The following is a 72,089-nucleotide window of genomic DNA, read 5'->3' as shown; positions in this document are numbered from 1 at the left end:
CCATGTGTATCTGGAGATCTCCTCTACATCTATATCAGACTCTGCTCTGTACTACTGCGCTCTGGAGCCCACAGTGACAGGAAACACAAGAACACTGTACAAAAACCTGATATAACTATAACTCTACCCTCTACAAATTAGACTGGAGCACATCACAATCAAGAGAATCACATTCCCAAAATATCAGCTCAGACACTGAGAACAAAATCTGATAAAATGCATTAAAATATCTATGTTTAAAATGTTATAATAACTTTGTAAAAAGAAAAGAAAATAAAATAAACTAAAAGTAATGAAAAGAAAAGTAAAGAAAAGAAAAGAAACCACATGATGACAATATGTACCATATATTTATATCATCTCATTTCAGGATCACTAGCTCCTCCTTGTTTTAAATAACAGTTCTCTGATTCACATATGTGTTTCTCTACCTCTTTCATTAATGTACTGTCTGTACAACAGAAAATTTGTCATTTTAAAAAGTTTTAAAAATGCTTAGTTATTAGACAAAATGGGACAAACTGTAATTACACAATAATGTAGTCCTAATTTAAGCAAATGAATAAAAAATTATATTAAAAAAAAAGTTCATCCCATCCAGGTAACAGCTGCAGAACTGTTAAAAATAATAACAAATTAAAATAAATAAATAAATAAATAAATAAAAGACTGATAATAAATAATTTTAACTAATCAAATTTAAAATAACGATATTAATGTGGTCTGTTGCAAGTTTACATAACCTACTTGAGTATGTTTTCTCATGGTTTATTGTTGAGCTATGAGGTCCTCACTGATTATTTGTGTAATCAGAATATCTTCACAAATTCAAATGTTATATTTATTGATGAAACAGTCATACTATGATTATAAGGGCACCTCTGGAAACACCTTTTATGGCCCCTTTAAATTAATGTGACTTTCAAAGTATATTAAGCATACTAATACTGCTTATTACACCAATACAGAAGTAGCCTATAGTTAATGTTTCATGGATTATTATGTGTAACACATTGAGCCGGTATAATGTGCCACAAGATGGCAGTGTTCTCAGAGATTCACTATAACTGCTGCAATGAACATCAGAATTGAATTTATAGAACTGAACTTGGGTATTATGTAACTCAGAGAGGAGGGACTCAGTGTTCACAGATCTGACATGATCTAATCGTGTCTCACAGAGACATTCATTCTTTCTCTTCTCAGAGTGAACACTTGTACAATGGATCTTCATTCAGTTATTCTGTTTTGTGCCTCAGCAGGTAGTAATTTGGTCAATTATTATTTTTTTCTGTTTCATTTAAAACATTTCATTAAGATTTTTTTTTTTTTTTTTCAGCTGCGGTCTTTGGAAATGTCATTAAACCAAACAACACCGATGTTGTTTATAAGGAGGGTTCAAGTGTTACATTATTCTGTAGTCATTCACCTGGAGCTACAGATTATATCCACTGGTACCGTCAGTATGAAAGATCAAAACCTGAATTTCTTGTACTCATCTACAGTAGTGCAAAAAAAGCTGAGGTGTCTGATGTAGATCCAAGATTCTCTGTTAAAGTTGAAAAAAGGGAGAAAATCCATGTGGATCTGAAGATCACCACTGCTGCTGTATCAGACTCTGCTCTGTACTATTGTGCTCTGCAGCCCACAGTGACAGGAAACACAAGAACACTGTACATAAACCTGATACACACCACTGCATCTACATAACACATATCCAACCTTCATATCTGCTATAGTTTACATAAGGAAACACTCTTCTAATCAGCAAAAAGTAGTATTATATACATGGATTGTCATTCATAACATTAAAAGTCATAACAGAAAAGGAGACTTACAAACATTCACTTAAAAGATGTTACACTTAAAAGAAGAAGATATCAAACTCATAAAATCATAAAAATCAACTTTAGATGCATTTATTCAATTACTTCATTCTTACATTATTCAGTTAATACTAAAATAATTGAGTAAATAGCTTTAAATTATACAGAAACATAATATAAATATAGCGGTGATCAAGCATTTGTTCAAAAACACTATTTATACTAATCTTACCTTTATAAAGAATTTTTCAGGGTTTGCAGAATAACATGTTTAATAATTTCAAACTTCATTCACAAGTGGTGCGAGTGAAAGAGATCAAATTATTGTATGGCGTAATTATTTTACCACTGATACAAACATAAACCTTTTCTGGCACAAACAGCTACCAAACAGATCACCAACATTCATTCTAAATAAATTAACTTTTGGTGAGGGAACTACTGAGCCTGATTTTAAGAAGAGATTTTCTGCAACATTGAATTCAACATCAAAAACAGTTCCACTGATGATCAAGAATCTGTGTGTTTGACTCTGCTGTGTATTACTGTGCGCTGAGGCCCACAGTCACAGGAAACACAACAACCTTGTACAAAAACCCTGCAAATAAATATTACTGAAATGTTTGGCCATACATAATCCACAGGGCTTATAAATGTATCCTGGTAGACAGTGTGAAAAAAGTTGTTTTAACCATGCAAATCCACATGACTTCTCTACCAATAAAATAACATATCATTAAATATATATATATATGAAGAGTTTGGTTCCAAAACGCAATAAGTCCATTTTGATTAATTTGAGTAAAAATGTGTTTTCTTTACCAAAAACGTGGCAAGATGAAAATCACTATTTTCTGTTTTAAACTTTCACATAGCATCTTTAAGTTATAATAACATAAAAAATTCAAATCCAGGTTTTGATTTTCAAAGATTTCTTATAAAATTTTATTATTTTTTTCCCCAAAATGCAATAAATCCATGATACTTTTTTTTCCTCAAAATCCAATAAATCTATTGAATCAATATGAAAGTTATGTTTCATATTGAAACTGATGAAAATACACAACATAGTAAGTTGATCCACATATGACAGCCTCTGAACTTGGTCAATACTAATCTTATATACAGGCACTGGACTAAAAATACATTCATCAGTCATCGCTTCCAAAATGAATTCAACTGGTCATCTTGTTAATGCTATAAATTAATTACAGCAATAAAAAAAAATTTCATCATGAACAAGAACATGAACAACAATATCAAATTAGACCAATGAAATTACATTTCCCATACATTCAACTTCCAAAAGTGCATTCATCTTTGCCATGTTACATTCATTTAGTTGAATAGCGCTATGTGCTGTATTAACAAAAACATAAATGGCATTAATAAAAACACTTACACTGAGAAGCTATGCATTATGCGTTCATAATCGAATGCAATTCATCGAATGAATGCAATATTGCGTAGCAGTTGTCAGTGATCTATGGCTCTGTGTATTAAGTAGGCCTAAGGAATAATTGATGGCGGCTATTGAATTATTAGATAAATAATTCACACCCGAGGTGTTACAAATAATATAATATTATTATTTCAAAATCATCTGCTTAATAAATAATCTACACTTTTCTGCAGTTGCAAAGGCTTTCCTTTAACCAATGGTGGGGCAAAAACATGAGAAGCAGCAGATGATATCATCACACAGAAAGCAGGAAGTTCCAGTGTGTTTGAGTGTGAAACTGCAGAGACTCACAGTAACACAGATCTACAGCTCAGAGCACAGACAACATTAACACACCTGATCTGACCTAGTCAACATGGAAAAACACCTGTTTTTGATTTTAATTATGATTTCAGGTATAGTTGACTCTTATTTTTGTTACAGTGGTATTAATGAGATAATTTGAGATTTTATTATTATTATTTGTTTGTTTGTTTGTTTGTTTTAGGTGTGATGACTGCAGACCAGATTTGGCCAAACAAAGATGCTGTTGTCATAAAGGAAGATGAGAATGTGGCCCTCAGCTGCTCATATACAAGCAGTGTTTCTGTGGATTTGTATTGGTACAGACAGTATCCTAATAAAGAGCTTCAATATTTAGTATATTCTTCACAACGAACTAGTGGAAGGTTTCGTATGACTAGATCACAAAAATCCACTGAACTCACTATTACTGGTGTAACTCTGTCAGATTCAGCTCTCTATTATTGTGCTCTAAGAGTAGTATCCCAGTGATACAAAGTCTATGTGAAGCCGTACAAAAACTCAAATTAATTTTTCACTTTGATGGCAAGTCACATCAAACCCACAATCTATAATTCACACAATATTATTAAACTTGTGGAAACACCTGTGTGTGGTTAATGAAAGGGTAACAAAAAGGATACAAAATATAGCAGAATAATTCCCTACTTCCTTACAGTACATCACACTTCTCTTAAAGAAAGTTTTCCAGTGATAAGTCAAATTCTTCATACAGTGCAAACTAAATATGTCCAGTATTTCCTGATTCCCAATTTTAATTCTTATGTATTCTGACATTGATCTGACATTTCAGTTTGTGAATTATGTCAGAATATTTCAACTGAATTTAATTTAATTTGAATTACATGGCTGGGTTCTTGTTGGTCAGGTACAACATTTCAAGGTGTGTGTAACAATAAGGGTCATGCAGGCAAGGTCGGATCCAATTGCAGTTTTTTTATTCAAACAGAGCATAGTCAGACAGGCAAAGGTTGTACACCAGCAAATAGTGTCCAGAGGGCAAGGTAAGAGAATAATTCATCACAGGCAACAGATAAAGCCAAGCAGCAAATGATCAGAGGAGTGATAAACAGGCTAGGGTCAGAACAACAAGACTAGGAAACAGAATACAAGCACTTGGTATGGCAGCTAGGCTGATCAATACTGAGCACCTGTATGTGAGTGAGTGCAACCTTTATAGTGTTCGGGTTACTGGAAACAGGTGAGTGTGTAATCAGAGGGGATCTTGGGAAATGGAGTCCAGGGTGATAGTCTGAGTGGCGTGTGTGGCAACCTCTGGTGGTGAGCAGGGAACGGATCGTGACAGTGTGTTATTCCCCAATAACAATTTTAGTCATTAGAAAGAGATGAGAAAGAGTCTGGGTGCAGACCGTGAGCGAGTGGAGCTCCACTCTCAAACAGGAAATACGTCACCTCCACTTAACTTAATCAAGATGGCATTGCCGTGAGTTTTTCAAACTTTAACTCAGGTAATTTTAGAGATAAGCAATTTTATCTAGTGACACGGACCGTGTTCATAGTGTCATTGTGTCACCTGCCAATGACGTCATAATCCCTTGATTTACGATTTTGTTTTGTAGAAAACATGCAAATGCCAAAGACACTTTAATATGTTGTGTGTTTTAATAGACCAGTGACGACCGCACAGATTAGCATTATAACAAAACTTTCAAACATATCTATGATAAAACAGCGTTGCTTTTTTTCCCACATGACCGGTAGGAGGGGAAGTGGTCGACTGTGGCATAATAAAAAATCTGCTGCTTTCGAGACATGTGTCGCGCTCGTACAGCGGCCTCGTTTCGCTTATCCTGCTTCATTCTACTACGTTAATAAATCATTAGCTCATCCATGAACAAGATTTCTGCCCGAGTCCCGTCGGATCGCATCGGCTGTGGGGATGAAGACCACAACTCCTATGATTCCACACTCAGTCACGGCATCATCAAACTACGCTACCTGGTCTTTGTTTATTTTGAATATGCGCCAAGACGGCAAAAAAATGACATATTGTGCCTTTAAATTTTAAATTAATCTGTTAGAAATACATCAATTCAGCACTGGAGGGCACCATCCCTCAACAGTGCCATCAGCATGTGAGGATTTAGACCTGAAGACTTGAAATATCAAGAGAAGAGCAGCACAGAGGAAACAGAGAGCTACGGTAAAGACAAAGAGACACATTCATTAGAAAACACATCAAAACATTCATCTCAACAATGGAAAAACTGATGATTATTGTGCTTTTCTTCTCAGTACAGGACTCTGGTAAGAAATATCACCATTTATCACACTTTACAGATACTGTTTTAGTTACTTAATGTATGTAAAATGTATGTAAATGTATAATGTATTTTCAAGTGTGCTGGGGACAAGACAGGGTTGAACAGCCTTTAGGAGAAATGACTGCAATTAAAGGAGATCTGGTCACTCTGCAGTGCAGTTTTTCTGCCACAACTACAAATGCATATCTCTACTGGTACAAACAGCTACCGAACAGATCACCAACATTCATTCTGAGTGAATTTACAATTGGTAAAGGAACTACTGAAGATGAATTTAAAGAGAGATTTTATGCAACATTGGACTCCACATCAAGCACAGTTCCACTGACAATCAAGAATCTGCGTGTGTCTGACTCTGCTGTGTACTACTGTGCTCTGCAGCCCACAGTGACTGAAACACACTCAACACTCATACAAAAATATATAGAAATAGATAATAACTTTTGTGCAAGACTCCCTCTGCAGTCAGTTGGTGGTATAATCACAGAAAAATACAACATATTGCAGAGATATCTATCTATCTATCTATCTATCTATCTATCTATCTATCTATCTATCTATCTATCTATCTATCTATCTATCTATCTATCTATCTATCTATCTCTAAACTAGTCTGAACTAGATCGTTTTTATTTTGGTCATGTTAAAATTCGTATTGCTCTTAATATTATTGATTCATTAACCATTCATATTTGTAGACAAAATCATCTGCTAAATAAATAAATTTACATCCAAAGTAATTTACGAATGAGGAATGCAACAAGCAATTCATCTTAAGGAGGAAATAAACCCAAGAAGCGCTAGTAATGCAAAGTTTCAGACAGCTTCAGATTAGTACAAATGTAATTTCATGCAGTTGCCAAAGCTTTCCTCTAACCAATGGCAGAGCAAAAACATGAGAAGCAGAAGATTATATCATCACACAGAAAACAGGAAGTTCCAGTGTGTTTGAGTGTGAAACTGCAGAGACTCACATTAACACAGATCTACAGCTCAGAGCAGAGACAACATTAACACACACCTGATCTGACCTAGTCAACATGGAAAAACACCTGTTTCTCATTTTAATTCTGACTTCAGGTACAATATGATTATTCTTACTTTTATTACAGTGGTGATAATGCGGTAGATTGAGATAATTTTGTGTGAACTTAACTGACAAATTATTTTTGTTTGATTGATTTAGGTGTGATGACTGCAGACCAAATTAGGCCAAATAAAAATGCTATTGTCATAAAGGAAGATGAAACTGTAACCCTCAGCTGCTCATATGATACAAGCAGCAGTTATGTGTATCTCTACTGGTACAGACAGTATCCTAATGGAGAGCTTCACTATTTAATATATAAGTATTCAGGAGGTGGAGGTGGGAGCCCCTCTGATCCTCGCTTTCAGTCTACTACACCACAATCATCCACTGAACTCACTATTACTGGTGTAACTCTGTCAGATTCAGCTCTCTATTATTGTGCTCTAAGAGTAGCAGCCCAGTGATACAAAGTCTATGTGAAGCTGTACAAAAACTCAAATTAATTTTTCCCTTTAATGTCAAGCCATATCAAACCCACAATCTAACTTTTATAAAATATAATTACACTTGTTTCAGTAACCACCTGTGTGTGGTTACTGAAAGCATAATGAACAGGAAGCACAATACAGTAGAATATTTCTTGAATTACAGTACATCACCAACCATTTTGAAAGATTTGACTAAACATCACATTATCATTATCATTTCCCTGCAAAATCCTTGTATGGTGTCTGCCTGAATCCCTTAAAGAAAGTTTTCCTCTCAAAGTTGAACTCTTAGTTGAGTCTAACATTAGTTGCACTGTTTGTGAATTGTCAAAGTGACTGAATTTAATTTAAATAGTTCAGATCAGCAAAATATATTCAAACACACCACAAAGAGGCATCATTTCTGCAACAAGTTTTTCACACCTGGATTTGGGGATCCTCTGCCATTCCTCCTTGCAGATCCTCTCCAGTTCTGTCAGGTTGGATGGCAAACGTTGGTGGACAGACATTTTCAGGTCTCTCCAGAGATGCTCAGTTGGGTTTAAGTCAGGGCTCTGGCTGGGCCATTCAGTAACAGTCACAGAGTTGTTGTAAAGCCTTTGTTATTTTAGCTGTGTGCTTAGGGTCATTGTCTTGTTGGAAGGTGAACCTTCGGCCCAGTCTGAGGTCCTGAGCACTCTGGAGAAGGTTTTCGGATATCCCTGTACTTGGCCGCATTCATCTTTCCGTCGATTGCAACCAGTCGTCCAGTCCCTGCAGCTGAAAAACACCCCCACAGCATGAAGCTGCCATCGCCATGCTTCACTGTTGGGACTGTATTGGACAGGTGATGAGCAGTGCCTGGTTTTCTCCACACATACCGCTTAGAATTAAGGCCAAAAAGTTCTATCTTGGTCTCATCAGACCAGAGAATCTTATTTCTCTGTTTTTTAGCAAAATTCATGCGGGCTTTCATGTGTCTTGCACTGAGGAGAGGCTTCCGTCGGGCCACTCTGCCATAAAGCCCCGACTGGTGGAGGGCTGCAGTGATGGCTGACTTTCTACAACTTTCTCCCATCTCCCGACTGCATCTCTGGAGCTCAGCCACAGTGATCTTTGGTTTCTTCTTTACCTCTATCACCAAGGCTCTTCTCCCCAAATAGCTCAGTTTGGCTGGACGGCCAGCTCTAGGAAGGGTTCTGGTCGTCCCAAACGTCTTCCATTTAAGGATTATGGAGGCCACTGTGCTCTTAGGAACCTTAAGTGCAGCAGAACTTTCTTTTGTAACCTTGCTCAGATCTGTGCCTTGCCACAATTCTGTCTCTGAGCTCTTCAGGCAGTTCCTTTGACCTCATGATTCTCATTTGCTCTGACATGCACTGTGAGCTGTAAGGTCTTATATAGACAGGTGTGTATATAAATATAGGTACTCAGATTAAATATTCGTTAGTTAACACCCAGAATAACAGATTTTAAACATGATTGCATTTAAATAATATGAAGCAACCGATGCTAAACCAAAGCACCACACATGACAAAATCATTGGGGATTTTTTATTAGCGTTATAAAACATTAACCGTTAAAACAAAACCACAACTAGCGGCACCTCAATTTTTAAACACAGGCTAGGCCTACTGCATACATGCACCAAACGATTAACAAATAACTTTTAACATTAAATAAATAAACACAGAGAACTTTGAAAATACGCTAGATATAATTTTAACAAAATAAATACAAAACGAAATAAATAAAACAAAATAGAATGCTTTAAAAAAAAATCACATTTCACATTCACAATAGCTTGCTTAACAGGCTATTTGCAAAAAAGAAAATAAATAATACAAAAAAAGTGTGTGTGTGTATATATATATATATATATATATATATATATATATATATATCTATATATATATATATATATATTATATATATATATATATATATATATATATATATATATATATATATGTCTGAACTACATCAATGCTATGTTGGTCATGTTAAAATTTGTATTAATCTTAAATAAACCCAAGAAGTGCTAGTAATGCAAAGTTTCAGACAGCTTCAGATTAGTACAAATGTAATTTCATGCAGTTGCAAAAGCTTTCCTCTAACCAATGGCAGAGCAAAAACAAGCAGTAGACGGTATCATCACACAGAAAGCAGGAAGTTCCAGTGTGTGTTAGTGTGAAACTGCAGAGACTCACAGATCAACAGCTCTGCGAACCACCGAATCATGCGAGTTCATTGAGATCGCATTGAGTTAATAGTCTCTTATTGGCCTCTACATAAAAGCTCTCTCAAAAAATAAATAAATAAATAAATAAAACAAGCCCTGCAAATTAATATAAAATATTTTAAAAAACGAAATGTTATACAGACACTTCATATTTAATGGTATTTTATATTATTATTGTTTTTAATCCATGTTTTAGTATTAATACGAAATGAGGCTGCAAGTTTAATATTTAATGAGCCGAAAAGAACGCACGTCACACTTCTGTTTGGCTACCCGCTGCTCTGACGCCCACAGTGACTGAAACACTCAACACCCACACAAAAACATGATACTGTGATCAATCAGTCATCATTGAGGACCAGTGCACAGGCTTTGTGCAAGACACATTACCAAACTAGACCCAGATATATTTTGTCTAATATAACATTTTATGAGCAAACACAAAATAAATAAATAAATAAATAAATAAAAATTTACTTCTCATATGAACTACGAAATATTAAAAAGAAAGAAGAATACCACGCATCCATAATGCATGAAAATCAGGAGAAAACATTAGTGATTGTTACAGAATCTTTCTTCTGTTCTCCAGGAGTGAAATGTAAACAGAGAGGAGGGTCTACATAGATCTGACACAATCTAATCAAATCAGACTGGAGTAGAAACAATTCAGTCTTCCAGTGAACACAGTGCACAGCACAATGGATGTCTTTTCAGTTTTTGTCTTCTATAGTCTGGCATGTATGCATATAAATATATACGAATTCTACATTTTTAATGATTAGCTTAATCAAAACAGTCAATAAAATGAACCTCTTCTTTTACAGCCGCTATCTCTGGAAACATCACACCAGACGAAACAGAGCTTTTTGCTGAGGAGGGTTTAAATGTTACATTATCCTGTAGTTATTCCTCTGCAGATTATCTATACTGGTACCGTCAGTATCCCGGATCAGCTCCTGAATTTCTCGTGCACGTCTTAGATGGAGCAACAAACACCAAAAAGTCTGATGTAGATCCAAGACTCTCAGTTAAACTCACTAAACGGGAACAAAAGCATGTGGATCTGATCATCTCCTCTGCTGCTGTATCAGACTCTGCTCTGTACTACTGTGCTCTGAGGCCCACAGTGACAGGAAACACATTAGCTCTCTACAAAAACTCTTTACCCAGTGAGAGCGAGCAAGAATATAGATCATACATTCTTAAATTGACATTATGACATTCATACAACATACAGTACTGTCCTTCACTTTGCATGCACTCTGCTTTTCCTCTGCAAGCACATTTCTACCACAGGGCTGCAGTGTTGTCAAATGTTCTTGGATTTTTTTTTTCCATGCATAAGGGGAAAGCTGCAGCTGCAAGGTTGCAGTATATATATATATATATATATATATATATATATCTATATATATATATATATATATATATATTATATATATAATATATATATATATATAAATAATAAAAAAAACAAGATATAACATAATAGAATATAAACAATTTATAACATTACAGACATACACATATTACTTGATGTCTATAAATCTCAGAAAGACAGAAAAGATGACAGTTTATTGTCAAGTTTACTGAAAAAGAACAGTTCACAAACAGACAGAAAGACAGACAGATAGACCATTTGTGCTCATTTGAGCAGTTTGTATTTGAAGCAAACAGCATCATGTGACCGTGAGTAGAAAGTTCCTGGGTGTCTTTATGACTTTCAGTTTCTCACACACAGTGCAGAACATTGAAGGACTCAAGAAAGAACTGAGCTCATCTTATTCAACATGGACCAGATGCTTTCTACTCATTGTTATTATGGGAACAGGTACATAATTATTGCATAAATAATGAAACAATGAAGCCTTGAAATCATAAAAAAAAACAATGTTTAAAAAAAAGTACATTTTAACTGTTTGTGCTGTGTCTTGTTTTGAGAATGTGTTTGATTTATATTCTGCTTTTTGCTCACAGGTTTGGTGTCCGGGGACAGTATTGAGCCAGATAAAGAGAAAAATGTTATCACAAAAGAAACAGAAACTGTCAAGCTGAGCTGCTCGTACAGTACAACCAGCAATGAAGTTCGACTTTTTCTGGCACAGACAGTATCTACATGGAGAAATTTTGTTTTTAACATACAGAGGTGCTCGATCATGGAAAAAACACAGACACCGCTGATGCTCGGTTTCAGTCTGTCTACATCAGATACATCCACTGAACTCACTATTACTGATGTACATCTGTCAGATTCAGCTCGAATTATTACTGTGCTTATTACGTAGCCAGCCCAGTGATACAAAACATGAAGAATGTCATACAAAAACATGAAGCTCTTTTACTTTGAACCTAACTAGTGAAAACCATAATCAAAACCATTTAATAACATTACAGAACCATACACATATTACTTGATGTCTATAAATCTCAGAAAGACAGAAAAGATGTACAGTTTTATTGTCAAGTTTACTCCCCGAAAAAGAACAGTTCCACAGACAGACAGAAAGACAGACAGATAGACCATTTGTGCTCATTTGAGCAGTTTGTATTTGAAGCAAACAGCATCATGTGACAGTGAGTAGAAAGTTCCTGGGTGTCTTTTATGACTTTCAGTTTCTCACAACACAGTGCAGAACATTGAAGGAGCTCAAGAAAGAACTGAGCTCATCTTATTCAACATGGACAGATGCTTTCTACTCATTGTTATTATGGGACAGGTACATTAATTATTGCATAAATAATGAAACAATGAAGCCTTGAAATCATAAAAAAAAACAATGTTTAAAAAAAAGTACATTTTAACTGTTTGTGCTGTGTCTTGTTTTGAGAATGTGTTTGATTTATATTTGCTGCTTTTTGCTCACAGGTTTGGTGTCCGGGGACAGTATTGAGCCAGATAAAGAGAAAAATGTTATCACAAAAGAAACAGAAACTGTCAAGCTGAGCTGCTCGTACAGTACAACCAGCAATGAAGTTCGACTTTTCTGGTACAGACAGTATCTACATGGAGAACTTTTGTTTTTAACATACAGAGGTGCTCGATCATGGAAAAACACAGACACCGCTGATTGCTCGGTTTCAGTCTGTTACATCAGATACATCCACTGAACTCACTATTACTGATGTACATCTGTCAGATTCAGCTCATTATTACTGTGCTTTATTAGTAGCAGCCCAGTGATACAAAACATGAAGAATGTCATACAAAAACCTGAAGCTCTTTTTACTTTGAACCTAACTAGTGAAAACCATAATCAAAACCACAATCTATCCAGCAAAAAATGTTATAAAATGTGGTCACACCTGTGTGAAGCAGATTGTTTAATGGCTAAACCCGTTTTTTTTTTTTTTTTTTTTTTTTTTTATATATATATATATATATATATATATATGTATGATGTTAGCCTAACACATTGTCTACACCAGACGCGAGTGGCGTGGTGCGGCAAAACATTATAGAACTCATTATAATCAGTGATGCTGTCTACACTGGATGCGGCACGACACGAAAAATCTGTTAGCTGTTGTGGCGTGGTGCGACAACTATCGCGTCCGGTGTTGACACGGTGTAACGTTGAGTGAGCTAACGTTAACCTACACTGTTGCTAGGTAACTTCAGACTGTTGTTAGCTAAATATTTAAATGTGGAACAGTGGTTCCCAAACTGGGGTACATGAGGCAACTTTTTTTTTTTTTTTTTACTTTTTTATCATCATTGCATAATATGTAGGTTAATAGAAGGTTATGTGCTGTATGAAGGGCCAGGTGATTTTGATTTGTTGGTGATAAAAGGGAAGTGTACATGATAAGTAGGGGATACAGTTTGAATATTATCAAATGAAATGCTCTTCTTGTAGGAGCCAAAGTGTGTGTTTAGATATTACAAAATAGTGATTCAACACACAGTTCATAAAAGCTTTTTGCTTTTTCTATTCTAAACACTTGCAGTTTGGTGGATGTGTATCTGATAAATGTCAGTGAGTCTCACATTATTTAAATTTTATTCACACACAAAACATTAAAGGTGAAAATTTTTGACTTTATAAAATGATTTCCTCAAGTATTTGTGTTCGGCCCAGAAAGTAAGACATCTTTGTGTTATAGTAGCTTACTATTCTTTTTGGCAGAATTTATCATTATAATCAACTTAATTATTTCCTTGAATTTGTATCACCATAGTCCGTAAATAAAGTGGGCCCTATCATACCCCTGGCGCAATGCGACGCAAGGCACAGCGCAAGTGTGTTTGCTAGTTTCAGTCCGGCGCCATTCGCATTTTCCCGTCCAGTGCCACGTCATTTAATTAGCAAATGCATTTGCACCAATTTGTGCGCCCATGGGCGTGCTGGTCTAAAAAAGAGGTGTGTTCTGGTGCATTGCTATTTTAAGGAGCTGAAAATAGACTGCGCCATAGACCAACTCAAACCTGGTCTAAAGTCTGGCGCAATGTTTTTTCTTTGTTATTTAAAGAGCGCGTTAGTATAGGCAGGTCCACAATGCGCGTACACGCTGCTTACTAAACACAGGGACGCACAGCAGCACACAAACATGCCAAATATAAAAAATGTAAGGATTGCAATGTATAAGAATTTTTTGTAGGCTAATTAAATATAAAAATGCCTACGTGTCATAATGGATAGTCATCGCATGTATCAGAATTGGGCTATCTATTTGCTCGCACACGAGTAGCTCCGTTTCATCTCGGAGACGCGTTCTGTCTTTGCGCTTGCCAGATTCTGCCGTGTAAATAGCAAATCTGTCATGGCACGAGCGCAACTGGCTCTTAAAGGGAATGGAAGATGAGACTCTGATTGGTTTATTGCACGTTACGCCCAAAAAACACCAATTACTCATTAAGAGAATAGGGACAACCGTTTAGACCATGCGCCCGGGCGCGCCAACCGTTTTTCCGTCGTTAAAATAGCAAAAGTGGATTTGGACACGCCCTGAGTGCACCTGCGCCGTGCGCTTTACACTTTGTGTTTAGATCGTTAAAATAGGGCCCAGTATATGAAAATGCAGGAAATGAGATTCAAATCGAAAACATTTTCCCCCATTTTGTGTGCAACCCCCAAGTTTACTTTCACTTAAGCCATAAGCAACTGTGTACACGTGAGATACTCCAACCGATAGACATTTTGACTGCTGTGTGTGTGTATTTGATGTGAAGGTGCAAGGAGAACTAATTGCGAAATGGGATCGCGCAGGCGGGAGGAAGGGAGTGCCTTTGGCGCTTCTCCACTGCGTGGTACGACTCGGCTCGGCTTGGATCGACACAGTTTGCATTCCCACTGCAGTTTAGTATCGCTTTTTATTCTCATGTAGTTATAGTTGCGTCACCTTTATTGCCACGACTACTAAAAAACTTTTCATTCCGCATCGCCCCATCAAGCTCCCGCTGGATCCGCTCCTCTGTTGTCAACGAGAGGAACGCCTGTACTTCCGCAGCAGACAACAAAACTTTTTGGTTGTTAAAAAAAGGTGCGCTCCTTCAAAACAATTGCGTTCGATCCTTCGCTGGCTGTGCTGATTTAAATCTAGCGGTTCTTTTGTGTTTGTGTCCCAAATTCAGTGACGCAGGTAGTGACGATTCTCTCCGGCCAATCCTTGATCAGCAGAGTTTACACGTCATGTTTTGGAAACGGTACGGTTCACTTGGAACCTCAACTGAGGTGGTACTAAAAAAAGTACCAGGTACCAGGTACCAGGTACCGTACCCAGTGGAAACCCCCCCCAGAAGTGAACCGTACCGAGCTGTACCGAGCCGTACCGAGCTGTACTGTGCCGTACCATGCAGTAGAAAAGCACCATTGTGGTTAAAATCAGAGGTAAAAACTTGCACAGACCGATCATTTTGTGTCTTCACACATCAATGTATGGTCACGAGCAGCAGGGTTTAATTTGGTTTTGACTGTGTATGTTTTTTTTTTTAGTCTCAAAGCTGTGATTCCCATCCCCTTACATTATATGACTGACAGACCACAACGGTTTGAGTTAAAATTCTTTGTTTGTGTTCTACATCTTGGATGCCCTGGGGGTTAGCAGATAAACATCAGATTTTCATTTTTGGGTGAACTATCCCTTTAAGTGATGTAATTGCACATCCTGGCCACTTTGTGGCAGAATTGTATCCTATTATATTTGTAAGCTATATGTGTTTAATCTGTGCAAACACACAGTGAAAACTAAACTCAGTCTGCCTCATGTTTATCATAACCATATTTCACTAATATTGCCTTTTAAATTTTTATACGCTTTAAGTAAACTATGTTTATCTGGCTAAGAAATTTACTCCTGTTGGCTGCAGTTCTAGGTAAAGCAACTTTGCTTTTAAATTGAATGATTCCTCCTTACATCAGAATATACATAAAAACTGATTTATTTACATTTTTATATCTCCTGACAGATTGCAATACACAAATTCTGTCAATCAACCAACAAGAGTTCAAACAGCTTCTGAAAATAAGATGGTTAAACATCACTGCACTTACAGTACCAGTGATTCATACCCTTACTTTTACTGGTACCAACATAAAACCAATGGATTACCAGTTTACATGCTCCATAAACTCTCGACTGGATCAGTCGGCAGTGAAAAAGAATTTGAGGAAAGATTTCATGCAGATCTCACAGTGGTGGTTCTACATTGAATTACACGATGGGCGAGACCCCCTTCAAGCTTCGTGGCGGCGGCACAGAGGATTATTATTTATTTTTTTTAACTGCTCGTGCCACCCCCCATGGGCGGCTGCCCGGTTCGCCCTTGCCAAAAACCGCTACTGAGATCTCAACAAATCCTCAAGCTCACTGACTGAAACACATAAACATCCTGACAAGAACTAAGAGTTCTGAAACGTGCAGTTGTTGACATACTTAACGTAAATATACATATTCAATGTGATTTATTTTGATAAATAAATAAATGTTTTACTGTTCTTTGAAACCATCACAGTGACATTGGTAAAGATATTTACAATGATATACCAATTTTTATAAGTGCTGCTCACTGCTAATGCAATATTTATTACTATGTGTGTTATGACATTCATCCTGTAGATCATATTTCCCCACACAGACGTCTGGTCCAATTATTACAGAATAAAACACTCCAGCAGCATCAGGAGCAGATTCACACTGATGTTTGACAGTTTTAGAGGATGACAGAGTCAAATAGGTATTTGTTTTGTTTGTTCAGTTTTTTTGCCATCATCATCATCATCATAATAATCCAGTTTTGCATGGGTAAGAGATCATTTCAGTATTATTTCAGTCAAAGTAAATACAAAGTAAAATACAAAGTAAAAATAAATGTAAATAAGTGACACTGTATATATAGATTTTATATGTAGATTATATATAGATGGTTTAATCACTTTATTGCTTTATTGCTTGATTAATTGAATCCCTTTTCTTTTTCCACAGAAATTTCATCAGCTGACACAATACAACCATTTACTTTAGAAAAACATGTTTCTGAGGGTGAAAATGTGACTCTGTCTTGTAACTACAGTACCACTGTTGTCACTGTAAGCTCTCTCCAGTGGTATCGGCAGTATCTCAAAGCAAAACCTACATTTTTACTACTTCTCACTGAATATTCAAACAAATCTGAGCCTGATCTTCGTCTGTATTCAAAAGCTACAAAAGAAATCAAACATGTAGATCTGATCATCTTCTCTGCATCTATATCAGACTCTGCTCTGTACTATGTGCTCTGCAGCCCTCAGTGACAGGAAACACAATACAGTGCAGAAAACGGTATTACATCCACATCACACATATCCAGCCCCCACACCAGCTAGTTAACACAAGGGTTAACACCCCTCTATAAAATTCAATATATTATTGCACACATGGATTGTTAATTTTGATACATTTGCTTTTTCCCAGGTGGCGAGGAAGGAGGGGCTTAAAGTACTGTATATCTGACAGTAGTTTGTCAAAACTGACATAAAGATCATTTCATCTGAGACTGTAAGAAAAAACACAATGATTCTCCATTCAGTTATTCTGCTCTCTGCTTTAGCATGTAAGTACCATTGTTTTTAAAACCATTACCTTTATGATCAAAGTGAAGAATTAAGCATAGTTTTATTATTTAAGGACTTAATATATAAAAAGTGCACTAAAAGTAGATTAACTATTTTCAGTATAGTCCCCTTTCAGATTAAAATGACAAACCTAACATTTCAGATTTATTTGCAGGTGCCAGTAACGGAGATACCATTAAACCAGACAAAACAGAGGAGTTTGTTGCAGAGGGTTCAAGTGTTAACTTATCCTGCAGTTATTCGTCTGCATGGTCTTTACTTTGGTACCGTCAGTATCCCGGATTCAGCTCCTGAGTTCCTTGTGCTCATCTCAGATGGAGAAAAAGAAGCTCAGACGTCTAAAGTGGATCAAAGATTCAGTACTAATAATAGAAAAGAAGAACAAAATCGTGTGGATCTAATCATCTCCTCTGTTGCAGTATCAGACTCTGCTCTGTACTACTGTGCTCTGAGGCCCACAGTGACAGGAAACACAAGAACACTGTACAAAAACCTGACTCTAAAAAGAAACAATAGTCTTCTACAGACAGAGAGAAATGTGACCCTTAAATTGTGAATTCCAGATTCCAGACCACTCTGGTATCTAAGCATTTTGCCAATTCAGAAAAGACTAAAACAATATGGCAGAAATCAACTTTTCACATGCACAAATGTGCTCAATACATTGTGTAAAGGCACACTTTCTTTAAATCATTTACTTTACTGCAAGGAATAAAAAAAAAAAAAAAAAAAAAAAAAAGGCACATAATGCCCATTACTAAAGGCTTTACAATTTAGAGATCACGCATTTGTTCAAAAACATATTCAGGCTAATAGTAATTTTGTGAAAAATGGTTTCCAAAGTAACAATTTTTAAACAATTAGAAACTTCATCCACAAGGGGTCAGCCTTGCTCTCTCCGTGCATGAGAATATCATGTGACATGATACAAACATTTAAAGAAGAGCACTATGAGATAAACACAGAGCAGAGTTGAGTGAATATTTGCTTATAGATCAACTATAGATAGGCTTTGATTTCCCTGTGTTTCACAGCACATTATGCTGGTAAGTACATATATATAAGCCTACTTTATAAGAAAAGAGTATACCTGCATTCAGGTTAATACATTTTTAAGTATACTTTCCTAATAATTCATGTTAATGACTTACTTTTTTCTGTCTATTTTTCCAGTGTCTTCAGCACAAGACAGTGTTGAACAGTCAGGAGAAATGACTGAAAGTGATGGAGATCAAGTTATTTTAAAGAGCAGGTCATATGGGTTTTTGAAAAATCTCTCTTTTGCAGTTTATAACATAGCTATCCTTAAATGAAAACAATCTGCAAAGTTGTTAATCAAAAAAGTGCATGATAAATAAAGATATTGTCTCTCAAAAGAGAGAGTCGGTTCTGAATCGCCGTAACGAGTCGTTATATTTTCGACTCTTTTGGCTGTTACCGGTGTACGTCACTGAGTAACACATTTGCATAATCCCCCCACGCCTGCCCGCGAAATACGAACAGAGTCTGACCAGCCCACAAACACTTTTGCTATTAGTGCGTTTACATCATGTTGAGAAGACGCGGTGGTTCAAGGATACCACAGAAATACAATTCGAGCCTTTTGTTGTGTGCTTATTTTATCAAGAACTGCTTCTCTAATCTGGGCTTTTATCTTCGTTGGCTTCTAATCTTCTTAATTTGGACTAACAAGCTCTCTGAACCACGACCTGTAAGTAGTACGATTGATACGTTAGGCGTACATTTTCAATTGAGTGCTCAAAATATAATTTTTTTGTGCCAATGTGATGTATAGTGCAGCTTTAGGTTTCCAGGTAAAGCACGATATTACTGAAGTAGTTCTAACAAATTCGCAGTGAACCTAAGAATATGTCGATTATTGTAGACTGACGTTGTTCTAATTACTTTGTTTAATAATAAAGAATGTAGTGTAGCACACAGACTTTATAATAATTGTGAAATTGCTGTTCATTGTGCTGCACTGGCAGTTATAGGGTTAATGCGGGGAGAGATGAGTGATTTCGGCTGGTGCTCCTGTGATACAACTGTTCTGCATTCTGATTAAAAAGTTAAGACCAAGCGTCTTTTGTCTGTCGTTCTTCAAACATTACAGTAGACATATTTTGGTTTACAAACTGTATTGTTTAATCAGTTAGTCAGTTAGCACTCGGCTAACGTATTCACCTAATGTTCACAGTTTAGCAGCTAAACTTTAGCTGTGGGCACGATTCGCTTGCATAAGTGTTTTTGTATTTTATGTCATTATAAGTACGGATTGACTATATTATTGTTTTATGTAAAGGTGCTTTGTCAATGGTAGCGCTGGCTAACTGGCTCAAGGACTCATCTCTGTGCCAATCACAACAGGTTTGGCCAGCTGACCAATCAGAGCAGAGTAGGCTTGAGGAAGGGAGGGGCTTGCTCCGAACTTGCTTGAAACGAATCATTTCCTAATCATTGGCAAATGACTCTAATATTAAATGTATATTCTGAGAAAATTACAATGTTTTCTGACCTTAGATGCATTTAAACCTGATGTAGGGGACTCCAATACAATATTGGGACACTTTAAAATACCATATGACCTGCTCTTTAATGTGTAATTATACTACTACTTCCACAACTCACTATCTCTTTTGGTACAAACAGCTGCCAAACAGATCACCAACATTAATTTTGAATCAATACACCACTGAGCCTGATTTTACAAAGAGATTTTCAGCAACATTGGACCTCACATCAAGAACATTTCCACTGATGATCAAGGATGTGCGTGTGTCTGACTCTGCTGTGTACTACTGTGCTCTGAGGCCCACAGTGACTGAAACACACTCAACACTCATACAAGAACTCTCTTTCCTAAAATCTGTGTGCAAAGAACTGAACCATAAAGCTCCACAGAATTGGAATGACATTTTATCCAAGTTTAAATCCACAAATTGGAACTTGAGTGCTGTAAACTACTAATATATATCTTAAAGAATTTTTAATTATTTAGTGCTCATCTCTATAAATGTAAATTTTACATAAGGTCTATACCATAAAATGCTATTCATAATCTTCTGTGAGCCTCCATAAGATCTTGCATCAGACTGAAAGAGGAGATCTGAGCTGATCTTGTAACATTTTCTTGACTGTCACAAAGCTCAGTCCTGCTGTAGTGACACACACATTTAAAGTGATACTTCATTTAATCATTCTGCTCTCTGCCTTGGCAAGTAAGTGCATTTGTGTGTGTTTTGCATGCTTTTGCATTTCTAATTTGAGAATATGCATATAATATTTTGTCAAATGATTTTCACATCTTACATACATAATGAACTTTTTCACTGAAAATATAAACTTATTACATCCTTAAATAATGTAAAGAAATTCTGCTACTACAAATTAAAATCTCATCACAATGATAATGCAATATTAATATTTAATATAATTGACTAGTATCACTTACTGTATGTATTGAACAATTTCAAATCACTGTTATAAATCAATTTCAGCACTATTTGAAAATTAAATGTTTTTGGGGTTTTTTTCTCTCTCTCTTTTCCAGCTGTGAGTTTTGGAGACGTAATCACACCAGAAAGCAACTGAGGAATCTGCTGCAGTGGGTTCAAATGTTACTTTATCCTGCAATTATTCCTCTGCACAATCACTTCAATGGTACCGTCAGTCTCCTGGATCATATTTCTTGTGCTTATAATAGAGAGTGTGAAAGAGACTAAGACATCTGATGTAGATCCCTGGTTCTCTACTAAACTGAAAAGAAAATTAAGGTGTGTATCTGGAGATACACACCTTGAAAAGACAGAAATCTGATGCATTTGTACTTACATTAACTTACATGTACTTACTCTTTTATCACTGGGACCGCTCCATGTTTTAATAGCAAACGATGTGTTTATAAAACATTCGTCACTGAAATGACAGAACACACAAACGCACTTGCTACACACCGTTGCTGCCCCGGAAAAACAAACTGCATCCATTGTTCGTGTAACACTGGGTTTCTTTTAGGAAGCTGAACACGGTAAACTTTCCCTCACATCCAAAAACACACTTATTTGGAGACATTCTCGAACAAATCCTATGCAGTGCTGCCGAGGATTTCCAGATGAAGCGCAGTCTCGCTCTTCTCTGGTCGACGTGTGCGTGGGTGCGCTTTTCTGAGAGAAATGCTCATATAAGGAGTTCCACCATCGTCTACGTCATTAAATCCACAATTAAAAAAAAAAAAGGGGCCGAAACTTGTACCAACCCGGAAGTAAGATTTCGGCACAGAAATTCTCTGTCATTCATCCAAATTATTTTTTAAAAACTTTGGCCATGTTTAGCATGAGAATCCATCTCTTTAACACTGTGAACAACTCTGAATACATGAAACACCATTGTAACCCCCCTTTAAAGAAGAGCTCTGTGTGATAATCATAAGTTTTATAAGTTTTACCTTATAGATCAACTATGTTTAGATGGTCTTTGATTTCTCTGTGTTTCACAGCACATTATTATGGTAAGCACATTTTTTTATTTTTCTGTATACTTTAAAAGAAATGCTTTACTTCCAGGTTACTAAATGTTTAAGTTTAATGCTAATCATTTATGTAAATGACTTACATTGTTTGTTTGTTTTTTTGTTGTTGTTGTTTTTTTCCAGTGTCCTCAGGACAGTTCAGTGTTGAACAGTCTTCAAGAGAAATCCCTGCAAATGAAGGTGCTCAAGTTATCTTAAACTACACTTATACAACTTCTGGAACTCCAGATCTCTTCTGGTACAAATATTTTCCAAACAGATCACCAACATTAATTCTGAGTCAATACACCACTGAGCCTGATTTTAAGAAGAGATTTTCTGCAACACTGAACTCCACATCAAGAACATTTCCATTGATGTTCAAGAACCTGTGTCTGACTCTGCTGTGTACTACTGTGCTCTGAGGCCCACAGTGACTGAAACACACTCAACACTCAAGGTGCAAATCCTCATGCTATTTAATTCTGTCCCACAACAATAATATGCATATAATTAAAAAAAAAATGAATTATTTAGTTAGTGCTGTGCAAAATGAATGTCATCAACTTTATGAGATCTAAAGTATTATAACAACCAAAGTATGAGGGACAATGTAGTTCATATTCTGCTTTTTGTGTTCTGAGGACTTACTGTATGTATATTATATGACAGAGTTACAGTAGTAAGTAACCATAAGAGGGTACAATAGGATGTGAATATTAATTAAATGATCTAGTGGTGTATAAAACAGATCTAATCTTCTCTCTCAAAGAGCTGTCTGGAAGAGGTGGGGTTTAAAGCACTTATACCTGATGTGATCTTTAAATTCAAGTCTGTTAGAGAGAGAATACGAAACACACACAATGATGCTCCATTCTGTCATTCTGCTTTCTGCCTTTGCATGTAAGTATTAAAATGTTTTGTGTTTTGCAAATCAGTACTCTGAGCAGCCAGAATTGCTAATTTCTTCTCAAAATTAAGTATAAAGTGTTCTTTGTGTAGTATATTGCATTCTATACTGATACATCTAAACTGAATATAGATTAAATTTAAACACCTGTTCTTTAAAATTTGATTTACTTTTGCAGATGCAATGCATGGAAATGAAATCAAACCAACCAAAAAACACTGGAGTTTGCTGATGAGGGTTTAAGTGTTAAATTATCCTGCAGTTATTCATCTGCATTAACTCTCTACTGGTACCGTCAGTATCCCGGATCAGCTCCTCAGTTTATTGTGTTCATCTCAGATGGATCAAAACAAGCTCAGGAGTCTAATGTAGATTCCAGATTCACTGCCAAAGTCACCAAAGACAAAGAAAGCCATGTGGATCTGGAGATCTCCTCTGCTGCTGTATCAGACTCTGCTCTGTACTACTGTGCTCTGGAGCCCACAGTGACAGGAAACACAAGAACACTGTACAAAAACCTGACACACATCATTACATCTACATCACACATATCCAATCCCCATATCTGCTATAGGTAACACAAGGGAACACCCCTCTATTCAGCAAAAAAATTATAGATTGTCATTCACAACATAAAAAGGTGATACACAAAGATTCGGTTAAATGCTTCTCCCAGATATTCATAATCTTTTATTAAGCAACCACGTTCAGAAAAAAGTGATTTTATTTTTTTGGCCACAAAAGTAATTACTTCAAAAAAGTACCTACTCAAGAGAGTATGCCATTTCAGATGCAGCTATGATGTTATTTTGTACACCCTGAACAAGTTTTTATAAAGGTAGGATTGGTTTAAATAGTGTTTTTGAACAAATGCTTGAGTGTACTGTGTTTACCATGTTGTCATTGTCACATGACCTATCAGCATCAGTTGCATTCTGTCACTGCCATTCAAAAATCCTCTCCCATGGCTTCATGGGATATTAAAGTGTCCATCTTATGTACACTTCAGAATCACGCCAGAAGTAATAGGGCATTAGGATACATTTTGCTGAAACACACTCAACACTCATACAAGAACAGAGGAAGTGCTCAGTTATATGACGAGGTGAAAATCCACATGATACTGATGCACATTCATCCCATATGATATTGTTACATTTTCTAGATGGAATCACAAAACAATAAAGAGAGTAAAATTCCCAACTCAGACACTGAATGTTTCCATCAGACTTTATTTCTCTTTAATTGTATTAATACATTAAAACAAAATTACTAATTAAGAAATTAAACTTAATTTTAATGTTGAAATTATTTTGCCATAAGATGGCAATATACACCACAGATTCACAGATTCATATTATCAAGCCTCATTACAGGATCATTAGCTCCTCCTTTTTATTTAATTAATAACATGCCTTTTACACGTCTGCTTCTTTACCTCTTTTTTTCATTTACCAAAATGAGCATCATCTCAACAGAGAGCAGGAAGTTCCTGATTGATTGTATGATTCAGTTCCTGCAAAACTCATCACAATCATCACAACCCAGAGAACAGAAGAGCATCAACAGAACTGATCTGACTTAGAAAACATGGACAGACACTTGGTACTGATATTAATCATGATTTCAGGTAAAATACCCTTTGATGCCAATGCTAAGGAAAATAGATAATTAAGTGTAATGTGACTGAATTTAACTCGTGTGCTTTTTAAAATGTAAGCAAATATTTATTTTCATGCTTGCAGGTGTGATGGCTGCAGACCAGATTGGGCCAAACAAGGGTACAAATGTCATCAGTACAGAAGGAGAGTCTGTGACAATGAGCTGCACATATGATACAAGCAGCAGAACTGTTAGACTTTACTGGTTCAGACAGTATCGTGATGGAGAACCTCAGTATTTAATGTGGAAAGAGGCTCGAGCATGGAGTGATACTGGGACCCCAGCTGAACCTCGCTTTCAGTCGACTACATCAGAAACATCCACTGAACTCATTATTACTGGTGTAACTCTGTCAGATTCAGCTCTCTATTATTGTGCTCTAAGAGTTGGAGCACAGTGATACAAAGTCTTTGTGAACCCGTACAAAAACTCAAATTAATTTTTCACTTTAATCTCAAGCCATATCAAACCCCACAATCTATAATTCACACAATATAATTACACTTGTGGAAACACCTGTGTGAGAAGTTGGATAATATTTATTTTTAGAATATTTAATGTTAAAAAACAGAGGTAGACATGAAACAATGCACAACAGATGACTAACATTTTTAAGTATTTTCATACTTCCAGACAATATAATAAATTAGGTAATTTCAGATAATAGCATCATCATTGTATTATATTTTTAAGATTACTATGTATTTATTTTTTTATTGTGTTACAATTATCTATTTAAGTATTTATCACAGTCAGCGAGATGAAGATGTCTTATAATCCGTGGTTGTGCTGTAATTTTAGTGTTTATTCATTAACTCAGTTCAGTAAATTTTAGGGGTGTGATGAGATCTGATGTGTCTCGCGAGATCTGACTGGTGGCATATTCTCATGCAGGCCTTTCAGATATTTGCATTACACTGGTCCTTTCACCAATGGTATGTAATGTAAGATATGTACCGTATTTTTCGGACTATAATTCGCACCTGAGTATAAGTCGCATCAGTCCAAAAATGCGACATGACGAGGAAAAAACATATATAACTCGCACTGGACTATAAGTCGCATTTATTTAGAACCAAGAGAAAACATTACCGTCTACAGCCGCGAGAGGGCGCTCTATGCTGCTCAGTGCTCCTGTCACCTATCAGATCGGCTCCATATTTTACTACCTGCAGTTTGTAATCTGCAGAATAGGATTTTCTTTTGGGGGGCATTTTGTTTGCATTCAGTCTTTCTCAGTTGTCTTTAAGTTAATATTTCAGTTAACAGTTTTCAGTTGTTTTCAGTTAATGTTTTCAGGGGTATGCTACTGGAGCACTGAGCAGCATAGAGTGCCCTCTCGCGGCTGTAGACATTAATGTTTTCTCTTGGTTCATGTCAAATTAATTTTGATAAATAAGTCGCACCTGACTATAAGTCACAGGACCAGCCAAACTATGAAAAAAAAGATATTATGTTCACATCAGGCAAGTGGTCGCATGATAAGCGGGAAAATTATGCAGTGAAGTCTTTAACCAGTCATAAAAACAGAATTCACAGTTTAACGCAGAATGTCACAGAATTTCTTGATTAAAATTTTGAATTAGGCTAGTTAACCAAAAGTAGGTCATTACACTTAAATCAAATCACAATATGGACTAGTATCTGTAAATATAAACCCACAAAAGTCGATTTAAATATGAATCCTACATGTTCTGCCTGTCTCTGTTAATGAATGCAGACGCGCGGTTTACTACACACACACACACCACACACACACACACACACACACACACACACACACACACACACACACAGACTCTCTCTCTCTCTCTCTCTCTCTCTCACTTCCGGTGAGAGAGTAAGTTTTACAGATCACAGTATGGTGCAAAAAAGAGGAAAATATAACTAATTACTATGGCTAATACACATCTCTTTCTGATTGTTCTTTTTTCTAATCTTTTTCCCTCTTATGGAAACCTTACGCGTGGGATCCCTAAATGTTAATGGGATGAGGGATAAGAGTAAAGCTGATACAGTGATAGAATTCATCAAGTTAAAGAAATTAGAAGTTATTTTTCTTACAAGAAACTCATAGTGATTTAAACAATGAGGTTGACTGGCGATTGTGGTGGAGGAATGAATGTGTGCTCACACATGGTACTAACCTGAGTGCAGGAACTGCTATTCTCTTTTCTCCCTCTATAAAAGCCAAAGTTTTTGAAAAAAAGGGAAATTGAACCAGGAAGATGTTTAGCAGTTAAGGTTGATTTAAATGGTCTTGTCTTTACGTTTGTGAGTGTATATGCACCTAATATAGGAGCTGAGAGAATATTTTTTTTTAACAAATTGAAAGTGTTTTTAGGACAACAGCAAGGTAATGGTTTTACTATCTTAGCTGGGGACTGGAACTGTACACTTAATGCCTTGCTTGATAGAAATGGAAAAGAACCCCATTTTCAGTCACCAACAGTACTTGAAAATGTTATTAAAACCTCTAATCTTACTGATATATGGAGAGAAAATAATCCCTCTGTTAAACAATATACATGGGTAAAGGTTAGTGATGGGAGGCTTTCAGCAGCACGACTGGATAGACTGTACTTATCAAATAGTATGAAAAGTAGAATTATGAATACAGCTATTGTCCCCACATCCTTCACTGATCACAAATTAATCACTATTGACTGTAACTTGAATTCTAAGAAAAACAGAAGTGTTTACTGGCATTTTAATGTCAAATTGTTACAAGACAGGAGTTTTTGTGAATCTTTTAAACATTTTTGGGAGACCTGGAAAAAAAAGAAAATAAGATTTGATAATGTTATTCTTTGGTGGGAAGTTGGTAAAGCTCACATAAGGGAATTTTGTCAGCAGTATACATCTCACTCTAATTTTGAAACGGTCTCTGGAATGGCTTGAAAGAGAAATCTTTGCAATTGAAAAAAATATGATAGGAGATCTTTCTTCCAATGTACATGAGTGGTCTGAGAAGAAATTAAAATTGAGCTCTATATTAAATGAAAAGGTTAAAGGAGCTCTTGTGAGAAACAGATTATTATCAATAAAGGATATGGACAGTCCCACCTCTTTTTTTTATTCAATCTGGAACGCAAGAGTGTGCAACTTAACCAAATGTATAACCTGAAGAATGACAATGGACAATGCACATCTGAACCTGTGGAAATGCGTAGGCTAGCAGTGAATTTTTATTCACATTTATACTCACCTGAGGACATAGACATTCCGACACAAAATGGATTCCTACAAGATCTTCCTTGTTTAAATGAAGAAGATAAGCAAGAATTGGAATCTGGATTAACTTTTGCGGAATTAAGTGATGCCGTAACGGGTCTTTCGTCGGGTCGTACCCCAGGCATAGATGGACTTCCTGGTGAATTTTACAAGCATTTCTGGACAACATTTGGAACTGATTTATTTGAGGTGCTCAAGGAATGTAATCATACTGGTTTTCTACCAAAGAGCTGCCAACGGGCTGTATTAACATTGCTTCCAAAAAAAGGTGATCTTACCCTGTTAAAGAACTGGAGACCTTTGGCAATTCTCTGCACTGAATATAAACTTTTATCAAAGTGCCTTGCCTACAGATAGAACAAAATATTGTTCAAAATTATACACAAAGATCAATCTTACTGTATAAAAGACAGATGTATTGCTGACAACTTGCATCTAGTACGTGATGTTATTGATTATGCAAATGTGTAATAATATAGATGTAGGAATACTGTCACTCGATCAGGAGAAAGCTTTTGATCGTGTTGATCATCAATATCTTTTTAAAATATTAGAAGCTTTTGGGTTTGGAGAGAAATTTAGAAAAATGATAAAGTTGTTGTAAAATAATGCAACATGTATGGTAAAGATAGCAGGAGGCCTAAGTGTCCCTGTTAAGGTACAGAGGGGTATCAGACAAGGATGCCCACTTTCTGGTCAGCTTTACAACTTAGCTATTGAACCTCTTCTATGTAAACTAAGAGAGAGTTTAATGGGTTTAAGGTACAAGGTGCTATTTTTAATGATTATGTAAAAGTTTCAGCTTACGCTGATGACATTACTGTTGTTTTAAGGAATGTTAACGATGTTCAGGTTTTAAAAGAGATTTTATCAAGTTATGGTAAAGCCTCATCTGCAAAAGTAAACTGGGCAAAAAGTGATGCAATGTGGTGTGGAATAAACAATAACACACCACATACACCAAAAAAATTAAAATACGGAAAATATGGGTTAAAATATTTGGGGGTGTTTTTAGGAAGGGAGGATTATAAGAGACAGAATTGGGAGGGCCTGGTGGAGAAGGTGTGTGCTCGGTTGTCTTGCTGGCATTGGCTGCTACCCCAGTTATCAACGCTATGGCACAAAATGAACATTCTGGAACCTCCTGAAGATTTGGTTGCAAAAATCCAAAAATGCTTAACAGACTTTTTTTGGTCCGGTAACCACTGGACAAAAGCATCAACTTTGTTTCTGCCCAGACAAGAAGGTGGACAAGGACTAGTGGATATAAAAAGCAGAATTAAGACTTTCAGACTACAGACAGTAAAAAGATTTCTCTACGGATTGGATGTAAGGTGGTCTGGAGTAGCTTGTGCCCTCCTTAGAAGAGCAGGAGGGATGGGGCTGGACATTCAAAATGTTGATTTGACTGGATTAACTTCCTTTTATCACTCAGTGTTCAAAGCCTGGAGGACTTTTAATATCTCAAGAGACATCACGGATGAGGGAGGTCTCTGGTCAAGGGAGGAACCCCTAATGCACAATTCTATGGTGGACTCAGCGATCTTAAAATCACCATAGATGAGGAATCTTCTAAAGGCTGCAGGAGTTGTAAAGATTGGACATTTAATAACTTCAGATGGATGGATGTCTCCTGAAATGCTAGCCTCCAAGATTGAAATAAGATCAATTCGTCGGACACAAAAACTGATAAATGAAATTCTCGAGAGCCTATCAACAGATTTTAAACGCAGTGTGGAAACAACAAATGAAGATATGGATTTAACTTTTCCTGAACTAAGAATAATTCCGGATGTGGGTATATTTGAAGAAAAGGAGGGGTCTTTGTTGACCTTCAAGACACCTAAACTGGACTGTTTCAGTAAAACTGAGAAGAAAGCATTCTATGTCACGTGTAAAAGTTTCACACTCTCACTCTTTAGGAGGAGATAAGAGTCAAAATGGCAAGAGCTATTCGGATCAGGCTCTTCCCCGAAGGGTTGCTGGAGGGCCTTGTACAAGCCTCCCATTGAATAAAGGTCCGGAGACCTTCAGTGGAGAGTTGTGCATGGGTTAATAGCTACAAACAGATACAGAGCACACCTCGATCCCCAGGTTCAGGAGGGATGTCCTTTTTGTGGGATGACTGAAACTGTTTTTCATTTATTTCTTCAATGTGGGAGGTTTGTGCCTTTATTTTCTCAATTAGAAGAATGGTGTACAGTTTTGGGAGAAGTGTTTTCACCCATGTTATTTATCTATGGACCAAAGTATAGCAGAAACAGAAAGCAGATCCATGTTTTGCTTAATTTTTTGTTTGGGCAAGCAAAAATGGGAATATGGATTTCACGTAAAAGCTAAATAAATAATGTTGGGTCAACTGATGCAATGTTAATTTTAAAAGGGTTAATTAAAACTAGATAAAAGGTGGAATATGCATACTATAACTTGGTTAAAGACCTGGAGACTTTCAATCACATTTGGGGAGTTAACCAGTGCATATGTGAATCTGATTTTGATGGTGCTTTGCAAATTTATATTTAATTGTGCTATTGTCTTGCCTTGTTTTCTGTGCTATTTATTATTGTATGTTTGTGTTTTAAATTACTTTTTAAATCTATGTAAGGTTTAGGTTAACCTTGAATATTTTGTAATAAAGGGGGGTTAAAAGTCAAAGTCTCTCTCTCTCTCTCTCTCTCTCTTTCTCTCTCTCTCTCTCTCTCTCTCTCTCTCTCTCTCTCAAGCGCGCGTGACGCTCGCGGTGATTTCATGCTCCGTAAATTCTCGACTGGATCAAGCAGCAGTGAAAAAGGATTTGAGGAAAGATTTCATGCAGATCTCAACAAATCTTCAAGCTCAGTGACTAAAACACATAAACATCCACAAAAACTAAGAGCTCTGCAAGGTGCAGTTGTTGACATACTTAACGTAAATATACATATTCAATGTGATTTATTTTGATAAATAAATAAATGTTTTACTGTTCTTTGAAACCATCACAGTGACATCAGTAAACATATTTACAATGATATACCAATTTATATAAGTGCTGCTCACTGCTTATGCAATAATATGTGTGTTATGACATTCATCCTGAAGATCATATTTCCCACAAATACGTCTTGTCCAATTATTACAGAATAAAACACTCCAGCAGTGGGAGGAGCAGATTCACACTGATGTTTGACAGTTTGAGAGGATGACAGAGTCAAATAGGTATTGAAGCACTGGGTTTTTGTTGTTTAGTTTTGTTTTTGTTTTTGTTTTTTGCCATCATCGTCTCTCTGCAAATATGCTTCTTTTTACTTGGATCCTGAATCCAATTTTGCATGGGTAAGAGATCATTTCAGTATTTCAGTCAAAGTAAATACATAAATGTAAAAAAGTGACAATGTATATATAGATTTTATATATAGATGGTTTAATCACTTTATTCCTTTATTGTTTGATAAATTGAATCCCATTTCTTTTTCACAGAATTTTTTTCAGCTGACACAATACAACCATTTACTTTAGAAAACATGTTTCTGAGGGTGAAAATGTGACTCTGTCTTGTAACTACCACTGGTGTCACTGTAAGCTCTCTCCAGTGGTATCGGCAGTATCGCAAAGCAAAACCTAAATTTTTACTACTCACTAAATATTCAAACAAATCTGAGCCTGATCTTCATCTGTATTCAAAAGCTACAAAAGAAATCAAACGTGTAGATCTGATCATCTTCTCTGCATCTATATCAGACTCTGCTCTGTACTATGTGCTCTGCAGCCCACAGTGACAGGAAACACAACAATACAGTGCAGAAAACGGTATTACATCCACATCACACATATCCAGCCCCCATATCAGCTAGTTAACACAAGGGTTAACACCCCTCTATAAAATTCAATGTATTATTGCACACATGGATTGTTAATTTAGATACATTTGCTTTTTCCCAGGTGGCGAGGAAGGAGGGGCTTAAAGTACTGTATATCTGACAGTAGTTTGTCAAAACTGACATAAGATCATTTCATCTGAGACTGTAAGAAAAAACACAATGATTCTCCATTCAGTTATTCTGCTCTCTGCCTTAGCATGTAAGTACCATTGTTTTTAAAACCATTACCTTTATGATCAAAGTGAAGAATTAAGCATAGTTTTATTATTTAAGGACTTAATATATAAAAAGTGCACTAAAGTAGATGAACTATTTTCAGTATAGTCCCCTTTCAGATTAAAATGACAAACATAACATTTCAGATTTATTTGCAGGTGCCAGTAACGGAGATACCATTAAACCAGACAAAACAGAGGAGTTTGTTGCAGAGGGTTCAAGTGTTAACTTATCCTGCAGTTATTCATCTGCATGGTCTTTACTTTGGTACCGTCAGTATCCCGGATCAGCTCCTGAGTTCCTTGTGCTCACCTTAGATGGAGAAAAAGAAGCTCAGACGTCTAAAGTGGATCAAAGATTCAGTACTAATAATAGAAAAGAAGAACAAAATCGTGTGGATCTAATCATCTCCTCTGTTGCAGTATCAGACTCTGCTCTGTACTACTGTGCTCTGAGTCCCACAGTGACAGGAAACACAAGAACACTGTACAAAAACCTGACTCTAAAAAGAAACAATAGTCTTCTACACACAGAGAGAAATGTGACCCTTAAATTGTGAATTCCAGATTCTAGACCCCTCTGGTATCTAAGCATTTTGCCAATTCAGAAAAGACTAAAACAATATGGCAGAAATCAACTTTTCACATGCACAAATGTGGTCTATACATTGTGTAAAGGCACGCTTTCTTTAAATCATTTACTTTAATGCAAGGAATAATAATAAAAAAAAAAATAGGCACATAATGCCCATTACTAACTAAATGGCTTTACAACTGAGAGATCACGCATTTGTTCAAAAACATATTCAGGCTAATAGTAATTTTGTGAAAAATGGTTTCCAAAGTAACAATTTTTAACAATTTTTTGCTCTCTCCGTGCATGAGAATATCATGTGACATGATACAAACATTTTAAGAAGAGCACTATGAGATAAACAGAGCAGAGTTGAGTGAATATTTGCTTATAGATCAACTATGTTTAGATGGGCGTTGATTTCCCTGTGTTTCACAGCACATTATGCTGGTAAGTACATATACTGTATATAAGCTTACTTTATAAGAAAAGAGTATACTTACATTCAGGTTAATGAATTTTTAAGTATACTTTCCTAATCATTCATGTTAATGACTTACTTTTTTCTGTCTATTTTTCCAGTGTCCTCAGCACAAGTCAGTGTTGAACAGTCAGGAGAAATGACTGAAAGTGGTGGAGATAAAGTTATTTTAATGTGTAATTATACCACTACTTCCACAACTCACTATCTCTTTTGGTACAAACAGCTGCCAAACAGATCACCAACATTCATTTTGAATCAAAACACCACTGAGCCTGATTTTACAAAGAGATTTTCAGCAACATTGGACCCCACATCAAGAACATTTCCACTGATGATCAAGGATGTGCGTGTGTCTGACTCTGCTGTGTACTACTGTGCTCTGAGGCCCACAGTGACTGAAACACTGGAGGAGGATCTGAAAGAGGAGACTGAAAGAGGAGATCTGAGCTGATCTTGTAACATTTTCTTGACTGTCACAAAGCTCAGTCCTGCTGTAGTGACACACACATTTAAAGTGATACTTCATTTAATCATTCTGCTCTCTGCCTTGGCAAGTAAGTGCATTTGTGTGTGTGTTTTGCATGCTTTTGCATTTCTAATTTGAGAATATGCATATAATATTTTGTCAAATGATTTTCACATCTTACATACATAATGAACTTTTTCACTGAAAATATAAACTTATTACATCCTTAAAATAATGTAAAGAAATTCTGCTACTACAAATTAAAATCTCATCACAATGATCATGCAATATTAATATTTAATATAATTGACTAGTATCACTTACTTTATGTATTGAACAATTTCAAATCACTGTTTTAAATCAATTTCAGCACTATTTGAAAATTAAATGTTTTTGTTTTTTTTCTCTGTCTCTTTTCCAGGTGTGAGTTTTGGAGATGTAATCACACCAGAAAGCACTGAGGAATCTGCTGCAGTGGGTTCAAATGTTACTTTATCCTGCAATTATTCCTTTGCACAATCACTTCAATGGTACCGTCAGTCTCCTGGATCACATTTCTTGTGCTTATAATAGAGAGTGTGAAAGAGACTGAGACATCTGATGTAGATCCCCGGTTCTCTACTAAACTCTGAAAAGAAAAATAAGGTGTGTATCTGGAGATCTCCTCTGCTGCTGTATCAGACTCTGCTCTGTACTACTGTGCTCTGAGGCCCACAGTAACAGGAAACACAAGAACACTGTACACCTGACACAGATGGTGTACAACCAATTTTTTTTTCTATAAACATAGATAATTATAAAATTACACTGCATTTATGTGACATGGGGTAAATCATATAGTTGCACAAGTGGTATGATAAATTATGCTTGTGTAAACTTAATACTATTATGAATATTAATTTTTAACACTGTACTCTACAATGTAGGATCAGTTGATTTAAATACAGTTCAACTTGCTTTTGTTTTTTGTACAGGTATATCAAATGAATAACTGTTTGTTGACCACCAAAATAAACCACATCCCTAAATTCACTCTGTGTGAATGTGCACATCTAAACAGACACTCACTAATAATCTGATTTATGTGTTTAAAGTACTATAACAACCAAAGTAGGATGAATTAATCCAGACAATATTCATATACTGTATCATATGACAGAGTTACTTAGTGACCACAAGAGGATGCTAGGCATGATAGGATATGAATAGTACTCAAATGACAGTGGTGTCCCTTACCAAAAAGTAGTATACTTCAAGTTTATTTTATTAAGTATACTTAAGTAAAGTTCAAGTATATTTTGACTTTTTGTAAGTATAAGTCAAGTATACTTAATTGTCATTAAAAGTATATATCTTAGAAGTACATAAAGCCCATTTCTGAGAAGTACATAAAAAGTAAACTAAAAGTATACTTTCCTATTTTTTAGTTTAAAATAAGTATACTAATAGCACACTTGAATAAACTTCTTTTTCGTAAGGGGTATGAAACAGATCTGATCTGATCTTCTCTCTCAAAGAGATTTCTGGAAGAGAAGTTTAAGGCACTGATAACTGATGTGATCTTCTTGAACTTCATGTCTGTTAGAAAGAGAATAAGAAACACACACAATGAATCTCCATTCTGTCATTCTGCTTTCTGCTTTTGCATGTAAGTATTGAAGTGTTTTGTGTTTTGCTCCCCAGTACTCTGAATGGCTCATTTCGGCACAAAAATAAGTATAAAGTGTTTTTGTTCATGTTGTGTATTGAAATAAATAAAAATATTTGATCCACCTTTGCAGATGCAGCCTATGGAAATTAAATTAAACCAACCAAAACTTTAGAGTTTACTGATGAAGATTCTAGTGTTAAATTATCCTGCAGTTATACATCTGCATATCGTCTTCTCTGGTATCGTCAGTATCCCGGATCAGCTCCTCAGTTCATTGTCCTCATCTTAGACAGTGCACAACAAGCTCAGGAGTCTAATGTAGATAACAGATTCACAACAAAAGTCACCAAAGACAAAGAAAACCATGTGGATCTGGAGATCTCCTCTGCATCTATATCAGACTCTGCTCTGTACTACTGCGCTCTGCAGCCCACAGTGACAGGAAACACAAGAACACTACAAAAACCTGACACACATCATTACATCTACATCACACATATCCAATCCCCATATCTGCTATAGGTAACACAAGAGAACACCCCTCTATTCAGCAAAAAATAATAATAGATTGTCATTCACAACATAAAAAGGTGATACACAAAGATTTGGTTAATGCTTCTCCAGATATTCATAATGTTTTATTAAGCAGCCATGTTCAGAAAGGTGATTTTTTTTTTTTTTTTTTTTTTTGGGCACAAAGTAATTACTTCAAAAAAGTACCTACTCAAGAGAGTATGCCATTTCAGATGCAGCTATGATGTTATTTTGTAAACCCTGAACAATTCTTTATAAAGGTAGGATTGGTTTAAATAGTGTTTTTGAACAAATGCTTGAGTGTACTGTGTTTACCATGTTGTCATTGTCACATGACCTATCAGCATCAGTTGCATTCTGTCACTGCCATTCAAAAATCCTCTCCCATCGCTTCATGCCATGGGATATTAAAGTGTCCATCTTATGTACACTTCAGAATTACGCCAGAATAATAGGGCATTAGGATACAGTTTGCCTACTCTTTTATTAGTACTGTGAATTCTGACATAATTTATTTGTCACATACCATCTTTTGCCTACTATAAAGTTGGGAAGTATGTGATTTTGGATGCAGCCAACGTTTAGCACTTTCCAACTTCGTCCACAAGGGGTCTGCACTGCTCTCTTCATTTATATGTACATGTGACATACATACTGTACCTTTAAAGAAGAGCTCTGTGTGATAATCACAGAGTTTTTGAGAGCAGAGTTGAGTAAATTTTCTGTTCTTTTACCTCATAGATCAACAATGTTTAGATGGGCTTTGATTTCTCTGTGTTTCACAGCACATTATTATGGTAAGCACTTTTTTTTCTGTTTCTGTATACTTTAAAAGAAAGGCTTTACTTACTGTACATCCAGGTTACTAAATGTTTAAGTTTAATGCTAATCATTTATGTAAATGACTTACATTGTTTGTTTGTTTTTCCCAGTGTCCTCAGGACAGGACAGTGTTGAACAGTCTTCAAGAGAAATGCCTGCAAATGAAGGCGCTCAAGTTATTGTAATGTGTACTTATACTACTTCTGGAACTCCGGATCTCTTCTGGTACAAACAGCATCCAAACAGATCACCAACATTAATACTGAGTCAATACACCACTGAGCCTGATTTTAAGAAGAGATTTTCTGCAACATTGAACTCCACATCAAGAACATTTCCATTGATGATCAAAACCTACATGTGTCTGACTCTGCTGTGTACTACTGTGCTCTGAGGTCCATAGTGATGGAAACACACTCAACACTCATACAAGAACAGAGGAAGTGCTCAGTTATATGACAAGGTGCAAATCCTCATGCTATTTAATTCTGTCCCACAACAATAATATGCATATAATTTAAAAAAATCTAATTATTTAGTTAGTGCTGTGCAAAATGAATGTCATCAACTTTATGAGATCTAAAGTATTATAACAACCAAAGTATGAGGAACAATGTAGTTCATATTCTGCTTTTTGTGTTCTGAGGACTTACTGTATGTATATTATATACAGAGTTACAGTAGTAAGTAACCATAAGAGGGTACAATAGGATGTGAATATTAATTAAATGATCTAGTGGTGTATGAAACAGATCTAATCTTCTCTCTCAAAGAACTGTCTGGAAGAGGTGGGGTTTAAAGCACTGATACCTGATGTGATCTTTAACTTCAAGTCTGTTAGAGAGAGAAATACGAAACACACCACAATGATGCTCCATTCTGTCATTCTAATTTCTGCCTTTGCATGTAAGTATTGAAATTCTTTGTGTCTTGCATCCCAGTACTCTGAGCAGCCAGAACTGCTAATTTCTTCTCAAGATTAAGTATAAAGTGTTCTTCGTGTAGTATATTGCATTCTATACTGATACATCTAAACTGAATATAGATTCAATTTAAACACCTGTTCTTTAAAATTTGATCTACTTTTGCAGATACAATGCATGGAAATGAAATCAAACCAACCAAAACACTGGAGTTTGCTGATGAGGGTTTAAGTGTTAAATTATCCTGCAGTTATTCATCTGCATATCGTCTTCTCTGGTACCGTCAGTATCCCGGATCAGCTCCTCAGTTTATTGTGTTCATCTCAGATGGATCAAAACAAGCTCAGGAGTCTAATGTAGATTCCAGATTCATTGCCAAAGTCACCAAAGACAAAGAAAGCCATGTGGATCTGAAGATCTCCTCTGCTGCTGTATCAGACTCTGCTCTGTACTACTGCGCTCTGGAGCCCACAGTGACAGGAAACACAAGAACACTGTACAAAAACCTGATTCACAGTATTGCATCTACATATCCAACCTCCATATCTAGTATACTGCAGGTGACACCCCTCTGTTCACTAAAAACAGCATAATAGATTGTCATTCACAATATAAAAATATAATATATTACAGAAAGGGTGACACAAAGATTTGTGTTAAAAGATTATTAGTTAAAAGAAGTTATTCCAGATATTCATAACATTTTATAAGGCAATTATGTTCAAAGAGGTGATAAAATCAACTTTAGATGCATTTGCTTTTTCCCAGGTGGTGAGAAAAGAGGGGTTTAAACAGTATCTGAGGGTATTTTGCTGAACCTGACAGAGACTGTGTCATAAGATAATTTAAACTCTGACTGTAAGCATGCAGTACATACTCAGTTATTCTAAAAATGAATGAAAAGCTTTATAACATACTCAAGTAAAACATAAGTATAGTGGTGATCAAGCATTTGTTCAAAAACACTATTTATACCAATCATACTTTTATAAAGAATTGTTCGCAGAATTGAACATCATGTTAGCAATTTCAAACTTCATTTAAGGCGTAAGCATTGCTCTCTATATATATGAGTATATCATGTGACATGATACAAACATTTAAAGAAGAGCTTTCTGACATAAACACAGAGCTTTTGAAAGCAGAGTTGAGTGAATTTTCTGTTCTTTTACCTCATAGATCAACTATGTTTAGATGGACTTTGATTCCTCTGTGTTTCACAGCACATTATGATGATAAGCACATTTTTTGTTTCTGCATACTTAAACAGAAAAAAAGTTTACTTAAATATGTTACAAAATATTTACACTTAGTTTCCTAATAATGCTAATGATTTACTTTTTCTATCTATTTTTTTAGTGTCTTCGGGACAGGACAGGGTTTAACAGTTCTTAAGAGAAATGACTGCAGGTGAAAGAGATCAAGTAATTGTAGGGTGTAATTATTTTACCACTGGTACAAACATAAACCTTTTCTGGTACAAACAACTACCAAACAGATCACCAACATTCATTCTGGGTCAATACACCACTGAGCCCGATTTCAAGAAGAGATTTTCTGCAACATCGAACTCTACATCAAGAATATTTCCACTGATGATCAAGGATGTGCGTGTGTCTGACTCTGCTGTGTACTACTGTGCTCTGAGGCCCACAGTGACGGAAACACACTCAGCAGTCATACAGGAACAGAGGAAGTGCTCAGTTATATGACAAGGTGAAAATCCACATGATACTGATGCACATTCATCCCATATGATATTGTTAAATTTTCTAGACTGAATCACAAAACAATAAAGAGAATAACATTCCCAACTCAGACACTGAAAGTTTCCATCAGACTTTATTTCTCATTAATTGTATTAATACATTAAAACAAACTTACTAATTAAGAAATTAAACTTAATTTTCATGTTGAAATTATTTTGCCATAAGATGGCAATATACACCACAGATTCATATTATCAAGCCTCATTACAGGATCATTAGCTCCTCCTTTTTATTTAATAAATAACATGTCTTTTGCAGATCTGCTTCTCTAACTCTTTCATTCATTTACCAAAATGAGCATCATCTCAACAGAGAGCAGGAAGTTCCTGATTGATTGTATGACTCAGTTCCTGCAAAACTCATCACATTCATCACAACCCAGAGAACAGAAGAGCATCAACAGAACCTGATCTGACTTAGAAAACATGGACAGACACTTGGTACTGATATTAATCATGATTTCAGGTAAAATACCCTTTGATGCCAATGCTTAGGAAAATAGATAATTAAGTGTAATGTGACTGAATTTAACTCGTGTGCTTTTTAAAATGTAAGCAAATATTTATTTTCATGCTTGCAGGTGTGATGGCTGCAGACCAGATTGGGCCAAACAAGGGTGCAAATGTCATCAGTACAGAAGGAGAGTCTGTGACCCTCAGCTGCACATATGATACAAGCAGTAGAAATGTTAGACTTTACTGGTACAGACAGTATCGTGATGGAGAACCTCAGTATTTAATGTGGAAAGAGGCTCGGGCATGGAGTAGCACTGGGACCCCAGCTGATCGTCGCTTTCAGTCGACTACATCAGAAACATCAACTGAACTCACTATTGACAGTGTAACTCTGTCAGATTCAGCTCTCTATTATTGTGCTCTATTTGGAGCACAGTGATACAAAGTCTATGTGAACCCGTACAAAAACTCAAATTCATTTTTCACTTTAATCTCAAGCCATATCAAACCCACAATCTATAATTCACACAATATAATTACACTTGTGGAAACACCTGTGTGAGAAGTTGGATAATATATTTTTTTAGAATATTTAATGTTAAAAAAAAAGAGGTAGACATGAAACAATGCACAACAGATAACAACAATTTGTAAGCATTTTCATACTTCCAGACAATATAATAAATTAGGTAATTTCAGATAATAGCATCATCATTGTATTATATTTTTAAGATTACTATGTATTTATTTATTTTTATTTTTTTTATTGTGTTACAATTATCTATTTAAGTATTTATCACAGCCAGCGAGATGAAGATGTCTTACCAAAATCCGTGGATGTGCTGTAATTTTAGTGTTTATTCATTAACTCAGTTCAGTAAATTTTAGGGGTGTGATGAGATCTGACTGGTCTCGCGAGAAGGTGACATATTCTCATGCAGACCATTCAGATATATTTCCATTACACTTGTCCTTTCACTAGTGGTATGTAATGTAAGGTATGTAAGATATTATGCTCCGTAAACTCTAGACTGGATCAAGCAGCAGTGAAAAAGGATTTGAGGAAAGATTTCATGCAGATCTCAACAAATCTTCAAGCTCAGTGACTAAAACACATAAACATCCACAAAAACTAAGAGCTCTGCAAGGTGCGTCAGTTTGTTGACCATCACTTTACCCGTAATTATATACATATTGACAATGTGATTTTATTTTGATAAATCAAATAAATAATGGTGTTTTACTGTTCTTTGAAACCATCACAGTGACATCAGTAAACATATTTTACCAATGATTTGTTATACCAATTTATATATAGTTTCTGCTCACTGCTAATGCAATAATATGTGTTGACATTCATCCTGTACATCATATCACACCACAAAAAAAAAACGTCTTGTCCAGTTATTAAAGAATAAAACACTCCAGCAGTGGGAGGAGCAGATTCACACTGATGTTTGACAGTTTGAGAGGATGACAGAGTCATATAGGTATTGAAGCACCGTTTTTTTTTTTTTTTTCATCATCGTCTCTCTGCAAATATGCTTCTTTTCTCTTTTTTTACCTGATACTAATCAATTTTGCATGGGTAAGAGATCATTTCAGTATTATTTCAGTCAAAGTAAATACATAAATGTAAAAAAAGTGACAATGTATATATAGATATAGATGGTTTAATCACTTAATTGCTTTTTTGTTTGATAAATTGAATCCCATTTCTTTTTCACAGAATTTTTTTCAGCTGACACAATACAACCATTTACTTTAGAAAACATGTTTCTGAGGGTGAAAATGTGACTCCTGTCTTGGTAACTACCACTGGTGTCACTGTAAGCTCTCTCCAGTGGTATCGGCAGTATCGCAAAGCAAACCCAAAAAAAAAATAAATTTTACTTTACGTCTCACTAACTATTCAAACAAATCTGAGCCTGATCTTCATCTGTATTCAAAGCTACAAAGAAATCAAACGTGTAGTATCTGATCATCTTCTCGGTGCATCTATATCAGCCTCTGCTCTCTGCAAGCCCACAGGACAGGAAACCAACCACAATACAGTGCGAAAACGGTATTACATCCACATCACACATATCTAGCCCCCATATCAGCTAGTTAACACAAGGGTTAACACAACCTCTATAAAACATCAAATGATTAGTGCATACACATGATTGTTAATTTAGAATACATTTGCTTTTTCCCAGGTGGAGAGGAAGGAGGGGCTTAAAGTACTGGTATATCTGACAGTAGTTTGTCAACAAAATGACATAAGATCATTTCATCTGAGACTGTTAGAGAAAAAACGACAATGATACTCCATTCAGTTATTCTGCTCTCTGTCTGTAGGCATTGTAAATTACCATTGTTTGTAAAAGCATTACCTTTATGGATCCAAGTGAAGAATTATTAACATAGTTTTATTATTTAAGGACTTAATATATAAAAAGTGCACTAAAAGTAGATGATCTATTTTTCAGTATATAGTCCCCTTCAGACTATAAATGACAAACCTAACATTTCAATTTATTTTCAGGGGCCAGTAACGGAGATCCCATTAAAAACCAGACAAAACAGAGGAGTTTTGTTGCGAGAGGTTGCAAGTGCGTTAAACTTATCCTGCTTTTACTTCATCTGCATGGTCTTTACTTTGGTACCGTCAGTAAAATCCCGGGATCAAGCTCCTGAGTTCCTTGTGCTCATCTTAGATGTGAGAAAAAGAAGCCTCAGGATCCAAATTGGATCAAAGATTGCAGTACTAAATAATAGAAAAAGAAGAACAAAATGTGTGTTGATCATCATCTCCTCTGTTGCAGTATCAGACTCTGTGTCTGTAACTACTGCGCTCTGAGGCCCAAGTGACAGGAAACACAAGAACACTTGTACACAAACCTGACTCTAAAAGAAACAATAGTCTCTAAAGGACAGAGAGAAATGTGACCCTAAATTGTGAATTTCCAGATTCCAGACCACCTCTGGTGATTCTAAGCATTTTGCCCCATTCAGAAAAGACCCGACAAACAATATGGCCCCAGAATCAACTTTTTTTCACAATGCACAAATGTGCTCAATCAATGTTGTAAAGGCACACTTTCTTTAAATCATTTACTTTAATGCAAGGAAGTTATTAAATAATAAAAGCACTCAGCAGTGGGAGGAAAGCAGATTCACACTGCTGTTGGACAGTTTGAGAGGATGACAAGAGTCATATAGTTATGGAAGCACCGGTTTTTTTTTTGTTTTTTTTTTTTTTTTTTTTTTTTGTTGCCTACATCGTCTACTCTGCAAAGCTGCTTCTTTTTTTTTTACTGGCTAATAATCCAATGTTTCATGGGTAAGAGACTTTTCATTAGTATTTCAGTCAAAGTTAAATACCTAAATGAAAAAAGTGTAATGTATGTATATATATAGGATATAGATGGTTTATACACTTAATTGCGTTTATTTGTTTTGAGAAATTGAATCCCATTTCTTTTTCACATAATTTTTTTCAGCTGACACACATACAACCCTTTAATTTATAAAACATGGGTGTCAGAGGGTGAAAATGTGACTCCTGTCCTTGTAACTAACCACTGGTGTGTCACTGTAACGGCTCTCTCCAGTGGTATCGGCCGTATCGCAAAGCAAAACCTAAATTTTTTTACTACTCACAAGATAGTCAAACAATCTGAGCCTGATCTTCATCTGTATTCAAAGCCAGCTAACAAAAGAAATCCAACGTGTAGATCTGATCATCTTCTCTGCACCTATAATCATACTATGCTCTCTGCAGCCCCACTGTGAACAGTAACACAACACATACAGGTGCAGAACACGGGTATTACAGTCCACATCACACATATCTAGACCCCATATCAGCTAGTTAACACAAGGTTTAACCACCCCTCTTATAAATTCAATTTATGTATTGCACACACATTGATTGTTTAATTAGATACTTTTCTTTTTTCCCAGGTGGAGAGGACAGGAGTGGCTTAAAGTCCTGTATATCGGACAGTAGTTTTGTCAAAACTGACCATAAGATCAGTTCATCGGAGACTGTGTGAAAAAACACAATAATACTCCCAGTCAGTTATTCTGTCTCTCTGTTCTTAGCACATGGATGTACCATTGTGTTGTAAAAGCATTACCTTTATGATCAAAGTGAAGAATTAAGCTAGTAGTTTTATTATTTTTAAGGAACTTAATATATAAAAAGTTCACTAAAAGTAGAATGATCTATTTTTCAGTATATGCCCACTTTCAGACTAACATGACAACCTAACATTTTCAGATTTATTTTCAGGTGCCAGTCACGTAGATCCCATTAAAACCCGACAAAACCGAGGAGTTTGGTTGGCAGAGGGTTCAAGTGTTAACTATATCCGGCATTTTATGCATCTGGCATGGTCTTTACTTTGTACAGTCAGGATCCCGGATCAGCTCCCTGATTTCCTTGTTGCTCAGCTTAGCTGGAGGAAAAAGAAGCCCAGATGTTCCACAATAGGTTGGATCAAAGATTCGGGTACTAATAATAGAAAAAAGAACAAAATTGTGTGGATCTAATCATCTCCGCTGTTGCAGTATCAACTCTGTTCTGTAACGTACTGCGCTCTGAGGCCCACGTTGACAGGAACACAAGAACCCTGTACAAAAACGCTTACGCACAAAGAAACAATAGTCTTCCTACAGACATAGAGAAATGTGACCCTTAAATTGTGAATTCCCCGATTCCAGACATAACACTCTGGTAATCTAAGCATTTGGGCCAATTCAGGAAAAGGACTAAAACACTCTGTGCGCAATCAACTTGTCACAATGGCACAAATGTGCTCAATACATTGGGTTAAATTGCACACGGTCTTTAAATCCTTGACTTTAATCAAGGAATAGACAAAAAAAATAGGCCATAGAATGCCCATTACAAACTAAACTGCTTGACAACGAGAGAGATCCACGGCAATTTGTTTCAAAAAACATATCAGGCTAATAATAATTTCTGTGAAAAATGGTTTCCAAATAACTAATTTTAAACAATAAGAAACGTCATCCCACAGGGGGTCAGCCTTGCGCTCTCCCCTTGCAGGAGCATATCATGGTTGACACTGATACCCAACAGTTAACGAGAAGCCCTATGAGATAAACTACAGAGCAGAGTTGAGTGAATATTTGCTTATAGATCAACTATGTTTAGATTGGGCCCGTTGAGTTTCCTGTTTGTCACACATCACATGATGATGGTAATTACATATGTAGAAGCCTAACGTTATAAGAAAAGAGTATACTTACCTTCAGGGTACTAACGTTTTTTAAGTATACTTTCCGAATCATTCATGGTTAAATGACTTACTGTTTTTTACTGTCTATTTTTCCAGTGTTCCTCAGCACAAGACAGTGTTGAACAGTCAAGAGAAATGACCTTGAAAGTGATGGAGATCATTTAATTTAATAGTGTAATATACCTACTACTTTCCACAACTCACTATCTCGTTTTTGGTACAAACAGCTTCCAACCAGATCCCCACCATTTCATTTTAAATCAATACACCCCTTATCATTATTTTTACAAAGAGATTTTCAGCAACAGTGGACCTCCCATCAAGGAACCGTTTCCCTGATACGATCAAGCGATGTGGCTGTAGATCTGATCATCTTCTCTGCATCTATATCAGACTCTGCTCTCTGCAGCCCACAGTGACAGGAAACACAACAATACAGTGCAGAAAACGGTATTACATCCACATCACACATATCTAGCCCCCATATCAGCTAGTTAACACAAGGGTTAACACCCCTCTATAAATTCAATGTATTATTGCACACATGGATTTGTTAATTTAGATACATTTGCTTTTTTCCCAGGTGGAGAGGAAGGAGGGGCTTAAAGTACTGTATATCTGACAGTAGTTTGTCAAAACTGACATAAGATCATTTCATCTGAGACTGTAAGAAAAAACACAATGATACTCCATTCAGTTATTCTGCTCTCTGTCTTAGCATGTAAGTACCATTGTTTGTAAAAGCATTACCTTTATGATCAAAGTGAAGAATTAAGCATAGTTTTATTATTTAAGGACTTAATATATAAAAAGTGCACTAAAAGTAGATGATCTATTTTCAGTATAGTCCCCTTTCAGACTAAAATGACAAACCTAACATTTCAGATTTATTTTCAGGTGCCAGTAACGGAGATCCCATTAAACCAGACAAAACAGAGGAGTTTGTTGCAGAGGGTTCAAGTGTTAACTTATCCTGCAGTTATTCATCTGCATGGTCTTTACTTTGGTACCGTCAGTATCCCGGATCAGCTCCTTCATCCTTGTGCTCATCTTAGATGGAGAAAAAGAAGCTCAGATGTCCAAAGTGGATCAAAGATTCAGTACTAATAATAGAAAAGAAGAACAAAATTGTGTGGATCTAATCATCTCCTCTGTTGCAGTATCAGACTCTGTTCTGTACTACTGCGCTCTGAGGCCCACAGTGACAGGAAACACAAGAACACTGTACAAAAACCTGACTCTAAAAAGAAACAATAGTCTTCTACAGACAGAGAGAAATGTGCCCCCTTAAATTGTGAATTCCAGATTCCAGACCACTCTGGTATCTAAGCATTTGCCAATTCAGAAAAGACTAAAACAATATGGCAGAAATCAACTTTTCACATGCACAAATGTGCTCAATACATTGTGTAAAGGCACACTTTCTTTAAATCATTTACTTTAATGCAAGGAATAGAAAAAAAAAATAGGCACATAATGCCCATTACTAACTAAATGGCTTTACAACTGAGAGATCACGCATTTGTTCAAAAACATAGTCAGGCTAATAGTAATTTTGTGAAAAATGGTTTCCAAAGTAACAATTTTTAAACAATAAGAAACTTCATCCACAAGGGGTCAGCCTTGCTCTCTCTCCGTGCATGAGAATATCATGTGACATGATACAAACATTTAAAGAAGAGCACTATGAGATAAACACAGAGCAGAGTTGAGTGAATATTTGCTTATAGATCAACTATGTTTAGATGGGCGTTGATTTCCCTGTGTTTCACAGCACATTATGATGGTAAGTACATATGTATAAGCCTACTTTATAAGAAAAGAGTATACTTACATTCAGGTTAATACGTTTTTAAGTATACTTTCCTAATCATTCATGTTAATGACTTACTTTTTTCTGTCTATTTTTCCAGTGTCCTCAGCACAAGACAGTGTTGAACAGTCAGGAGAAATGACTGAAAGTGATGGAGATCAAGTTTATTTTAATGTGTAATTATACTACTACTTCCACAAACTCACTATCTCTTTTGTACAAACAGCTGCCAAAACCAGATCACCAACATTCATTTTAAATCAATACACCACTGAGCCTGATTTTACAAAGAGATTTTCAGCAACATTGGACCTCACATCAAGAACATTTCCACTGATGATCAAGCATGTGCGTGTGTCTGACTCTGCTGTGTACTACTGTGCTCTGAGGCCCACAGTGACTGAAACACTCAACACTCATACAAGAACAGAGGAAGTGCTCAGTTATATGACGAGGTGAAAATCCACATGATACTGATGCACATTCATCCCCTGATTACATTTTCTAGACGGAATCACAAAACAATAAAGAGAATAACATTTCCAACTCCCAACACTAAATGTTTCCATCAGACTTTATTTCTCATTAATTGTATTAATACATTAAAACAAACTTACTAATTAAGAAATTAAACTTAATTTTAATGTTGAAATTATTTTGCCATAAGATGGCAATATACACCACAGATTCACAGATTCATATTATCAAGCCTCATTACAGGATCATTAGCTTCTCCTTTTTATTTAATAAATAACATGTCTTTTGCAGATCTGCTTCTTTACCTCATTCATTCATTTACCAAAATGAGCATCATCTCAACAGAGAGCAGGAAGTTCCTGATTGATTGTATGACTCAGTTCCTGCAAAAACTCATCACAATCATCACAACCCAGAGAACAGAAGAGCATCAACAGAACTGATCTGACTTAGAAAACATGGACAGACACTTGGTACTGATATTAATCATGATTTCAGGTAAAATACCCTTTGATGCCAATGCTTAGGAAATATATAATTAAGTGTAATGTGACTGAATTTAACTCGTGTGTTTTTTTAAAAAATGTAAGCAAATATTTATTTTCTCATGCTTGCAGGTGTGATGGCTGCAGACCAGATTTGGCCAAACAAGGGTGCAAATGTCATCAGTAAAGAAGGAGAGTCTGTGACACTGAGCTGCACATATGATACAAGCAGCAGATATGTTAGACTTTACTGGTACAGACAGTATCGTGATGGAGAACCTCAGTATTTAATGTGGAAAGGAGGCTCGGGAATGGAGTAGCACGGGACCCCAGCTGAACCTCGCTTTCAGTCGACTACATCAGAAACATCCACTGAACTCATTATTACTGGTGTAACTCTGTCAGATTCAGCTCTCTATTATTGTGCTCTAAGAGTAGCAGTCCAGTGATACAAAGTCTATGTAAAGCCATACAAAAACTCAAATTCATTTTTCACTTGATCTCAAACCACATCAAACCCACAATCTTTATTAATTCACACAATATAATTACATTTGTCGAAACACCTGTGTGAGAGATTGGGTAATATATTTTTTTAGAATATTTAATGTTAAAAAAAAGAGGTGACAAAAATGTGTAAGCATTTTCATACTTCTAGACAATATAATAAATTAGGTAATTTCAGATAATAGCATCATCATTGTATTATATTTTTAAGATTACTATGTATTTTTTTTTTTGTTTTTTGTTTTTTATTGTGTTACAATTATCTATTTAAGTATTTATCACAGCCAGCGAGATGAAGATGTCTTATTACCCAAAATCCGTGGATGTGCTGTAATTTTAGTGTTTATTCATTAACTCAGTTCAGTAAATTTTAGGGGTGTGATGAGATCTGACTGGTCTCGCGAGAAGGTGACATATTCTCATGCAGACCATTCAGATATATTTGCATTACACTGGTCCTTTCACCAGTGGTATGTAATGTAAGGTATGTAAGATATTATGTTTACATCAGGCAAGTGGGCACATGATAAGTGGGAAAATTACGCAGTGAAGTCTTTATCCAGTCATAAAAACAGAATTCACAGTTTAACGCAGAATGTCACGGAATTTCTTGATTCAAATTTTGAATTAGTTAACTAAAAGTAGGTCATTACACTTAAATCAAATCACAATATGGACTAGTATCTGTAAATATAAACCCGCAAAAGTCAATTTAAATATGAATCCTGCAGGTTCTGCCTGTCTCTGTTAATGAATTGCGCAGACGCGCGGTTTACACACACACACACTGAAGCGCGCGTGACGCTCGCGGTGATTTCAGCGTCTGCCGTCTCACTAAATGAAGACGTAAACACATTAACATCTCCACAACTGCTATGAGAGTCACTTCATGAGCATTTGAGTAAAACTAGCGTCATATCCATAGACTATAAAAACAGGTCATATCACATACTGTACACAGAACTGTAAAGGTATTCATGTCGACCGGTCAAAATAAAAGTCCGGTTTGAAATAACGACAATAGAATGTACACAGCCTACTACTACAACTGTTACCACTACTAAAATGAAACAAACATTATTTTAAAGAAATAATCACACAACATTTCTTCCATGTTTTTATTTTAATAGTAAATACCATTTGGTTGCCAAAAAATAAAGTTTGCTTAATTTTCAATAATTAAATGATAGCCTAAATGATGGAATTAATGTTTTATGCCTTCATTTGATAACCAGAAAAATGTAAATACACAACAATATATATATATATATATATATATATATATATATATATATATATATATATATATATATATATATATATATATATAATATGATGAGAAAAAAAATAAAACATTTCATAGGGCCTTAAACATATTTTTTGTTAAACTTTTAATAAATTGATGTGAAAATGTATATACTATTAAAAAGGTTTTGAGAAAAATTAAATGGATTTTTTTATTATTATTATTAAAGTGGAAATCAGTTTACTAAATATTAAACTTGACTGACTGACTGCTACTTTAAAGGGATATTATTTGTGTTGTTTATTATTTATATATATGTATACTATATAATTTTGTGCAACTACTTGCCTGTCAGTTGAGTTTGTGGCAAAACCTTTTGCAGTGATTACATGTTGTTTATACCTGCATAGAATTTATTAAAATAGATGTTTAATTTCATAAAGTACAATTTGATTTCAAAATGCACCTACATTTTTTTTGCATTTTGTGTTTTTCAGTTGAATAAAAGACAATTTTTTCCCTATATATTTGATCATTGAGGATTTCTTTAAAAAAGATTAAAAATCTCGTCTCGTCTCGTTCTCATGAACCCAGTCTTGTGTCTCGTCTCGTCTCGTCTCGTGGGATAAGTGTCTTGTCACACCCCTAGTACATTTATTTGGCTCATTGATTTTGAATTCTAATTAATGTACAGGAAATATTTTGTAAAAACTGAACAAAAAAATATTGAATATGACAAAATTGTCATTTTTATGTGGACACAATCACAATGATTTTAGAGAATATGATAGGATATTTCTAAAAGAAACAAGTAGTTAAAGGGTTAGTTCAGCCAAATATTAAAATTATGTCATTAATGACTCACCCTCATGTCGTTCCAAACCCGTAAGACCTCCGTTCATCTTCGGAACACAGTTTAAGATATTTTAGATTTAGTCCGAGAGCTTTCAGTCCCTCCATTGAGAATGTATGTACGGTATACTGTCCACGTCCAAAAGGTAATAAAAACATCATCAAAGTAGTCCATGTGACATCAGAGGGTCCGTTAGAATATATTCAAGCATCGAAAATACATTTCGGTCCAAAAATAACATAAAATTACGACTTTATTCCCGCTTTTTCTTCTCTTCCGGGTCTGTTGTGAACGCGACTGCTGTGACTGTTGACGTACGACGCTGCTGACGTGTTATCTTTGTTATTGGGCGCACCAGAAAACACGTCAGCAGTGTCGTACGTCAACAGTCACAGCAGTCGCGTTCACAACAGACCCGGAAGAGAAGAAAAAGCGGAATAAAGTCGCAATTTTTTGTTATTTTTGGAACAAAATGTATTTTCGATGCTTCAATAAATTCCAAACGACCCTCTGATGTCACATGGACTACTTTGATGATGTTTTTATTACCTTTCTGGACGTGGACAGTATACCGTACATACATTTTCAATGGAGGGACAGAAAGCTCTAGGACTAAATCTAAAATATCTTAAACTGTGTTCTGAAGATGAATGGAGGTCTTACGGGTTTGGAACGACATGAGGGTGAGTCATTAATGACATAATTTTAATATTTGGGTGAACTAACCCTTTAAATAATGGTAGAATTGTCCATTTTTATAAATTCTAGATTTAAAAGGGTCTTTTAAAAAACTGAACTCATTATTACTGGTGTAACTCTGTCAGATTCAGCTCTCTATTATTGTGCTCTAAAAGTATCAGCCCAGTGATACAAAGTCTATGTGAAGCTGTACAAAAACTCAAATTTATTTTTCACTTTGATCTTGAGCCACATCAAAAACACAATCTATAATTCACACGATTTAATTTCACATGTGGAAACACCTGTGTGTGGCTACTGAAAGGGTAATGAAAATGAACTTCCACATTTCTTTCTGAATTACAGTTGTACATCACAAATAAAATAAAAATAAAAAATGAAACCAGGGTTATGTATTATGCCTGATTCTTTGATATCATATACAGTGTAAAATCTTGAGTCTTTGAGTTTTATACCCTTAGGTTAAACGTTTTACAATATTATTATAACATTTTTGTGTTTTTACAGAGTGTTGTGGAGAAGACTGTGTTGATCAGCCAGATCAACACATCACTGAATTTGAAGGAAGATCAGTAACATTACAATGTAAATATAAAACAGCTTTATCACAACCAGAACTCTTCTGGTACATCCAGAGAGCAAATGACTTCCCTAAATACATTCTGTGGAGAAACAAATTTGGAACAAAAAATAATGATGCTCAGTTCCAGGAGAGATTTGACTCTGAAGTGTCGTCAGATTCAGTTCCACTGACAATCCAGAATCTGAATGTGTCTGACTCTGCTGTGTACTTCTGTGCTCTGAGGTCCACAGTGACTGAAACACACTCAACACTCATACAAAAACAAAGGATGAAGTGTAATTCCACTATTTACTTCTGTCACGCTACAATAACAAGCATATAAATAAAAACTATTTTAAATTAAACATAGAGCTGTGCATATAGTGTCATCAACTTGATAACAACCAAAGTATGAGGAATAATCTAGATCATATTCTATTTGTTGCGTTCTGAGAATTTATATTATATGACAGAGTTAGAGTAATGCACTAGAGGGTAATTAATGAATATTAATAGTAATCAAATGACTCAATGGTGTATGAAACAGATCTGATCTGATCTGCTCTCTCTAAGAGCTGTCTGGAAGAGGTGGGGTAGCACTGATACCTGATGTGATGTTTAACTTCAAGTCTGTTAGAAAGAGAATAAGAAACACACACAATGTTACTCCATTCTGTCATTCTGTTTTCTGCCTTTGCATGTAAGTATTGAAGTGTTTTGTGTTTTGAAACTAAATATTATGAGCAGCCAGAATGGCTAATATCTGCTGAATATTAACTGACTCGATATAAACACAAGTTCATGAAAGATTTTAATCATCAAATAAATCAACTTTAGATGCATTTATTCAGTTACTAATATACTATAATAAGTATAGTGGTGATCAAGCATTTGTTCAAAAACACTATACCAATCATTTACAATGAATTGTTCAGGGTTTGCAAAATCACATCATGTTTAGCATTTTCAAACTTCATCCACAAGGGGCCAGCCTTGCTCTCTCCATGTATGAGTATATCAAGTGACATGATACAAACATTTAAAGAAGAGCTCTGTGAGATCAGCCCAAAGTTTTTGAAAGCAGAGTTGAGTGAATTTTCTGTTCTTTTACCTCATAGATCAGCTATGTTTAGATGGGCTTTGATTTCTCTGTGTTTCATAGTACTTTATGATGGTAAGCAATTGTTTGTTTCTGCATCCTGCATTCTGCAAAAATGTTTACATAAATATAGGTTACTAAATGTTTACACTTACCTTCCTAATAATTCACATTAATGATTTACTTTCTCTGTCTATTGTTCCCCAGTGTCTTCAGGACAGGACAAGGTTGAACAGTCTTCAGAAGAAATGACTGCGAGTGAAGGAGCTCAAGTTATTGTAGGGTGTAAATATATTACCACTGATACGGCCCCATACCTCTTCTGGTACCAGCAGCTACCAAACATGTCACCAACATTCATTCTAAATAAATTAACTTTTGGTGAGGGAACTACTGAGCCTGCTTTTAAGAAGAGATTTTCTGCAACACTGAATTCAACATCAAAAACAGTTCCACTGATGATCAAGAATGTGCATGTGTCTGACTCTGCTGTGTACTACTGTGCTCTGAGGGCCACAGTCACAGGAAACACAACAACACTGTACAAAAACCTTGCAAATAAATACTACTGAAATGTGTGCCATATACTTCAACTACAACTGTCCAAACACATCTTTGAATCACACTTGTAACAGAATCCATAGGGACTGATTCATTTGGCGTATAAATTGATCCTGATGGACACTGTGAAAAAGATAGTTTAATCATACGGTCACTTCAAGAGCCCAATTATATGACATGCAAATCCACATGACTTCTTTACCACTACTATAACTTATAATTTAATATAATATATACAATTAATATAATAAAAAAACTGACCTGCATGAGAAAATCTCATGTTACTACATATATTCAATGGCTGGGTTTAGAATATATAGATTTGACAAACATTTTTTGCCATCAAAATGAAAAAGGATAAAAGAGGAGGAGTTTGGCACATAGCTCTGAGATGATCTTGTTGAATTTGCTAGACTGTCACAAAGCTCAATCCTATTGCTGTGACACACACACACACACAAAATGATACTTCATTTCATCATTCTGCTCTCTTCTTTGACATGTAAGTGCATTTCTGTATGTTTTGCATGCATGTGCATTTCAAAAAAGATCAGATAGAGAATATATACAGTATTATCATACATAATTTTCACATTTTAAATGCTAAATGAGCTTATTTTAAAAAAAAAGTACTATATTTCTAATACCATAATGACAATGTTGCAACAAAATTTAATATGATGGTTAACTAGTATTGATTTATTGTAGGTATGCAATTTTACAATTTAAAACATTATTTGAAAAATTAAGTTATTCTTTTGCTCTTTTCCAGGCGTGAGTTTTGGAGATGAAATCATGCCAGACAGCACTGAGGAATTTGCTGCAGTGGGTTCAACTGTTAATTTATCTTGCAGTTATTCCTCTGCAAATACACTTCAATGGTACCGTCAGTCTCCCGGATCAGCTCCTCAATTTCTTGTGCTTATAACAGAGGGTGTGAAAGAGACTAAGATATCTGATATAGATCCCAGGTTCTCTACTAAGCTCAGAAAAGAAAAACAAGCAACAAAAGATATCAAACGTGTGGATCTGATCATCTCTACTGCTGCTGTATCAGACTCTGCTCTGTACTTCTGTGCTCTGAGGCCCACAGTCACAGGAAACACAAGAACACTGTACAAAAACCTGACAGCCAACTATATGAATTATAGATGGATTATGAATGCACATTGTAAAAATATGAATACTATTATTGCTATTTATTCACACTATACTCTATGATGTAATTCCCTGACTAAATGTTGATTTAAAAAAAAAAAATCTACTTGCTTACAGTATATGTATAGGCATGCCAAATGAATGTTTTTTTTACCACCAAAATAAACATCATCCCTAAATTTATTCTGTGTGGATATGCACATCTAAACAGAGACCATAAAAAGTACTATAACAAAAACCAAAAGAATGAAGAATTTATCCAGATTATATTCAAATACTGTATCATGCAATAGAGTTAGTAAGTAACCACAAGAGGGCGTTTTGCACTATAGGACATGAATAGTAATCAAATGACAGTGGTGTATGAAACAGACTTGGGCTGCATTTCCCAAAAGCTTTGTAAGCTTAAGTACATCGTAGACCCATTAAAACCAATGGACCTGGGAGGCGGGGTTTAAAGCATTGATATCTGATGTGATCTTGTAAAACTTTAAGTCTGTTAGAGAGAGAATAAGAAACACACACAATGATTCTCCATTCTGTAATTCTGCTTTTTGCCTTTGCATGTAAGTATTGAAGTGTTTTGCATCCCATTACTTTGAGAAGCCAGAATTACTAATTTCTTCTCAAAATTAAGTTGTGTTAATTAAAATAGTGTTTATCTTTATGTTTTACATTGCATTCGATACTGATAAATCTAAACTGAATATACATTCAATTTAAACAGCTGTTCTTAAAAGATTTGATCTACTCTTGCAGATGCAGCATATGGAAATGAAATTAAACCAAACAAAACAGGGGAGTTTGTTGATGAGGGTTCAAGTGTTAAATTATCCTGCAGTTATTCATCTGCATATGCTCTGTACTGGTACCGTCAATATCCCGGATCAGCTCCTGAGTTCATTGTGCTCATCTTAGACAGATCAAAACAAGCTCAGAAGTCTAATGTAGATTCCAGATTCATTGCCAAAGTCACCAAAGACAAAGAAAACCATGTGTATCTGGAGATCTCCTCTGCATCTATATCAGACTCTGCTCTGTACTACTGTGCTCTGCAGCCCACAGTGACAGGAAACACAAAAACACTGTACAAAAACCTGATTCATAGTATTGCATCTACAGTACATCACACATCCAACCTCCATATCTGCTATAGGTACTGCAAGGGAACACCCCTCTATTCAGTAAAAACAGTATAGATTGTCATTCACAATCACAACATGAAAAGATATAACATAAATGGTGAAACACAAAGATTTAAAGAGGTTAAAAGATGCTTCTACAGATATTTATAACATTTTATAAAGCAACCATGCTCAAAGAGGTGATAAAATCATATTTATATGCATTTGCTTTTTCCCAGGTGGTGAGGAAAGAGGGGTTTATATCTGAGGGTATTTTGCTGAACCTGACAGAGACTGTGTCTTAAGATCATTCAAACTCAGACTGCAAACATGCAGTGCATTCAATGATACTGGGTTATTCTAAAAATGAGTAAATAACTTTAAAACATTCAGATATAAAACATAAGTATAGTGGTGATCAAGCATTTGGTAAAAAAAAAACACTATTTATACCAATCATACTTTTATAAATAATTGCTCAAGGTTTGAAAAATAACAATGTTTAGCAATTTCAAACTTCCTCCACAAGCGGTCAGTCTGGCTCTCTCTATGTATGAGTATATCATGTGACATGATACAAAAATTTAAAGAAGAGCTTTATGTGATAATCACAGAGCTTTTGAAAGCAGAGTTGAGTGAGTTTCCTGTTCTTTTACCTCATAGATCAACTATGTTTAGATTGACTTATGTGTTTAGATGTGCTTCATAGCACATTATGACGGTAAGCACATTTTTGTTTCTGCATACTTAAACAGAAAAAGGTCTACTTAAATATAGGTTACTAAATGTTTACACTTACTTTCCTAATAATTAATGTTAATGATTTACTTTACATTTTCTGTCTATTTTTCCAGTGTCTTTGGGACAGGACAGAGTTGAACAGTCTTCAGGAAAAATTAATGCAGATGAAAGAGATCAAGTTATTGTAAAGAGTAATTATTTTACCTCTGAATTAAACATAAACATTTTCTGGTACAAACAGCATCCAAACAGATTACCAACATTAATTCTGAATTAATACACCACTGATCCTGATTTTAAGAAGAGATTTTCTGCAACATTGAACTCTACATCAAGAACATTTCCACTGATGATCAAAAACCTACATGTGTCTGATTCTGCTGTGTACTACTGTGCTCTGCAGCCCACAGTGACTTAAACACACTCAACACTCATACAGGAACAGAGGAAGTACTCAGTTATATGACGAGGTGCAAATCCACATGATACTGATGCACATTCATCCCATATGATATTGTTACATTTTCTAGACTGAATCACAAAACAATAAAGAGAATAAAATTCCCAACTCAGACACTGAATGTTTCCGACTTTATTTCTCAAATTAATTGTATTAATACATTAATACATGTATTAAAACAAACAAACTAGGTAATTAGGAAACTATTATAAAATTAAACTTGATTTTCATTTTGTAATGCTTTTACCATAAGATGGAAATATACACCACAGTGTCATATGATGAAGCCTCATTACAGGATCATTAGATCCTCCTTTTTATTTAATAAATAACATATTTGCAGATCTGCTTGTTTACCTCTTTCATTCATTTACCAAAATGAGCATCATCTCAACAGAGAGCAGGAAGTTCCTGATTGATTGTATGACTCAGTTCCTGCAAAACTCATCACAATCATCACAACCCAGAGAACAGAAGAGCATCAACAGAACTGATCTGACTTAGAAAACATGGACAGACACTTGGTACTGATATTAATCATGATTTCAGGTAAAATACCCTTTGATGCCAATGCTAAGGAAAATATATAATTAAGTGTAATGTGACTGAATTTAACTCGTGTGTTTTTTTAAAATGTAAGCAAATATTTATTTTCATGCTTGCAGGTGTGATGGCTGCAGACCAGATTTGGCCAAACAAGGGTGCAAATGTCATCAGTAAAGAAGGAGAGTCTGTGACACTGAGCTGCACATATGATACAAGCAGCAGATATGTTAGACTTTACTGGTACAGACAGTATCGTGATGGAGAACCTCAGTATTTAATGTGGAAAGAGGCTCGGGAATGGAGTAGCACTGGGACCCCAGCTGAACCTCGCTTTCAGTCGACTACATCAGAAACATCCACTGAACTCATTATTACTGGTGTAACTCTGTCAGATTCAGCTCTCTATTATTGTGCTCTAAGAGTTGGAGCACTGTGATATAAAGTCTGTGTGAACTCGTACAAAAACTCAAATTCATTTTTCCCTTTGATCCAAACCACATCAAACCCACAATCTATAATTCACACAATATAATTACACTTGTGGAAACACCTGTGTGAGAATGTGATTCATAATTTTTCAGAATATGTTATGTTAAAAAAGAGGTAGAAGTGAAGCAATGCACACAAAAAAAAGGATTTTGACACTTACAGACTACATAAGAAATTCAGGTCATTTCAGATAATAGCATATATAAATATACAATTTAAAGATTTATTGATTGATTTATTTATTCATATTCTGTTTTTATTATGTTACAATTATTTATCTGCAATTATTAAAAGTATTTATCACAACCAGCAAAATAGATGTCTTATTGCCCAAAATGCTGTAGTAAATATTGGAAGGGTCTTTTAAACAATAATGAATTCATTTACTTAAAGCATTGTTAACTTTTTGGGGGCCTGCAGAAATCTGATGAAGCAAATCATCAAAGTAGATAAAGACTCAAATGCACGGCAGCATTTCATAAAGAGCAGGAAGATCTTTAGTGCTAAAGACTGAAAAGCAGGCAATCTCAGTGTGCTGGGATCAAGACAGAGTTGAACAGCCTTCTGGAGAAAAAAACGCAAATAAAGGAGATCTAGCTAATCTACTGTACAATTATTTTACCACAACTACAAATGAAGATTTCTATCTCTTCTAGTAAAAACAACTACGAAGTAGAGCTCCAGCATTTATGCCGAGTGTACAGTATTTACTTTTTGTGAAGGATCTATTGAGCCTGATTTTAAGGAAAGAGATTTTGATCTCCACATGAAGAACAGTTCCACTGACAATCCAGAATGTCAGATTTTACTGTGTACTACTGTGCTCTAAAACACTGTGACTAAAACGCACTCATACAAAAACATGAAATAGATCATAACTGTTTAATACTGCTCCTGGTTCAGCATCAATCCTCTGCAGTCATAATCACAGAAAGATACAGCAAACTACAAAAACCAAAACACACAATCCAAAAACAGGAACTTCCTAACTCAAATCACATGAGCCTAAAACCATCACAACAAAGTCATTTATGTTTGTATTTTCTTCAAAATCATCTGCTAAATAAATAAATATAAGTATAATTTCTTGCAGTTGTGAAATCCTTCCTCTAAGCAAAAACATGAGAAGCGGTAGACTGTATCATCACACAGAAAGCAGGAAGTTCCAGTGTGTTTGAGTGTGACACTGCAGAGACTCACAGTAACACAGAACTACAGCTCAGAGCACAGACAACATTAACACGCATCTGATCTGACCTAGTCAGCATGGAAAAACACCTGCTGCTGATTTTAATTATTATTTCAGGTACAACTCTTTTAATAATTATATCCAGACACATCCATTGGGATAGTTTTGTGTTACTTGACTCTTATTTTGTTTGCTTGTTTTAGGTGTGATAACTGCAGACCAGATTAGACCAAATCAAGAAACTAGTGTCATAAAAAAGGAAGATGAGACTGTAACCCTGAGCTGCTCATATGATACAAGCAGCAGTAATGTTAGACTTTATTGGTACAGACAGTATCCTAATGGAGAGCTTCACTATTTAATATATAAGTATTCAGGAGGTGGAGGTGGGAGCCCCTCTGATCCTCGCTTTCAGTCTACTACACCACAATCATCCACTGAACTCACTATTACTGGTGTAACTCTGTCAGATTCAGCTCTCTATCATTGTGCTCTAAGAGTATCAGCCCAGTGATACAAAGTCTATGTGAAGCCGTACAAAAACTCAAATTAATTTTTCCCTTTGATGTCAAGCAATATCAGACCCACAATCTATAATTCACACAATTTAATTATACTTGTTGAAACACCTGTATGTGGTTACTGAAAAGGTAATGAAAATGAAACACAATACTTCCTGAATTACAGTTGTATATCATAAAATAAAAAAATAAAAAAATAAAACTAGTGTTACATTTTATGTCTGAATCTTTGATATCATATGCATTTATGTTTACACATTTAAATGCTGTATTAATGATACTTTTACTTATATTAAAGTATTTTTTTAATGAATGGTTATAGTTTATTTGCAAGGGACACATTTGCACAGTCAATAACAACACTTAAAAACACAGAAACATTTGATGGGAAAAACATCTACCTCATCTGTAAATATGATGGAACTATAATTAACGTGTGCTGGCATCGTCAGTATCTGGGATCCAGAGCTCCTGTTTTTTATTTAACCACAATGAGGCTCAATGTCACCTATTTTCCCTTGTATTTCACCTATTAATAATAACCTAATATTGTGAGCCTGGAGATCTTTTCTGCTAAAATAACAGATTCTGTGCTGTTATATCTGTAAATCAAACACATTAATTTTTGTATAAATGTAAATCTGACTTGTGTATAACCAAATGTTCTATTCGCTACATTACCTATATGTTAATTCTGATACAAACTCTGATAATGGATAATTTAACCATATTCCTGTCACTTTCCATTGTACAAATGCACAGAATGTAAACGTGTTAGGTATAATCATGCATGTTTAAGTGTAAAAGGGGTAAAATTATCAGTAACTTAAATGATGACACTGGAAACAGTGTCACTGTAACACAGTGAGACTTATCTCTATCAAATGCTACAGGTACAATGAAAAAAAAAAATACATGATTATAAAAATATTTTTACAATAATATCCTGGAGAGGGCAGTATACTCGCACACACCACCCAAAATTATATTTTTGTTTCTTTTTATGTTTAAACTCTCCTCCCCTGCTATAAACCATCCAATTTCTTACTGACATGGCTAATTTATCTTTTTCTCCTGTTACAGTCAACACATGATACAAATTATTGCATCAGTTTATCATGGTAAGTGGGGGAATTTGTAATTTCTTAATTGCTTCAAATAGTTCTATACCTTTAGGTTAAAATTTGTAAAGTTTTATCTGAACATATTTTCATGTTTTACAGAGTGTCATGGAGAAGAGCGTGTTGATCAGCCAGATAAAAACATCGCTGAACTTGAAGGGAGATCAGTAACGTAACAATGCAAATATAAAACAACTTCATCACAACCAGAACTCTTCTGGTACACCCAGAGAGCAAATTACTTTCCAAAATACATTTTGTGGAGAAACAAATTTGGAGCAAAAGATAATGATGCTCAGTTCCAGGAGAGATTTGACTCTGAAGTGTCATCAGATTCAGTTCCACTGAAAATCAAGAATCTGCATGTGTCTGACTCTGCTGTGTACTACTGTGCTCTGAGGCCCACAGAGACTAAAACATATATATGTAAACATTATAAATTATATAGTGTTGCGCATAATGAATGTCCTAAACCTTATGAGATCTAAAGTATTGTAACAATTAAAGTATGAGGAATAATCTAGCGTTCTTGTGTTCTAAAGATTTCTATCATATGACAGAGTTAGTAAGTAACCACAAGATTTTACAATAGGATATGAATAGTAATCAAATGACTCAATGGTGTGTGAAACTGATCGGCTCTGCTCTGCTCTCCCTAAGAGCTCTCTGGAAGAGGTGGGGTTTAAAGCACTGGTACCTGATGTGATCTTCTTAAACTTCAGGTCTGTAGAGAGAGAATATGAAACACACACAATGATGCTCCATTCTGTCATTCTGTTCTCTGCCTTTGCATGTAAGTATTGTGTTAGTGTTTTGTGTTTTGAAACTAAATATTATGAGCAGCCAGAATGGCTAATAATTAACTGACTAAACATTCGATTTAAACACCTGTTCTTAAAATATTTGATTTATTTTGCAGATGCAGCATATGGAAATGAAATTAAACCAACCAAAACTTTGAAGTTTGTTGATGAGGGTTCAAGTGTTAAATTATCCTGCAGTTATTCATCTGCATTAATTCTCCACTGGTACCGTCAGTATCCCGGATCAGCTCCTGAGTTCATTGTGTTCATCTCAGATGGATCAAAACAAGCTCAGGAGTCTAATGTAGATTCCAGATTCATTGCCAAAGTCACCAAAGACAAAGAAAGCCATGTGTACCTGGAGATCTCCTCTGCATCTATATCAGACTCTGCTCTGTACTACTGTGCTCTGCAGCCCACAGTGACAGGAAACACAAGAACACTGTACAAAAACCTGATTCACAGTATTGCATCTACATGACCAACCTCCATATCTGCTAGTTAAAACAAGGAAACACTCTTTTAATCAGCAAAAAGCAGTATTATATCATTCAAAAGGAAACACACAAAGATTCACTTAAAAGAAGCTTCTCTGGGTCTTTATAACATTTTATAAAGCAACCATGTTTAAAAAAGATGATCAAATCAATTACAGATGTATTTGCTTTTTCTCGGGTGGAGAGGAAAGAGTGGTTTATATCTGAGAGTATTTACCAGAACCTGACAGACACTGTGTCATAAGATTCTTTAAACTCAAACTGTAAACATACAGTACGTACAATGATACTTTATTCAGTTATTCTAGAAATGAGTAAAAAGCTTTAAAACATTCAGATATATAACATAAGTATAGTAGTGATCAAGCATTTGTTCAAAAACATAATTTATACCAATCAAACCTTTATAAAGAATTGTTCAGGGTTTGCAAAATAACATTATGTTTAGCAATTTCAAACTTCCTCCACAAGGGGTTAGCATTGCTCCCTCCATGTATGAGTATATCATGTGACATGATACCAACATTTAAAGAAGAGCTCTATGACACAGAGCTTTTTGAGAGCACACAGTTGAGTGAATGTTTGTTCAAAAATCAACTATGATTACATGGACTTTGATTTCTCTGTGCTTCATAACCCATTATGATGGTAAGCATATTTTTGTTTCTTTATTTTTAACAGAAAATTTTTTACAATATACTAAATATAGAACACTAAATTTTCCCAATTATTCATGCCAAATAATTAATATTAATGACTTTCTTTCACTGTATATTACGTCGAGCGTACGGTGTACATTTTAGGACATCCTCAGACCTCAGTCATTAAATGAAAAGGCGTCATGCCTCAGACTAAAAGGCTTCAGTCATTGGACAAAACGGCATCACGCTTCAGACTGAAAAGCTTCAGGTCTCAGGAAAAACGACGTCAGGTGTCAGGTCTCATACAATTAGGCATCAGACGAAACGGACTCAGACCAAAAGGCATCAGACGAAAAGGACTCAGACCAAAAGGCATCAGACGAAACGGACTCAGACCAAAAGGCATCAGACGAAACGGACTCAGACCAAAAGGCATCAGACGAAAAGGCATCAGACGAAACGGACTCAGACCAAAAGGCATCAGACCAAAAGGAATCAGACCAAAAGGCATCAGACCAAAAGGACTCAGACCAAAAGGCATCAGACCAAAAGGCATCAGATGAAACGTCACACGCACGCGGTTCAGAGGAAGTGTATGAAACGGTTGATGGATGGCAAAAGGAGGTAAGCCGCATCTGATATATTATATTTTAACAGTTTTATTCAAATGTTACACTAATTAAGTTATATACAGACGAGAACATGCATTTCGAGAGTCTTAGTGCACGTTTAAAAAGTTAGTTAGCCATATTGCAACTAGCGAGCTTTTATGTTGGCAAAGTGTAGTAAAAAAATAAACATGGTTGTACTACCAAAAAACAAACAAACACACACACACACACACACACACACACACACACACACACACACACACACACAAACACAAACACACATGGTTGATATAGTTAAATCATGGTATCCACAGATTAACCATGGTTTTGCTATACTGACCAGTTTAACCATGATGTTTGTAGTAAAACTGTGGTTATACAAATGGTAATCATTACACTAAAAAAACATGTTACTATACTTTTACTATAATAAAACCATGGTCACTTTACGTCAAAGTAAAGCAAATTCTTTCGAGCTATTAGATTGAAATCTTAGTCTAATTATAATATACCTGTATGAGTCTAACACTAGTTGTTGAATTAAATGATTTTGTAAAAACAATGGTTCTGTCTTATAACTAAATATATATTTGTTTGTTTCAGTCAATCAAGAATGGATACAGAGATAAGTATCCTGCATTTAAATGGCTTATATTATAAATGTATTGTTATTTGTTAGATCGTAATACTATCATGTTCTGTTTGCTAAAGCTACTGAATGAATGTTGAAACTTTCTACAGAATAAAAAATAAATAAAAAAACACTTTAATGTCCCTTAACTTATTTAGATGAAACGATAAAGTTGCTATTTGACAATGGCTTCAAACAAAGAGAAATGTGCTCTTTTCTTGCTGCTTCTGGATACAAAATCAGGTAATCATTAAGCTTAGTTAAGTTGGTAACACTTACTATGAAGCCCATATTTATAACACATTATAATGAATGCACAATGCATTATAAAAAATAAAAAAAAGATATGTACAGTATCTTACTATCTTATTGATATTACAATAAATATAGTTAAAATCAAATGTGCCATATTACACATTCATCTGATCAGATATCTGATCTTATGGCTGTTTAAGAAAAATATTATTTTTATTTTCATTATTGTTTTTGTTGTTATTTATAAGTGGTATTTGTCTGCTTTAAGTAAAGTAACAAGTTAACAATGGCAAGATATGAGACTTATAATATATTATAACTATGGGAAATATAATCCATTGTAAGTTAAGTGGATGCATTATGTTCATTGTGTATTATAAACCATCTTAAATTCTATAACCACAAAATAAGTAAATATTATAACATTAAAACTGTTGTTATGATTACTCATGAGATGATACGACATATTATAAAGTTTTTTATAATACATTATGCATTCATTATAATGTCATAAGAATACTCTTATAATGTGTTTTAAATACGGGCTTCATAGAAAGTGTTACTGTTAAGTTTAATCGATATTGTACTGCTTCACTGATGTTAAATATACAATATATCCTTATACAAATGAAGAAACATTTTTTTTACAGCATCTTATGTTTTAATCTTGCAGTGAAAGGCATCTAAGAAGATTATTAAAATCCCTTGGTTTAAAACGGAGGAGTTTTGACAGGCCCCATAATGAAATTCGCCAAGCTGTTATGGTACAGTATGGTACAATGCAGTGTTCTGCATTCCTACTCCTGGAAAGCTACTAACTTCCTGATTTCAGTTACAGTCATTTTCTAAAACACCTGCAGTCAACTGCAAATAACTGCCTTAAGTAAATCTCCAAGTGGCTAAGTGTGGTGTCCCATACTCTGAATTGGTGCTCTGCATTTAACCCATCCAAGTGCACACACACAGCAGTGAACACAAACACACCGTGAACAAACACCCTGAGCAGTGGGCAGCCACTTTTTGCTGCGGCACCCAGGAAGCAGTTGTGGGTTCAGTGTCTTGCTCAGGGGGACCTCTGTTGTGGGTAATGCGGGTGGAAGAAAGTGCTGGTCATTCACTCCCCCAACCTACATTTCCTGCCGGTGCTGAGACTCAAACATGTGACCTTCAGGCTACGAGTCTGACTCTCTAACCATTAGGCCCCGACTACCCATAAACCTAATTGTGTTTCTACTGAACACTGGCAGTAATTTCCATGTAAACTCAAATACTTTGATATGTTGATTCTGATGCATCTAATTAAGCCAGGGTGTCCAACCCTGCTCCTGGAGGGTGTGTGGGTGTTAAATATTTATTGTGGTAATAATCCAAAATAATATTTATATTAGCTTATGCACTGCTCACCTTGGCAAGGAATCCGTGCAATGCACAAACGGGTTCGTGATGTCAGAGGAATCCAGCCTTGCTACAGGTATATATATTATCTATATTAACCCTGTTTTTTAAAGATGTGGTCAAGCTTTTTTCCCCCAAAATGTTTCTCTGTTATTTCTCTAGGAATGATGTGGCTGTAATAATGAGAGAACTTGATGCCAGTGGTCTTCTTAGAAGATGTCCTGGGAAAAAAAGGATTGAACGTAGGAACTACTTCAGCCATGGACCAAATTACACTTGGCATATTGATGGTAAATATTATTAATTATTAAGAGAAAATAAAAAAAAAAAAAATATACTCAAAAAAAAAGTCATAGATATCGAAAACAGAGTAGAGTAAAGAGCATTAACTAGTTTTCTGACTGATGTTTTGATTAAATTAAATATATTTATTGTGATGCAATTTTATAATTGTGTAGGAAATGACAAATTGAAATTCTTTGGAATCTGGGTACATCTTGGTATTGATGGGTATACAACCTGTACATTTAATGAAGTTTATTGCTTAGTAATTTTAGTCTCTGAAATGTAATCTAACTTATTTTATATTTCTGTTAACATACTTGAAATGGCTTTAATAGGTTTTCTAGGAAAATCATTTGGCTTAAGGCTGGCACCTCAAACCGACAGCAAACCTTCGTTGCAAGGTACTTCTTTGATGCCATTCAGGAACACAAGTGGTAAGTATATTTGATATCTTACAATGAACATGATAGGTGAGAGCTTCTTATATCAGTAGACAATATTATTATATTAGTGAAAATATTACTTGTATTCATTATAGGTTGCCCACGATTCATAAGGGCAAGACAGAGGAAAGGAAAATCTTCTCGTACAGATGCAAGTGGCATTTTTCACTTCCGGGAGTCTGGTGATCAAGGACACTCCTTCAGAGTGGGCACATCAGTACATAACCAGGCATGTGAGCATAAATGGATTTATATATTATAATGCATGCAATAATATATATATATAAAAAGAAATAATATTTATTTTGTTTTATTTGCGAGCTGAATGCTTCAACAGTATGCTGAAGAAAACATGGATCAAAAAATGGCAGGTGACATTTGAGGTGAACTTTTTTATCTCAGTTGGAATGTATAGCACATGCTTATTGATGCTAAATTGAAGGCATTTTTGTAATAGATTTACTTATCTAAAAAATGTGTGTTTTTAGGCCATGATGGAATCTGGCATGCTCGATTTAGACCAATCCTGTACACATGTAAGTTAAAACTTCTTGTCAGCCCATCATGTATCTGCTCTCATGAAATTAAAAAAATAACAATACATGTTAACCTACAGAAAAGTGCCTGCAATATACACAGCTTCCCCTTCTTGAGAGAGAGCTGAACATAGAGCAAAGACTGTGGGACACTCATGACATTCGCAAGCAAAGGAATGCTCCAGGTCCATTTTGGAAACCAGACCTTCTCTTTACTTCCCCACCCGAAGGTATCTCTTTATCACCAAAATTAAAAAGGTTCAGAAAAGCAGTACCCAATGTGAAAAAGGAATTTGTATCTTCCTGCAGGCTTTGCTGATTTGCTCTGCAAAGTAGACAACGACCTCCTGAAGTATGCAGAAAAGCTTGTTTGTGGATTAGATGAGCCTTTGTTGGTGGCAAATGAAGAATTCAGAAAAAAATATCAGAGGCTATTCTGCAAAATACAAACTTCCCAGCAGTCACCAGATGGTGGTCTTTGGCGGCTTACCTCATGTTGGTGGAGAAATTCACCACAGTCCTTCAAACATTCCATTCCACCATTTGCAGAGGCAAATGAAATATACCAACTGCTGGCCAATGAGACAGGGACTTTTTAACTGCTCATCAACCAAAATAAATCCATATAAAGGAACCAAATTATTAAAAAATCCACAAAAATCAAACTACCACATACACAACAAGAGACAATTTTGTTTAAGGTTATGTTGCCTGATTTGCTTTAACTATTAAAAAAACAATAACACATTTACAGTTGTCATTATATTTATAAATAATTGTTGCCTACGACGTATGCATGAAAAAGATTGGGAAGAAAACTCTGCTACATTTACTGGTAAACACTTTACAATAAGGTAATTTGTTACCATTAGTTAAATGTATTAACTAACATGAACTAACATGAACAGTTACGTTTACAGTAGTTCACAGGGCATTAACTAATGTTAACAAATACAACTTTTGAGTTCTAATAATGCATTAGTACATGTTGAAATTAACATTAAGATCTATAAATGCTATAGAACTATTTATCATTTTTAGTTCATGTTAACTAAATACTGTTCTACTATTATCTACTATTAACTAATGAACCTTATTGTAAAGTGTTACATTTTAATTAATAAAAGAGAATAACAGAGTGTGGATCTCCCTCTTATATTCTGATTTGGCATTTTAAGTATTAGCAATTTAATATTAAGACAATTTTTCACAAATGTTACAGAATCTCGTGCTGGATATCTTGGTCTGGAAGTCCTGCAGTGCTATAGAGAATCTTTTTAATGGCAGCAGGGGTGCCCTGAAAGTAGCCTCTATACACTCTTCCAAATGCACCTTCACCCAGCAGGTTCTCTTCTTTGAAATGGATTTGCGACTCGTCCACATATGGTATGCGCGGAACATACACTATATTTAATAAAGTTGGAGATTGGAGAAAAAAAAAAAACTGCTATTATTTCATGCATTTAAGAATATATCCACTTTAATCCTAATTAACAAAAAATATTGTAAACTTATGTGTTATGGTTGGCAATATTACTTACATGATGGTAATATTGTTACAACATTTGACGACACCTAAAACACTTGATTTTGTGGACATCTATCTTTTTCTGCAGATCCTATGTCTTTCTGGATGGGTTTCTCTGCAACAAGTTCTGGAGGAGTGTACCCACTTGCACTTTCCTCTGAAAAATCAAATAGATTGCTTTAAAATTAACATTCTGCCATGATTTAATCACCCTCGTGCTGTTGCATATGGTATTATTATTTCCACATAAGACACAATGTGGAAATAAGAATAATTTGGAGGTTTACAAACCTTAAGAATAAACATTGTAACTAAATTAAACACATCATTAAGGAATGATAATGTAATGTAATATAATAGTTTTTTTTGTGATAAATGCACTAATTTTCATTATTCTTAAATCTTGACATTTATTGAAGCTTAGTCCAAAAGTATGTTGTTGATTATCTTTGTGTAATGAAATAAGGACCTTTTTGAATATTCAAAATGGAAAATAACCACTGACCAAGATTCGTCTTGATCTAGTTTTTCTTCCACATTAAAAGTGGAAGCTGGACATTTTTTGGAGCTGGACATCCATGGTTACTGTAATCTGTAATTCATATCAAATTTTCATTTGGGGTGAAGTAACCCTTAAATGATTTACCAGCATTAGTGGATCTCACTGCAAATGGTGAGTCTGAATTTGGATCAGCATGTTGTAATGTTGGTCTGTCTGTTTGAATGAATGCACTGTATGCATGTATGTAAAGTGATCTTTCTGAACCTGGAACTTGATCAGCGCATTCTGATCTCCCAGCATGCTGGCCTGAACCTAAGCCCCTCACTACACTTTGGGTCTGTACATCTTCCTAAATTCTGGATCTCTTTGGTTGGAAATCCTACAAACAACCATCAAGATCATCAGTGTTATCTAAACATCCAAATATTCAACAGTAATATTTCAGTAAGGGTTTACGTTTGGGATCTCTGCCACGGATTCAAATTCCTGATAGAACTGTTCCTTTGTCCACCTCATCCCATCTGCTTGGCAAAAAGTAAACACACTCCCCTCTCTCTCGTCTGTCCAAAATGTCTCCTGGCCAGTTTTAGGAGCTCATCATACCTCCCTCAGTGCCTGTGACAATTATCCGTGGCGGGGCCACTTCAAGGATGATTTTTTGATATCTTCCTGGTTTTTTAGCAGTTCTTGGTTTCCACTCCATGGGAGCCATTTTTATCTCGGAACAAGAGAAATAATAAGTTGGTCCAAGTGTTGTTAAATCATGTTAAATTTTCAATGTTAAATACAAATCAAAGTAAATTTTGGACTTCGATGTGTTTAGATTTCTGCAGGTCTGACCCAAGTTTGGTGTTTCTAGCTTGAAAGCCCTAGGACTAGTTAGAGTAACTTTTGAGTAATCTCATCTACAAATCAGGCAAAACAGAAGTGAATAAAACTAGCAGAAGTTTCCAATACATGTATATGTGGTGATACAATGTATCTAATATAATTTCAATGATGTTAACAGAGAGCCCATTACATACCATTATCCATTTGTTTGTTGTCTGAGTTTCATACACCTTCAACCTTTCCATATTTCTGTTCTGAAAGACGTTATAATACAATTATGATGTTAGCATACTACCAGTGGTGGGAAAGATTCACTGAGCGGTCTGTAGTTTGCGGAAAGTGGGGAGTACTTTTACTGATCTTTTACTTCAAGAGTGACAAGGACCAGCATGTCTTCTCCTTCATACCAAGGGGCAAGGTCAGGGCCATCACTAGTACTACTCGATTTCCTTTTTATTAAGGGAAATCAATGTATGTAATTCGTTTTTAAAGGTTTTATTATTAGGTATTTATTATTTAAATTTGTAACAAACAAATGTACAGACTACAGAGGTCCTATTTTAGATTACAGGCCAACAGAACATTCTCAACACAACCTCAGAGAACAGTTAAAAAGGGCTTATTCAAAAAATAGTTATTAAAAATTTGTATTACAATAATCCTACATATTACCATGAATAAAAATATATTAAAGAACATATATGCATTTGGCAAAAAGGTTTTGTTGGCGACCCCTTACGAAAATTAACCATGGTTTTATACTAGTAAAACTAATACAAGTGCAGCTCTTTCTTGCTTCTCTTTGTGAGCAGGTGTGTAATTAACATTAATATCTTAATTAAAATCTTACAATTTACATTCAAATCTTTCCTTTCGTTTCCAAACAAAACAAACAATATACCCCAGTATAAGTGTCCCTGAACTTTTGTAAAAAGATGATCCGTTTACCATCTTTACTGAAAAACAAGAATTACACTGGCAATTTTTCTTGCTTTTTATTTAATTTTTTCTATAGAACACCTTACAAGGACTTTGCTTCTACTACTACTACTTGTTTCGGCTGGAAACTAGCGACCTCTCCTGGTTGGATTTAGTAATAACATCATAATCTCAACGCAATTTTTCCATTACTTACGTTTCACGTTTTACAATTGATCATCCAAGTCGTCCAGCGGGTTGTATTTAAAGAAATTGCGGGCCGCCAGTTGCCCATCCCTGTTTTAGATGTATGTACATATAAATACTTCTATTATGTAAAATTGTATAAAATAATTACTTATTTTCCGGACCAAACTACTCGCTTTGATTGGCTAGGTAGCTGATTAACTGACAAATTGTATTGTTTTAAAAATGTTTATATAACACAATCACATTTTAAACAAGCAGTCTAACTGTTAATAGCTCGAAAGAATTCGTTTTAATTTTACTACACTTTGCCAACATAAAAGCTCGCTAGTTGCTAACTAACTTTTTAAATGTGCACTAAGACTCTCGAAATGCATGTTCTCTTCTGTATATAACGTAATTAGTGTAACATTTGAATAAAACTGTTAAAATATAATATTTCAGATGCGGCTTACCTCCTTTTGCCATCCATCAACTGTTTCATACACTTCCTCTAAACCGCGTGCGTGTGACGTCACATGGGGCGGGGCTACGCGATACTCCACCTGAGTCCGTTTCATTTGATGCCCTTTGGTCTCAGTCCATTTCGTCTAATGCCTTTTGGTCTGAGTCCGTTTCGTCTGATGCCTTTTGGTCTGAGTCCGTTTCGTCTGATGCCTTTTGGTCTGAGTCCGTTTCGTCTGATGCCTTTTGGTCTGAGTCCGTTTCGTCTGATGCCTTTTGGTCTGAGTCCGTTTCGTCCGATGCCTTTTGTCTGAGTCCGTTTCGTCTGATGCCTAATTGTATGAGACACCACACCTAACGTCGTTTTTCCTGAGACCTGAAGCTTTTCAGTCTGAGGCGCGATGCCGTTTTGTCCAATGACTGAAGCCTTTTAGTCTGAGGCATGACGCCTTTTCATTTAATGACTGAGGTCTGAGGATGTCCTAAAATGTACACCGTACTCCAGGCATTTTTAGATTTCAAAAACACTTTATTCTGTATGATCTGTAAGCTTGTTTCCTCATGGGGAACTAACAAAATGTCCCCACAAGGTAACATTTACTGAAATTACTGGGATCCATATAATGTAGTGAATATCAGTACACACACACACACACAACTGCTTGTTTGTTAAATATTTTGTACCAGTCCAGTTTAATATGCAAACATAACAGTTAGCATGTAGTCATGTGGAGCATGTTATCACAATGGAAACCTGCTGATTATTAAAAGTATTTAAAAAGACTTCACCCTTGTTTAAAATATTAAATAATTGGAAATCATTTAAAATTTTTGGACCGCATTTACACTTTAGATTTATTACATACCCTGGTATCCCATGCATACCGTGAATACTTACATATTTTTCAGTGTGGGTAGAGATC

General features: G+C 35.4%; 2 protein-coding genes, 2 pseudogenes and 5 gene segments (V, D, J or C); all 9 read left to right on the top strand.

Moving 5' to 3' along the window:
* The window catches only part of LOC109074609, a 751-nt gene extending 519 nt beyond the window's left edge, over positions 1–232 (top strand). Inside the window, 1 exon segment of the V gene segment in view lies at positions 1–232. This exon segment is cut by the window's left edge and continues 235 nt beyond it. Within this exon segment, the coding sequence occupies positions 1–115 (115 nt within the window).
* A 17,348-nt stretch (positions 233–17,580) lies between these two features.
* Positions 17,581–18,393, top strand: LOC122136370 (annotated as a pseudogene).
* Positions 18,394–22,999: 4,606 nt separating this feature from the next.
* On the top strand, positions 23,000–23,705 carry LOC122136369 (annotated as a pseudogene).
* Positions 23,706–24,578: 873 nt separating this feature from the next.
* LOC122136368 lies at positions 24,579–25,203 on the top strand. The segment is given in 2 exon segments: positions 24,579–24,717; positions 24,833–25,203. Coding segments are annotated over 2 exon segments (357 nt in total).
* A 12,244-nt stretch (positions 25,204–37,447) lies between these two features.
* Positions 37,448–38,102, top strand: LOC122136306. The segment is given in 2 exon segments: positions 37,448–37,492; positions 37,678–38,102. Coding segments are annotated over 2 exon segments (465 nt in total).
* A 1,588-nt stretch (positions 38,103–39,690) lies between these two features.
* Positions 39,691–40,369, top strand: LOC109056421. The segment is given in 2 exon segments: positions 39,691–39,743; positions 39,859–40,369. Coding segments are annotated over 2 exon segments (354 nt in total).
* Positions 40,370–47,683: 7,314 nt separating this feature from the next.
* Positions 47,684–55,877, top strand: LOC109056420 (T cell receptor alpha chain MC.7.G5-like). The gene is given in 7 exon segments (XM_042719162.1): positions 47,684–47,776; positions 47,896–48,197; positions 51,576–51,640; positions 52,749–52,804; positions 52,937–53,014; positions 54,063–54,115; positions 55,812–55,877. Coding segments are annotated over 7 exon segments (660 nt in total). The 5' UTR covers positions 47,684–47,736.
* Positions 55,878–57,151: 1,274 nt separating this feature from the next.
* Positions 57,152–57,759, top strand: LOC122136232. The segment is given in 2 exon segments: positions 57,152–57,322; positions 57,439–57,759. Coding segments are annotated over 2 exon segments (357 nt in total).
* Positions 57,760–59,074: 1,315 nt separating this feature from the next.
* On the top strand, positions 59,075–65,459 carry LOC122136305. The gene is made up of 9 exons (XM_042719161.1): positions 59,075–59,114; positions 59,201–59,383; positions 60,742–60,806; positions 61,300–61,361; positions 61,641–61,833; positions 62,798–63,204; positions 63,795–63,820; positions 63,981–64,065; positions 64,751–65,459. Exons 1-9 carry the CDS (start codon positions 59,075–59,077, stop codon positions 64,893–64,895), a joined length of 1,206 nt encoding a protein of 401 aa, XP_042575095.1. The 3' UTR covers positions 64,896–65,459.
* The last annotated feature ends 6,630 nt before the right edge of the window (positions 65,460–72,089 follow it).

This window comes from Cyprinus carpio, chromosome B2 (assembly GCF_018340385.1).
Source record: "Cyprinus carpio isolate SPL01 chromosome B2, ASM1834038v1, whole genome shotgun sequence".
Lineage (NCBI taxonomy): Eukaryota > Metazoa > Chordata > Actinopteri > Cypriniformes > Cyprinidae > Cyprinus > Cyprinus carpio.
The sequence above is the reverse complement of the archived record's forward strand: the minus strand, read 5'-3'. Positions and strand labels throughout refer to the sequence as shown.

Coding starts and splice junctions, on each gene's coding strand:
- LOC122136305 (XM_042719161.1), top strand. CDS start 59,075: ATGGAAAAACACCTGCTGCTGATTTTAATTATTATTTCAG. Junction 60,807..61,299: donor CTGAACTTGAAGGGAGATCA/GTAACGTAACAA, acceptor GCTCTCCCTAAG/AGCTCTCTGGAAGAGGTGGG. Junction 63,205..63,794: donor TTGATGGATGGCAAAAGGAG/GTAAGCCGCATC, acceptor TGTTTGTTTCAG/TCAATCAAGAATGGATACAG.